The following is a 53753-nucleotide window of genomic DNA, read 5'->3' as shown; positions in this document are numbered from 1 at the left end:
TGAGCAGAGGCTTTAAACTTCACCTGCTGATGTCTGGATGAGAGCCAAGTGGTGTATGTTGTTTTTCTATACAAAAATAAATAAATAAATAAATGTTAAAAGCCATAGTTTACAGGGTATTTTTTTTTCCCCCTGTAGATTCCACTTGGGACACAAAACTCAGCTGTAGTTCTCCAGCTCTGCTCCTAGCACAGTCCCACTCCTGAGCCCACCACATGCCTGTGGCAGTGTCTGTCCGCAGCAGCTCATCTCCAGCCGGGCTGTGTGGTGTGGTCAGGTCCCGTGTAGAAGGTGAGGAGGCAGTTTGGGGCTGAGAGCCTGCTGACATGAAGTATCTGTGTTTCAAAGGGATCAGGGCTTCACAGGAAGATTTTAAGCCGATTCTCACTGCAAACTGTAAGCAGGAGGTCTCCTTGACTCATGGACATGTACAAGGGCAGGTGAGATGTAAAATCAGCCCTTTCTCATCCTGTTACACGGTCTAGTTTCTCAGGAGAAAGGCCTTGATCCAGAAAATATTAAAACTTGATGTATTCCCACTGAGGACAATGGGGCTGATCTGTGTTTAAAGACTCCATTGCCTTAAGCTGCTATTTTGCAGCTTTCCAACAGCAGCAAAATAAGTTCTGCAGAAGTTATTCTCTGTCACTGTGAGTGTATCTGACCCATTTTATCTTGGAAGGTGTTCACCAGCTGCCTGAGCAAACAGCCTACGAAAGCCCCCCGTGAAAGGTAAAACTGCGGCAGTTCACAAGGCTGCTGGTTTATTACTGAAACTTTCAGATGCAAATGAGAGCATAGAAATTTTATAGTGTCTTTCATTATGAAGATATCCCACTAGTGGTTTATAAACAAGGAGTAAAGCAGCAAAGTACCAGTAATGATGAGGAGTTAAGAGATATTTACTGGTGGTCTGGCTGGAAATAGCATTCACACTTCCTTTTCTTCTCCCTCCATCTCCTAGCTCAGCCAGGAGATTTTCTATTTCATGTACATGCTGAGTGGGGTGGAACTGTGTGCCTTGGTTTAATAGGATTGGTGAGGCGAAAAAGTTACATGTCAGATTGCCTGCAGGATTTGACCCTAAATATTCAGTATACCTTAAAACAAGGTGCAGATTTTTCATGGTGTAGGTAATTAGCTATTGGAATAATTTATCAGGCTCTGTGGTGAACTGGCCACACTGGCAGTTTTAAAACCACAGGGATATGTTTGTCTCTAAACAATAGTTAACCTTTACTAAAATTAATTCAGGATTATTTACAGACTGTGTAGTTATGGGTGCCAGTGCATGTGAACATGGTACACCTTTCTGGCCTTAGAATGTCACATGAAGCCCTATGTACGTTTTCCTAAGTGTAAAATAATAATTGCAGGTAAGTGCACACTTCCATAACCCAAAATTCATTTATGGCCAAAAAAATGAAACGAGGAAAGAGACAATTTTCTGTCTGGTTTGTGTGCCAGGATTAGCCATGCAGTAGCAGTGTGTGAGTCATATTTAATTCCCCACATCTTTCTAGGGTGATGATTTAGGAACTAGTTAACGATGGTCTCGGTGCATGGTGTGTGCCTGTGTGAGCATGCATGAGGTATGGCAGAAGGGGGAAGCCAGTGGTGGCAAAGAACTTCCCAGGCAGCAAACCAAATTCTTGGGGAAAGTTGAGTGACAGGATTCATGAAGAAGAGTTTAAATTGAGGTTCGTGCTCATAACATCCTGTTTAAACAATCAACAGGAAATTCAGCAATCCCACCTCGCAGGATGCTGGTTCATTGAGGCATGGCACACAGCTGAGTGCCACGAGCCCTCCCGCAGCACTGGTGGTGCCGGGACTAGGCTGGGTTCTGGCAGCAGTCGTTTCCAAAAGGACTTACTCCAGTAAGAGAAGGCCACAGGGTGCCTGTGTGGGCGAGTTATGTGCCAGGGCAGGGCTGGTGCCTGCGGAGCCCCCGGGCTCCCCCCTCCAGGCTGCGGTGGGTGCGGGGTGCTGGGGCTGCTCAGCGGGGGCGCTGCAGCGGGGCCATTCTCATGCAGAGCGTGTCACTGATGGGCTCCCCCGAGCTGAGGACAGGCTGAGGATGGCATCTGTGTGTTACAGATAGGTGCTCTTGTCAACCACGAGTACTGCAGTAAAAGCAGCGACAAAGAGCAATTGGAGGGGGGGGGATGCAAGGAAATAGGGTATTAAAATGGTGCACTCCAAAATGAGCTACAGGATTGATGTGCCCTTCTTAAGAGGCATTTTTCAGCTTCATTTCACCTGTCCAACTTGAGGAGCTTCCTGCCTGGCCTTCTTCAGCACATGGAGAAGGTTACCTTGGGCAGGCTCCTAATGACACGTTCCCCGAGATCAAATCCTGGGTGTCACTGTCCCATTCTCTGCTGCCACTTTCCACCCAAAGCTCTCAGAGCACTTCACAGTCCCTCTGCGGTCAGCCCTGGAGCACCTCCCTGGCGTGGGAGCACTGCCTGCCTCTGCGGGCTGGAGAAAGGCCCAGGAATAAGGGTGAGAGAGTGCAAACGAGACAGGTAGCACCCAGGCACCTTTCACCCCACCAGGACCACGACTTCTGTTTATTCTGCTGATGCACTGCGTCTCCCTCCAGGCTATGGGGATTTGGGAGAGCATCTGTCTAGAGAGCTGAGGAATGCTGAAACTTTCCTGCCTGCTGTTGTGATGGATATTGCCCAGCTGAAACACTGGGTGGGGGAGCTCTGTTCCTACAGAGGCTGACCCAAGTGACGCCTTTGAGATCAGGATTTCAGTTTCTCCTGCATTTCAGTGCCTCTCCCTCTCTCCTGTCACACTCTGTACGCCCAGGGAAGTGTCGTTACAGGAGTAAATTATTGCAAGTACCCCACGCAGAGCTTGGGGCTGGAAGCTCTGCTGGGCCCTGCCGTGCACTTGCCTGGTGGCTGGGTGAAACATTTCCTCCGCCAGGCTGCCCAGGAGCAGGGGGGGAGCCCAGCCCACGAGGGGCTCTGGTGGTGGCACCGTGCCCGCTGCCACCCTGCTGCTCAGAGACCTGCGTGCGGGCTGGGGGGGCCTCGTCTCTGCAGGTTGGGCTGTAGCAGGCGCATCCTGTTTTCTAGGAAAAAGAGGATTTTGTGGCCAGCTTTGTTACAGAGGCATTGAAGACTTCTCTTTGTGTGCCTTCTCATTTGAAATTTACACGCTGGTTGCCACAATCTTTCTAGATGTTCTGGTTGCACAGATGATAATTGTTTTTAACCTTATTTTTATTAGAGAGTTGTATCATGTGGTCCTGGCCAGCCCACAGGAAGGGCTAGAAACTCCATGTAGGCGGGATAACACTTCCTATCTCCGTGTAAACACCAATTCCCCACAGATGTGAGAAGGCAGCCCAGCTACATGGGAGGCTGGAGGCTCTGCTCCCACATGTGGCAGCGGGCTGAGGCTTTCCGACAGCTGGGACAGACCTTGCTTTCAGTAGCCTGAGCTGCGCCATGGCGCTGCTCTGTAGCATGGCTCCCTGCCGTGCTCAGGAGCAAAGCTGGGGGCGCAGGAGCTTTTCCAGGGAGCGCGGCGAGGAGCGGACGGGCCCTGCAGAGCAGCCGAGGCTGAGCAGCAGGGGGGAGCTGGTGGAGCTGCTGTGGAGGCTGGGGCCAGCACAGGGCTGGGGCGAGATCTCGGGCACGGAGCATGGAGCCAGCTCACAGAGCACAGGAGATGTGCTCAGGTGGGGTTTTGCACTGAAGAGTAACAGGCAATGAAAGTGATGTCAGCTGCGGTCCGAGGAAGGAGCTGCTGTGTTGTGCGGTGTCTGCACACCGCCACGGGAAACCCCCAAGCTTGAAGTCAGTAGGAGCATTGCTGCTGCCTTCAGTGAAAGGAAGAGTTCAGCGTGCTCCCTGCCTCAGGGCCACTAGAAGAGCTTGCAGCAGATTTCATGGCGCTGGTGCTTCTCTCTACTTGTTGGAAGACAAAGCAAACACTGAGCCTTTACTGGGGTCTGGGAATCTGGGACCTACAGTCTCCAGAAATGACAAGGTTACACTGCTGAAGGCTGTAGGTAATAAAACATATTTGCTCAATTACTTTATTTGTCTAGGATCTCCAGGCATGCTGCTTACAAAACACAGAGCAGTTTCCAACCCAAACACTTTGGTGCAAAGTAAGAGACAGCAGGTGAGCACTCGGGAGGAAGCAATATCGGTTTGCCTGGCCAGGACAGCAAAGAGAACTTTAAGGAAGAGGATTGGAGGTAGAGAATAAGGCAGACAGACAGGATCTGGGACTGGTGCCATAACATGGGGATACTGCAGAGAAGGCAGCAGCTGAGTAGCCTTTGGTGGGGAGGAGGATTCAGGGCCAGGAGTGCTGAGTTACGTGAGGAAGGGCTGGCACGGATGCTGGTAAGCATCCACAGTGGAAGGTGAGGATGAGGAGTCACTTCTGACGTGGATGGATGTTACCACTCCTGTCTGACTCTGTCGTGATGGTGGCAGTTGGTGGCTTTCACCTGGTCCATCGCAGGCTGCATTGCTTTGAAATGACAGCGGAGGAAGAGCAGCCAGGTGTGAGTGTGGTTCTGGCTGGAATGATTCCCTGCAGAAGCACCGGGCAGGTCCAGCTCTGCGGCCGGTGGGAGAGTCTGTCACAGAGCAGGGACATATCCAGGACACAGTGTGCTGTGTCCTCTGCCTGTCCCCAGCCCCTGCTCCTTCCTCCGGTGGCCAACACCTGGGCATGTTTCACGTCTTCTCGCGGATGCTCTGGTGACAGAGCAGAGGAGCTTTGTTCCCAGAGTCACATCTCCCCTCCTGTCCGTGGTGGAGAACCTCAGGCTGGTGGGAGAGGTGGCGCGGTTGCTCCGGCACCGGTCTGGCACAGGCTGTGGGCTGCAAGCCCTCGGTCAGCAGGGCCTCGTTCAGCTGAGGGCCTGACGCAGGGTGCCAGAAATGCCTGGAGGGAGCCTCAGTATGAAATCCCCTTTAGAGGAACCTTTTATTTTTTTTTTCTCCCGTGAAATGACACACAAACTCTCTTGACAGTTAAGAAATAAACTCGCAGCATCTCTCTGTGGCTGTGTGTAGCAGAGAAAGAGGAAAGGGTCAGGGTTTAGCTCATAATCTGCTCAGAGCTGCTTTGTTTGGTACCATGCCTTTTCCAAACAGTATGCACAGAAGTGCTCTCCTGAATTAAATGATAACCAAGGGGAAGAGAGAGAAAGAGGGTATTTCCACAGGGTGGGGGATTGATGGCAGGTCAGTGGGGCCGACAGCAGCAGCAAGGTTTCCCTCGAAAGGGAGAGGAGCCTGTGGATCCCTGAAGCAAGGGCTAATTCTGCTCTTAACAGTGGCCTAGAAAGTTGCCTGAGTGCAACCCACAGAAGCATTTTGCTTTTCCAGATTTGGAAAACCAAACAGGAGTAAAATCTATTTGCTTGGTTTTAGTCTAGACAACAGAGCTGCAAATTAGCTTTAGGTTTATTTGCTGTGTGTTTATTTGAGCTGTAATCTGCAGCGTTCCCAAAGGCTTATCCAGACCAGATTTCTCAGCTCCTTCTCTTTCCACTTGCAGGACTTTTTTTGTACATGCAGCCACATTTTTCATGCTCGTGCTTTGCACGGTTGGAGGGGTGCTGTGGGGAACCTGCTGTACAGGCCTGTGGGTTGGTCCAGGCGCTTCCCACAGGTTGCTGTCCCTTTGGCTAGCTCGTTTTTACTCCTGGCCTTGAAAGTTTATTTCTATCACAGCGGGATAATAATATTCCTTCTTCTTCCTGATATACACTTTTCTGCCGTACCTAGAAGCAATAACAAGCGAGCGGAGAAGATTATACCCCACGTGGACTCCGGATGCTTTGTCTTGGGCAGGGGACGTGCAGCCTGTTTTCCTCGGCCCCAGCACGGCCCTCGCAAGTGCTCGCCTCCGTATGGGAAAGGAGAAGAACAAACAAACGAAGAACTATTGTAAAACTTGCGCCGCTTTGTCTGTCCGCGCCGCGGTGCGCGGCCAGGGGCAGAGTGCTGATGGAAAGCCGCGGGCACGGGGCGGCTCGGCCGGGCCGAGGGCTCCGCCTGCCCCGGGGGCTCCCCTGCGGAGCGGCGGGGGGTGCTCGGAGCCCCGGGGGTGCGGAGCGGGGGAGCCCCCGGGGGCGCGGGGCACTGCTGGAATGCGGGGCCCCGCGGGGCGCCGGAGGCGCGGCGGGGGTGCGGAGCCCCGGGGGTGCCGGGCTCCGGGGCACGGCGCGGCCCCGGGGGATGCGCGGCCCGGGGGCGGCGGCGGGGGCCGGGGGGTGCGGGCCCCGCGTCCCTCCCCTCCCCCGCCGGGCGGCGTGGGGCGGCGGCGGCGGCGGAGGAGGAGGGGCTGCCCAGCACGGGCAGGGTTAAAGCGCCATGTAACCGGAGCGCGGGGCTGTCGGGGGCCGGCCGGGGCGCGGGCGGCGGCGAGCGGCGGCGCGGCCCCGCTGGACGGCGCGTCCCGCCGCGGCGCAGGTGAGCCCGGGGCCGGGCACCGGGGCGGGGGCGGCGGCGGGGGCAGGCCGGGGCCACCGGGGCCACCGGGGCCACCGGGGCCGGAGCCGCGGCGCATCCTCGTGGGCGGCTTTGTTGAGCGCGGCGGCGGCGGCGGCGGGGGACAATGGGCCGGGCGGGGACGCGGCACCGGGTCCTGCGGGAGTGGCTCCGGCCGCCCGCCCCGCGCCCGGTTACCGGGGGTCGCGGCGCTGCCGCCCCGGCGGCGCGGGGCAGGGGCGGCGGGAGGGGTCAGCGGGCTCCGCCGCCACTTGTTGCCGGCGCACGGCCCCCGGGCGGGCTGGCGGGGGGCTCGGCGAGGGGCTCGCCCCGGCCCCGGTCGCTCCCTCCCCGCCTCGCCGGTGCCGCCCGGCCCTGCCGGCTCCTGCCGCAACTCGGAGAGTTCCCGGCGGAGCCCGGGCCCGTCCCGGGGCTGTCACGGAGGGGTCTCCTGCCGGGCTCTCCCCCGCAGCCCGGCGACGTCGGGACGACGGCGCCGGAGAGCCCCGGGCTGCGGCGGGAGCGCGGCAAACCCGCGGGGCCCCAGGCCCCCGACGGCGGCACGGCACGGGCTGGCTTCGGGGCGGGGGGCTCGGGGAATGCCCGGCCCGGCTCTCGGCGGGGCCCCGGGGGGAGGGCAGCGGCTCCCCGCGGGCACGGGAGCAGCCGGGAGGGCTTCCGGGAGCCCGCGGTGCCACCGGCGTGCAGGGCAGAAACACCTTTGTTTTGCTCTCCTCGGGCCAGCGATCTGTCAGGACATCATCCCTCTCCTTCTCTCTTTTCGCAGGAAGGCGGCTCCCGGCCGGCGCTGAGGCGTGAAGGCACCCCCGGGCTGGGCACCGAGGGCAGCGGGCGGCCGGAGCCGGGGGGCGCTGGGCTGCCGGGCACCGGACGAGCCGGCGGTGAGCGGTGGGGGCGAGCGGGTGAGCCCGGGGCAACGCCGCCGCCTCCTCCTCCTCCTCCTCCTCCTCCTCCTCATCTTCCTCCTCATCCTCCTCCCGCTGAGCCCAGAGCAGCTTCTCCGCCGGCGGGCCAGGGGAGGGGAGCGCATCGGGGAAGCGCAGGGGGGCGCGGGGTGGCCCCGGAGGGGGGCACAAGCCCCCGGAATGCCGGGGGCCAGCGGTGGGCACCCGGGGCGGGGGCCCGGGAGCTCTCAGTGATGCTGCATCCAGAGGAATGGGCCAGGAGGAGGAACGAGGTGTCTGGGATCGCTGCCCCAGCAGCAGCACTTGCCTTTCTGCCTCTATCCACTTAGGTTCCAAGCAAGTGATGGGGCAGCGAGGCAGGGGTGCAGGGGTCTTGGCCCTGGGCTCTGGGAGGGGCTGGAGCTTTGTGCCCTGCTGGAAGCAGCCGGCGGGGGGGAGATGGGCACAGCGAGGTGGTGTTGTCATCACTTTATTTCCTTTTGTGCAGGGGAACGATGATGCAGTAGCCGCTCCGGACGGAGGAACTCCGTTGCCCAGCGAGACCCGAGACCCACCTGCGCGACGGCGGAGCCCCTGTGGCCCCAGCCCTGCCCGCAGGCAGCACCGGCCCGGGCAGGGGGCTCGGCAGAGCCGGCGCGGCTCGGCTCGGCAGGACGAGACCGAGATGAGCATGGTAAAGAGCCTAGAGCGGCTGGAGCAGCGGCTGGCTGTGATGGTGGCTGCCCAGGAGACTTCTCAGGCCTGGTCTTCACTGGGAGAGGAGGGGCCGGTTTGTTTTTTGTTTCTTTTCTTTCAACCAAGCTTCACTGAATGCGAAGGGGCAATGTGCTGCTGGACCCCGGGGGTGGCCACAAAAGGGCTGCGGCGGTTCGGCGGGGAGCGCGGCGGGGCTGGGAGGGCAGCAAAGGAAACAGGGGGAAAATGGAGGGAAGTGCCGGAGCCCGGGCGTGCGGAGGGAGAGCCTGAGCGGGGAGAGGGGCCAGGCACAGGAAACAGGGCAGGGGAGGGGAGAGGCTGGCCTTTTAATGAGCATATCTGCCAAAATGGGCTCCCTTTCTTACTAAACTGCCAACCCAGCGACTCTTTTCTTCGCAGGATTAGAGGGAAATGTTCGGTTTTGGGGACAGTTAAAGGCCATTTGTGTGTGTGATAGCCCAGAGCCCTCATCAGGAGCCGGGGTTGGAAGGAGCTAGCCCTGGCCATTGGAGTCTTTTATTTCTTTTTGTTATTCAAACAGGGCTTGGGTGATGGCTGCCATCCCAGCCATCATGTAAAATGCTTTCCTCCAGCCTTTTGATATGCATGCCCCTGTCTGGAGGCAAAGTCCGCCTGTCTCCCCTGCAATCTCTCCACCTACTGGGGAAACGGACCTGATAAGGGCGATTCTGTTTTCTCAAGAAGGTAAAACTGAAAGCTGCCCAGGCTGGGCCAGGGGAGCTGCCCTGGTCCCTGAGGGCAGCCGGGCCGGGAGGCTGAGCCTCACCAGGATGCTTCACAGGTGAGCGCAGAGGCTCTGCACCTCCAGGCTGCGGTGAGCTTGGCCGGGCAGCGAGCGGACATCCTGCGGCCAGCAGGCTCTCTAAGCAGTTAACATTATGGCATGGTCTTTAACCAGTTTGGCAAACTTTAAAGAAACTGGTATTGCAAAACTAGGGCGGGATCTGGAGTCAGCGGGTTCATTGTCTCCGTGGGGTATCACTGCAGGGAATGTCCTGGTCACCGAGGCAGTGTCATGGGCTGCAACTAGCGCCAGCCTCTCAGGGAGCTTTAAACATCCGAGCTGGAATTCTGGATTATTTCATTCTTCAGGGGTTCTTCTACGAGCTGTATCGCCATAGCGTATGTCTGTATGCTTGTAGTGCATTAAGCAATGCAAACACTGGTGCTGTTTTTCTCCTCCCCCCATGAGAGAGAAGCATGTGAGGGGAGTGCTCTGTTTCTTATTATTTTTGTAATGCCCTGTGTGCACATGTTGGTGTGTGTCTGTGAGGGGAGGCAATGACAAAGAGCTGAGCCTTGCTCTGGAGCAGGAGGTGGTGAGGCTCGCGACGACTGCGGCTGCTGTGGGAGCTGCCCACTGGGCTGCCCTCACCAGCAGTGTGGGCAGTCTCGGGTGCGCAGCTTCATGTCTCGGTGCAGAAGCCAGCAGTAAGAGGAGAAGGGATGGGTATTTGCTGCCTAGGGGAAGATTTTTTGGAAACCAAGCATTTAACTAGCTTTGCAGTTTGGTTGTGGTATAATGTTCCCTTTCCTGCTTGCATATCAGAGGACGGTGATGGGATGTCCTTGAGCGATCCCAGACTGTGCAGCTGGAGAAGTGCACGGAGCAAGCAATGCATTCACTGCAGGCCCTGCCCGTACCTGGTGAGCTGAGATGTCTGCACTTGTGCCTGCATCTGCAGACAGGCCCATGGACTGGCAGAGTCCTCCAGCTTGCGTCCAGTCGATGTAATAGATCGTTTTCCGCTTTTATAACTGGGCAAAAGAAAAAGTCGGAGCTCCCTGTGCAGGCAGCAGAACTGAGCCAGGCACATGGGATGTGCTTGGAGTCCCGGCTGCACATCCCGCAGCGCAGCCACATGAGTTGCCTTTCCCGTGGGGTGGGATGGGAGGTGGCCACTGCGTCACCCTCCCCGTGGCTGTGCTGGCCCCTCGCAGCGATGTAGTGGCCCTGCTGCCGTGGGCTCACATGGTGGCTGTGGCCAGTGCGGGGCTGGTGGGGGCAGCACACTGCCTGCAGACCTGCAGTGCTTGGCCCTGTGCAGCCCCAGGAGAAAGGAAAAGCCATTTTGGGGTGCAAGTTGCAAACTCCTGTGCTTGGGCTCTCTCCCAGGTGGGCTCCTGAGGGAGGGCTGAAGGCGAGGTTCCCCTCAAGGTCCTGGTGTGGTTCTGTGGGTGTTTAGCAGGGCTTGGAAGGTAGGCTGGGAGGAGGCCATGCCTGCTGCTGTCCTCCCTGGACCTAAACAGCCACGCTAGCCTAGTGCTATTCCCGTCCCTCGCCTGTGCTTCCACGCCGAGAGGAGAGCAGCGTGTCCTGTCCCACCTTGCCGTATGGACTCCTGAGTGAGATGCGCTGGATTTTGTGGCAGCATCGCTGCTGCCCGTGGTCGCTGCCCCTGCTCTCTGCAGGCTGGGACTGGGAACAGCCCCTCCAGTAGCCGGCCTGGTGCCGCCGTGCCACGGCGCCTTGCTGCGTCCGGGGGCATCCGGGGCCGGGGATCACGGGGCCGGGGCCGGGAGCCTGGTCTGGGGCAGCCGGGGGCAGCCCGGCGAGTCTGGGCAGCTCCCAGGAATTGTTCACTGGGTCTGGAGCAGATGTGCTGCAGCAGCGGGATTTCTGCACACAGCTGTAGGGGCTTACTCAGCTTTAGGCTTCTGCCGGTGCCATTTTCCTCCTTCCCATCCCTTTGTTAAGGAGCCGTGTCTCGGGCGGGCGGGGGGGACGCGCAGCCGGAGTCTCGGTGTGCAGAGGTGGGTGCCGGGCGGCCACCTGCCCTCCCTCACTTTTGGATTTTACCAGGGTTTTAACGCAGCCCTCTGCATCTGAAACATCAAACCCCGACTGGTCTTTGTTTGCCAGAGGTGCTGACAGATGATCTCAAAGCAGAAATCTCAATTGTTAGTGAAGCAGTTGGAGCCGATGCCGAGAGCGGGAGCGCTGGGAAGGGGCGGTGGGGCCGGGGCCTGGGGTCTGTGTGGGGCTGGGGGGGGGGCTGCCTTCCCTTCCTCAAAGGGCCTTGGAGAAGGGTAAAGCCGACCGCTCTGTAGCTAGTCGAGCTGCGTTACGTGCTCCTGAAATGACTGTGCTGGCAAAGGGGCAAGTCGCAGCACAGACCCATAGCCCGGCAATGAGGCAGCTTCGTTAGCGCAGCCCTGGGTGCCTCTGGGAGAGTCTGGGAGCTCCCGCTTCCGAAAACAGGATCCAGGAAGGGCACCCGAGGGAAGGCAGAGGCGGCGGGGTGCAGGCGAGGCGGCCCCACCTCTCCCGGGGGAGCGCCTGGGCAGCCTTTATCTGCGCTGGGGCTGGGCCGGGCGGCCCCGGGGCAGGCAGCTGGGGGGCACGGGGCGCAGGCAGCGCTGCCCTTGGCCGTGGGTGGGGGGAGCGTGCCTGGCGAGGGGGCACGCCTGGGGAGGGGACATGCCCGAGCCGTGCCGGGCGGCCGCGGACAGGAACCCTTTGCTTCACAGCGCCGTGCGCGGCCTGCGGAGCTGTGGCAGCGAAATGGCTGCTCCGCCGGGGCAGAGGGTGCCGGGCGGCGTGGGGAGGTGGGAGAGGTTTCGGTGGTGGGAATGTTTGGAAACGCCCGCCTTGGGCTGGTTTCTGCTCTGCTCTTTTGGGGTCAGACTGCGCATAAAGATGCTCGGCCTAGAAATGCCCAGCGGGTTTGACTTTGTGGGCTCGAAAACATCATTACAGCAGCCACGGGGAGGTTATTGACCGGCCGCACTGCTGCGCAGAGCTGCATGTCCCCGTGTGAAGAGCATTGAGTGCCCGAGTGGCCGACAAAAGTGCAAATGCCTGTAAATGCAGATGTTTGCATCAGCTGGTGTGCCCACGGCCAGCTCGGCTCTGGGAGCTGCTGGGGCTCCAGTCTGATCTAAGTGGTGTGGCGGCGAGCACTGGGGCTGTGACGGGGACAGGAGGCACCGTCCCTGCGTGGGTGCTGCCTGCACGCCTGCTGCCCTCCCCACCACGCGCCCTGCACGTGTGTAAGTGGCTTTTGCTGCTTTTTCAGTATTGGGAAGGCCCATCTCCTGAGGCGGGTTCTGCGTCTCCTGCCTGGAGCCTGTTGCAGCCAGGCCCCTTTGGCCTTCAGGGGAGTTGAATGTGCGGCAGGCGCCAGGACTTTGCTCCCCCGTGTCCTGCTCTCTGCTGTACCCGCTTCTGTAACCGCTTGCCCCGCTGCTGGGTTTGCCAGGTTTGTGGGGTGGTGGGAGCACATTGAGGCTGGTGGCCGTCGGGGCAGGAACATCCCGGAGCCTGGGAGCTCCGAGCAGCCACAGTGGGCCAGCCCTGGGGAAAAGCCCCGGCGCTTCCCTAAGGATGTGAGTGGGCTGTGTCTGGGGCCTCTGATCGCTGAAGCTCGTGGATCCTCAGGGCCGTGCCTGGGAAGGTTTTGTCCAGGTGCTCATCAGCACCCAGCACTTCCAGATGCATCTCCAACCAGAGCCTTCTGCCTGCCCCCTGGGTGCTTTAGGGGAGCTGCAAAGGGAATAAGCTGTGGCTGGCTTGGATAGCGCACGCAGTCTGCTCTGCCTTTCTGGGGGGCTTTCTGGGTGGCTGAATTTCCTCTCCACTGATGCTTCCACAGGCAACCATGAAAAAGGAGAGCCACAGCCGGGATGAGGCGGACTGCAGGGCAGGGCTGATCCGCCTCAACGGGGACTGCACTGATGCTGCTAAAGACACACCTGCCCTTCTTCTGGAGGCTAATGGGAAGCCCAGTGCTCCGGGTGAGTCCTGCTGTGCCGTGCCTGGGTGAGCGGGGCTGGGGATGTCCCAGCTGCCTGCTGCCACGGAGGGGATGTGTCCTGGGTTTGGGATGCTCTGGGCATGGTCCCCAGATCCTGGCTCTTGGGCTCACAAGGCCAGGGGAAGATTTCTGCTTTTGAAGGGAATAGAAACCAAGGTTGGTGGGGCCATGCCTGGAGGATGCTTTGGCCCTTGGTCCTAGGGAAGCCCAGGCAGCACCAGCGAAGCCACTTGCTCTTTGCCAAGCTCTGCCCTGCTAGAGGGAATGGCAGAACCTGCTTCTTTCAGAAAGTGCTTTAAATGAACTGATGAAGCCCTGAATAGCGGGTGCACAGTTTCGTTATGCCTCTGAACTTCAGAAACACAAAGATCCATAAGATCCCCGTACTTGCTGTTCAAGTCCCTGGCAGATTTTAGAGCAGGTCTGGGGCTTGGGACTGCTGTGGTGGCAGCACCACCATGGCAGCTTCGAGGACACCACTTGTCTTCTGCTCTCAGCCATGGTTCTGCAAGATTTCAGTCTCTTCAGGTCATGACTGGCTGCTCTCACGGGCAGAGGCACAGGATGGCTTGTGGAGCTGAGCCTGCTCTGGCTTCTTGTGCAGACGCTGGGAGCCTGGGACTGCCGACCCTGAAGAACAAGAGGGTGAGCAAGGAACTCTCCAAGGAGGACCTGTCCTGGCCACTCGCACTCTCAGAGGCACAGGAGGTGAGTGTGTGCCGAGGCTGCTGCGAGGTCTTGCTGCCCTCGGGCAGCCACACACTGCGGGGGCAGCTGGTGCCAGCGTCACGGCCGGGGCCTTCGCCCTCCTGTCTTAACTGGGAATGTGGCCCTGCTGCTGTGGCTCTCATGTGAAGTGCCAGGGAATGGTCCGATAGCAGATGCATTTTTCATTTACAAGCATAATATTTGTTTTCATATTGAAATTATGTGATTTACATTATGTCAGCAGCAGCAGGAGGGTGTGGTATGTAATGTAGTGATGCCCGCTATGTGTTGCAGCAGTCTAATTTCTTACTGTGTGGATATTTTCCTTAAAAAGTCTGCTGTATTGGTGCACAGAAACATCTCGTGGCTCCCACTCTCAGGGTGGCCTGGTTTTAGCAGCTGGGGGGCTGGATCCCAGTTTTGCTCCCCCTCCCTTTTGTTTACTAGGTTGACAAACCTCTAGGGTCTGGAAGCATTTTTGCCTTCTGGCTTTATTGTCTTGACTTTGAAATAAAACCCCAAGGTTGGAGATCTGCCTGTGACTATGAAGCTTCCAAAAGAGAGAGCCATAAATTCAGCTGGGTGAAAATTCTGCTTTCCCACTACGCTGGGCTCAGGGGCTGCTCGCTAGCAAAGCCCACTGCAAAATCTCATTTCATTTTGAAACTGTTACGCCGGATGCCGGAAGCATGCCTGGTTTAGACTGTTTTGTAAACTGCGGCTGCTGCAAACCACAGAGGAAAAGCTGCCCTCGGAGCCTCCACAGGGCTGGGCTGCGGGACTGAGCACACCCCCATGTGAGCAGGGTGCTGTGTGAGCTCTGCCTGGCACCGCGGCTCTCCCAGCCGCTGCCTCCCACTGCTTTCTGTTGTGCTGCTGTGGCTGTAGGGGAGAGGGGGGAGAATACAGCCGAGGATGCACACGATGCCTGGAAACACGAATTGATTTAAGCGGCCGCTGGTGCGGCTACCCGTACGCAGGGTGCTGGGGATTGCCGCGAGGCAGTGAGGTGCAGGGCTGGCGCAGGGGGGCTGCTGCAGAGTACAGAGTGAAGGGCAGGGTCTTGCACCCCAGGGGCCTCCTGCAGCCGACCGCACTCCTCTTGCCTTCCCCAGGCCCTTGTCCCTGCTCCTGTCCCTGTCCCCACGTGCCACTCAAGCCCTGCAGGCGGCCATGCCACGGACCTCTTTGTTTCCGCTTGCAGATGCGGCCTCGGGGCAGCGCCGGCTGGGAGAGCAGCCTCAGGCAGAAGCCTCCTGTCCGCCTCATCTTCCAGGCAGGGCAGACCCGGCACGAGATGAAAATCAAGGAAACGAGCAGCGAGGAGAATCTCAGGGACCTGCCAACGCCGCTGCGGGTGAGGGCCCTGCAGGGCAAGGGCTTCCCAGGGCTCTGGGGATGTGCGTGGTCCTGCTGCGTGAGGCCGGGTGGCTGACTGGGCACACTGCAGCTGCCCTGTGCCTCAGTTTCCCTCTGAGGCGGTGTGTGTGTGTGCTATTGTTTGCCCTTGCTTTGTGCTGGGTGCTTTGACTGCCTGGGATGAACTGGGGAGAGAGAAGGGAAGAGAGCAAGAGTTGCCCTGCTGTCTGTGTGTCTTACAAAAGCAGTGCTCCTGTAGATGCGCCCAGTCCTGGGCCCTCTCGTCCCATCCTTTCCCAGCCGCAGCAGTGCCCCTGGTCCTTGCCCTCTGGTCCCTGGCTCCAGAGGCTGGGGGGGACGTGCCGTTTGCAGGGGCAGGCGAGTGACCTGCTCCCTCCTGCACCCTCCACGTTCCCCGCGGGTGCTCACACCTCGCTCCCCCGCGCAGAGCTCCAGGAGGCGATCGGCCATGCCCGTCCTCACCACCATCGACCTCACGGAGGACGACTCCCGGGACTCGTCGCAGAGCAGCAGCACGCTCTCGGGGAGCAGCTCCCAGGAGGGCCAGAACGGCTCTGCTGAGCTGGCGGCTGAGGAGCCGGAGAGCCGAGAGGCGGGGATAGCGCTGGAGTACCAGGTACGGGGGGCTGTGTGCTCGGCAGCCTCGCCTCTGTGTGCCTCCCCTTCCCCGTGTGCTGGGCAGTGGGAGGGCGGTGGATCCCTGTCCCCTGTGGCAGGATGGGCCCTGCCGCAGCACTGAGCTGTCTGTGCCGTGCACGGGGCTGCAGCGCTGCCAACAGCCCCCGAGCGTGGCGTGCGCTAGGCTGGGAGCCGTGCCCCGCGGAGACGGGCAGAAAGTGTTTCTGTCGGGAGATGCTGAAGGGGAACAAAGTTGCTGGAGCTGCAGAATGATTTAGTGCCTGCAGGCGTCGGGGCAGGGCCTGAGACGTGCAGGAATTGGGCAATAGCGTTTTGCTGCATAATTAGGTGCCTAATTGCAGAACAAAGCTCCAAGGAGCGTTCAGCTCCCGTGCAGAACTCCTGGTCCCAGCACTGTCGGCGTGTTCCTTGCTGGGCTGCAGCTTGGAGGCCCTTGGCATGGTCTCACCAACTTCCCCAGCTCTTCTCCTTTGGTTTTAGCTCTGCCTTGTTTTCTGTTCTGCCCTGGGGGAAGCAGAGGAGGGGGGCTGTCCTCTGCCTGGGTTGCTTCGTGGCCCCATCGAGAGGGGCTCTGCTGAGCCAAGGAGCTGCCTCGGCTGCTCAGGAGCCCAGAGAACACCAAGCCCCTGCAGCCAGGCGGGACCCGCTGCATCCCAGGCTGCATCTCCGGCAGCACGGGCCATGCACTGCAGCTCAGGAGCCCAGTTTGTCTGGACAAATGTGACTGATGGGCTCAGGGCTCAGGAGAGAATGTCTGTGCTGCTCGGGAGCTGCTGCCCCCTTGCCTTGCCCGTTCCCCTCCCTGGGACTGCAAGCCCTTTGTGGTGCAGCTGGAGGAGCTTCCTCGCTCCTGGCTTGTGTGAGCGCGGGAATGGGCTCTGTGCTGCCTGCAGAGACCCCGCGAGGGCAGGCAGGAGTGGGCACGCACGGCTGCGGGTGCCAGGCCGCTGTGCAGGACGGAGCAGGCAGCGTGTGCCGGCGTGCCAGGCTCAGCACAGGGCTGGCGGCGTGCAGGGATAAGGCATGGGTGGGTGCTTGCTCTTTTGCTTATCTGTTCTATCTTTTGCTTTCAGGACGGGAAGGAATTTGGGATTGGGGAACTCGTCTGGGGAAAGATCAAAGGTTTCTCCTGGTGGCCGGCGATTGTCGTCTCCTACAGAGCCACGTCCAAGCGCCAGGCGGTCTCAGGCATGCGATGGGTGCAGTGGTTTGGAGACGGGAAGTTCTCCGAGGTAAGCCTGCTGCTTCTGCTGGCTGGGGACAGGCCGAGGTCTCCTCCTCCTGCAGTCTGTTTCCCTTTCTGGGGCTGCTTTTGTGCCCAGTGGTGTGCATGTGTCCACCTGCAGCCTCCCCAGGGCAGGGACCCACCGCGTTTTGCCTGGGGCGCAGGCTCTGGTGTGCTCTCGTGGCTCTGGTGCCAGTAACCAGCGACTGACCACCCACCGTGGGCTGGCAGCAGGACCCAGCAGCTGGGCAGGGTGACATCCCATCCCCTTCCAGACCCCCACCTGGCCCCCTTGCGGGCTCTGTCCTGGCTTGTCCCAGGCGTCCCCGGTCGCTCTCTGCCCTGGTGTGCGATGCCCTCCCGCAGCCCTCCTTGCTGTGGCACTCGGCTGCGCTGACAGAGGTGCGGTGCCAGCAGAGGGTGCAAACAGCCCGTCCTAGCTGCATGTGCAATGCCTCTGCCCCCCTCCCCTCTGCAGCTTGGCTTGCTTTTGGTGCAAAGCCGGCGCTGGCTTCCCCGCGACAGCAGTGCTCGCTGCAGGGCGCGAGGGCACCGTGCTATGGGGGACAGGAACGAGCTGTGTCCGTGCCCAACGCTGAGCTTTTGTCGCTCTGTCCTAGGTTTCTGCAGACAAGCTGGTGGGGCTGATGGCCTTTAGGCAGCATTTCAATTCTGCCACGTTTAATAAGCTGGTTTCCTATCGCCGAGCCATATTCCATGCCCTGGAGGTAACTGCGGAGCAGAGCTGGGTCTGCGGCTGGGGAGGGCACAAAGCAAAGCGCTGGGCTCTGCGGGGAGCGCAGGGGCTGGGGGAGCAGCGAGCTGGGCTTGGCCAGGGCTGGGGCCTGGGGTGGCTGCCTCGGGGGCTCGGTGCTGAGGAAACGACTGAAGTGCTGGCTGAGGGCAGGAAGAGGAGCCTCCGCTGGAAAGCTGGGCACCGGCTGCGAGCAGCGAGCCCTGGTGCATGCAGGCGCTGTGGGAAGGGGGCTGGGGCTGGGGCTTCGCTGCGCTGCCATGGCACGTGGCTTGGCTTTGCCTTTGGGGTGGCTCTGGATGATGCATGTGAGTCACCTTGAGAGCTCTCAGCAAAAGGAGCCCACACCACGATCCACAATTAATCATTCCCCGCCCCCCCCATCTGTGCTGGGGTTACGTGGACAGAAGTGTGCAGGAAAACCTGCCTCTTTCTGCTGGGAGGTTTCCAGACATGGGGGCCGAAATCTGCCCTGGCTTCCCCAGGGAATCGGGAGCAATTGCCAGGCAGTGTCACGCCAGGCAGTGTCACGCCAGGCAGTGTCACACCAGGCACACTTGTCCTGGGCTGGTGACTGGGATGTGCCTGGCACCCCGGGATCCTTCCCTAGGACGGGCTGGCACTGAGTGCCCCGTGGGCCTGATCCCCATCCAGGGGATGAGCCATGCTCCTGGCTGCAGCTCCGCAAGCCTGCGGGCACTTCTTGTGCCTTCTCTTCGCTTCCTTTCGCTGGGGGCCAGCGTGGCCACGGCACACCCAGCGCAGGAATCCGGCAGCTGCTGCTGTGCCGGGGCCAGCCCAGCCCGGTGCACAGGGAGCGGAGGGGACCGGTCACCCCGGACCCCGGTCACTGTGGCCCCCGCCACCCGTCCTGTCTCGGCAGGTTGCCCGGAGCCGGTCAGGGAAGACGTTTGCAGCCACCCCCGGGGAGTCCCTGGAGGAGCAGCTGAAGCCCATGATCGACTGGGCACTCACCGGCTTCAAGCCCCTGGGCCTCAAGGGGCTGCGGCCGCCCAAAACCTCAGGTGCGCAGGGGCAGGAGCTGGGCACGCTGTGGGGGCCTGGGGGAGCTGGCCTGGCTGGGGTGGCCCTGGGGCAGCTTTGCCAGAAAACCCTGTAAAGCACCCTCAGGAACCTTGCTGCTGGAAATCAGATGTGATACATGGCTCCCTGGGGACGGTGGGCTCTGGGAAGAGCAGTGGGAACCCAGCCCTCCCGTGGGGATGGGAGGAAGCTTGCCAGCTCTGAGGAAATACTGGGCAGGGTCCCACTTGGGTCTTCCCTTGGTGGTCTTCCCCCAGTCTGGAGCCTTTTTAGCACAGGGCACAAGCTGGGATGGGAAAGGGAAAGGAGCAGGGACGGGAATTCAGCACCCATCTTCTGCGCCGTGATGGAGGAGGATGCAGGTGGGGCAGGGATGCCTTCCCCTGAAGTGCAGGGTGGTGCCATCCCTCCATGTACCCCCCGGGGGCCGTGCTGTGGGGCTCTGTGGGGTGGGACCTGGCTGTGGGGCTGGGCAGGAGGCGTCCCTGAGGCATCCCCACCGAGCCGCCCGTCCCTTGTCCCTTGTCCCTTGCAGAGAACGGGGCCCTGCGGAACGGCACGGAGGAGGTGCTGTGCCTCGAGCAGTGCCCCCCTACCAAGAGGCTGAAGGCCACCCTCTGCAACAACAACAAGGAGCAGCGAGTGGAAGAGGACCAGACCCGAGGTACCAGGGCGCGGCGTGGGCTGGCAGGAGCATGGGTTGTGCGGGGTTCCCCGAGGGAAAAGCTGCTGTGGTCTCGCTTCGCTCGCGTGCACCCTGCAGGGCACCGGCAGACCAAACAGTGAGCTGGGCTCCCTTAACTGCTCACCTTGGAGACCACCTCTGTTTTGTGGCATTGCAAATGGGGTTGGTTTAGCAATCGGGACATAGCCCTCCATCTGCCACTCGCAGGTATGCCCTGGGTACACCCAAAATTTCTAACATGCCCATAGCCTGCCTTCTCTGTGCAGTTTTAAAGCACTAAGTCAGTTCTAAGTAGAGCACAATTGCAGTTTGTTACATTAAGGAATGCTAAATCTACTTCTGTATATTTTATTTTATAAAGAGCAAATGGTTTCCGAAGTTACGAACAACAGCGGGAGTCTCGAAGGTAATCGCTTGCCTGTCCTGTCTTGGTAAGGGGCCTGGGGATGATGTGGGTGCTTGAGGGCAGCACGAGACAAAACCCGTCAGTCCCTCCTGAAATGCACCGTACAGAAATGGGGGTGGTGCTGCAGATCCATGGGCCTCTGCTTGTTTTCGTGGGCAAGCTGCTCCGATCCTCCCTGGGGCAGCCACAGCTGGGCCAGGACCTGCCCACAGGAGGGCAAAAGGCTGCGGGCGTTTCCAGCCCTGCTCCGGAGGCGCAGATCCTGCGCTGAGCCCGATCACCCTGGGTGGGTGCGTCTGGTTGTGTCCTGGGCACCTGGTGGTGAGGAGCACCCCGAGCCCCGGGTGAGCGGAGCTCTCTGCCTCTCAGACAGCTGCTTGTCCTGCGGGAGGAGGAACCCGGCCACCTTCCACCCGCTGTTCGAGGGAGGCCTGTGCCAGACGTGCAGGGTGAGAGCCGCCGTGCCGGGGCTGAGCGGGAGGCTGCGGTGGGGGCGCGGGGCTCCAGCTGCATCGTCGGGATGGGGCGGGGTAGGGAATCCATTCTGGACCCCGTACCCACCACGGGGTTGTCCCTCTGCATGCTCTCCTCTCTGCTTCCCACGTGCTTTGGGTGCTGCCCGTGAAGCACCGAGGGTGGGCATCTCCGAGCTCTCGGCATGCACCGGGGACGGGGCGAAGCCGCGTTCCCTGTTCTTGCACTGAGCACGGATCCTGATCCTCGCCCGTCCCTCCTCCTGGCTCTCCTTTGCCAGGATAGATTCCTGGAGCTCTTCTACATGTACGATGAAGACGGCTACCAGTCCTACTGCACCGTCTGCTGCGAGGGCAAGGAGCTGCTGCTCTGCAGCAACGCCAGCTGCTGCAGGTGGGACCCCCGCGCCCCCAGGGGCTCCTGCAGTGCTCGGCACGGGGCTGGGGGGAAGCGGGGCTGTGCTTGGGTCGGTGCCACCAGCACCTCCTAGTGCAGCCTGTCTGTCCCTCAGAGCCAGGCTGCACCTGAATAGATCCCGGTGAGGATGGCAGGAGCTCTGCCCAAGCCTGGCTCACCAGCTTTTGTCAGCAGCCCTAAATGCCAGGGTACCATCGCAAAGAGCATCCTGCAACATGGGCATAGGGCTGTGGTGCATGGCAGGGGAGGCTGCAGGGGAGGCTGGGGTGACCCCACCGGGTTTCTGGCAGTGACAGGCACGAGGTGGTGTGCTTTGGGCAGGTGCTTCTGCGTAGAGTGTCTGGAGGTCCTGGTGGGGCGAGGGACGTCAGCCAAGGCAAAAGAGCAGGAGCCCTGGAACTGCTACATGTGCCAGCCCCAGCGGAGCTACGGGGTGCTGCAGCGCCGGCAGGACTGGAACACCCGCCTGCAGGACTTCTTCACCAGCGACAAGGGACAGGAATACGTAAGGGCTGCTGCAGTGAGCCTGGCACGCTGGGTTTGGGGGAGAGGGCTGACAAGGGCACGGGGACAGCTCAAAATCCCCCAGCCCTGGTCCCACTCATCCGTTGCTGTCTTCCATCACAGGACGCACCCAAAATCTATCCAGCAGTGCCCCCAGCCAAGAGGAGACCCATCAGAGTGCTCTCCTTGTTTGATGGCATAGCGACAGGTGAGGCACGGGAAGAGCGCTGTTCAAGAGGGCTCGCAGCCCTGGGTGTTTCGTAGCCTTGAGCCTGTCTTGGAAAGCTTGGTGGGGAGAAAGGGACGAGGGACAGGCGGGTCCCCATCAGAAGGGGTGAGGGCAGCAGCTCCCTTCCTGCTGGATGGGGCTGGAAGCAGGGAGGAGGGGAAGGAAGGGGTGGGAATTTTGTTCGGCTGCCCTGGCACACTGAGAAGCAAGAGCTGTGGGAGTGTTGGGGACCCGGCCGCAAGACAAGGAGCGCCCAAGGGCACTGTTTTGGCTCCAGCTGGGTCAGCACTGCCGTTCTGCTTTCTGGGAGCAAACCTAAATGGCAGAACACAGCAAAAAGGGGGCTGCTCACCCAGAAGTCATCTGGGACAGCACCCGCCCGTGTCTCTGTGCTCCCGGGGGAGGCTGGGGGGCTGACGATAGCGGAGCCGCCTTTTCCGTGTCTCGGGGCAGGGTACCTGGTGCTGAAGGACCTGGGCATCCAGGTGGAGAAGTACATCGCCTCCGAGATCTGCGAGGACCCCATCGCGGTGGGCACCGTGCGGCACGAGGGCAACATCACCTACGTGCACGACGTCCGGAACATCACCAAGAGAAACGTGAGCGCTGGGGGCACGGTGGGGGGTGGTGCCGCGGCCACACGGGGAGGGTCACCCGCCTGGTGCCTCCTAACCGGGTCTGTCCGCCCGCTCAGATCGAGGAGTGGGGTCCGTTTGACCTGGTGATCGGCGGGAGCCCCTGTAACGACCTGTCCCTCGTCAGCCCGTCCAGGAAGGCGCTGTACGGTAAGGCCGCTCCGCCCCTGAGGGCTGGGTACCCCCAGGACGCTCAGGTCCAGGGCCGCACGTCTCTGACCACTCTGTGGTGGCGGTGGCCCCGCTCTGAGCCGCAGAGCACGGGGGCCACCTGCCAAACGCTGTCTCCACCCAGGCCCGCCGGCCCCCACGCCCCCGCCACAGCCTCCCCTGCGGGGCCGCGGCCGGTCTCCACCCAGCACTCCCGCTTCCCCCCGTGCAGAAGGGACCGGGAGGCTCTTCTTCGAGTTCTACCACCTGCTCAACTACGCCCGGCCCAAGGCGGGCGAGGAGCGCCCCTTCTTCTGGATGTTTGAGAACGTGGTGGCCATGAGAGTCAACGACAAGAGGGACATCTCTCGCTTCCTGGAGGTAAGGGAGCGCCGCGGCTTCGGGAAGGGCGCAGGAGCCGGGCGCGTGCCGGGTTGCGCTGAGCGGGCCAGGCTGTGCCATTTGGCTGCGGTTTGGCACGGCCCCGATGCTGTCGCCTGACGCAGGGATCAGTGGAGGAGCGTGGTGCTGTGCAGAAGGACCCCGCATGCAGGGCAGGGCCATGCTGCACCTTCACCGTGCCGCATCCCTGCGGCTCGAGGCACCCGGGACACCCGCACACACCCGTGGGAGCAGAAGACGTGCACTGACCCCCCCTAATTTGTTCTCCCTTCTCTTGGGCTGCAGTGTAACCCAGTTATGATCGACGCTATCAAGATATCTGCTACCCACAGAGCTCGCTATTTCTGGGGCAACCTCCCGGGGATGAACAGGTAATTTTCGCCGTGGTTTGGTTTGGTTTTGTGGTGCTTGCCTTCCCTTCCCCTGTGCCCCGGAGCACAGGCGGTGCGATTTCCCTGCGGGGAGCAGGGGGTGGTGATGTGCTCACTAACGAGCGATGATGAGAATCAGGGAGAAGTGCAGCAGCGTCCCTGTCCCCAGGGCTGCAGCCTCTGGAGGGAAGCGTGCTGGGTGTGTGCAGGGTGCTCGGGATTCCCTGGCCTGGAGATGCAGGCGTGCACCCGCCTCTGTGAAAGGTGGGGGCTGCTGCGGGGGTCCTGCACGGGCGACCTGTGTGGGTCAGCGCGAGCGTGGGTTTGCCAGGGGAGAGCCCAGAAATGGGGGTGCTCGGCTGAGCCTGGCTGCGCTGCTCCAGGCCCTGTGCACGCCTCGGAGCAGCCCCGAGCTCACCTCAAAATGCAGTGGAATGGCTGGGGGTAAACCAGTTGCTGGCAGCCCTGTGCACCGCACGTTCCTAGCAGCAAAAGGTGGAGTTTTGGCACTCTGAGGCCTCAGCCAGTAAACACGGACTCATGCTAAGTATTTTTCCATGTTTATATTTAAATTGCCAATATTTGTTGGAATTAAAGCTAATGAAAGCTGAGCCAGAGGCATGTAGGGATTTGAAAGTTAAATAGCAGCTACCGAGCCGTGGTCACATCGCGCCGCTGGAGGTGGCACCTGGGCTTGGTCCGATCGCAGCTGGTAGAGACATGGCTCTGGCCCGGAGCTGTCTCCGTGGAGTGGCCGGGGCAGGGCCCGCGGGTGCCTCAGCATGGGCAGGGGCTCAGGGCTCCTCCCAAAGCATTGCAGGCACTGGGGATACTGGGTGGGCACTGGGGGTACTGGGCTGGCACTGCACAACCTGTGCAAGGTGCCCTGTGACGAAGGCTGCAGCTGCCTGGGGAGCCCAGCTTTAGGACGGTGGGCAGGGAACAGGCACCAGCCAGGATTGCTCTCTGGTCTTGACCTTGCAAGTGCTTTTTCCAGGCTCCCACGCTGCCTCCTCCCTTCCCTGCCGTGGCCATGGGCCGATGGGGCAGCTGGTGCTGGGGTTAAACCTCCCTGGTCTGCTGGGACCTGAAGAGCCACAGCTGCTCCCCGTGCATTTGGAGAGCAGCAGGCGTGTGGGGCGAGGTGTGCACATGGCAAAAGCTGTGCTGGGGAGCAGTATTTTTATTATTTACATGCACACGCATGTATGCAAAACCTTCTCCTGCAAGTTCAGCCACTTCCTTAGCAGCTGATGAGGAGGAGGCTGTGGGAGCCATCGCTGGTCTCTGTTGTGTGCATCATGGGGCAGACCCGTGCTGCGCCTCTGCTCCTGAACCCCAGCATGATCTCCCTGTCCCAGTGGTGCCGCAGGAGATCGTGCTCAGGATTCTTCAAGCTGCTGCAGTGGAGCAGGGAGAGGCTCGCAGCTCCCAGCCCTGGGCAGGCTGCGGCCAGGCAGAGCTGTGCGTCCCTGCCTCAGGTCACCCATGGGGAGCAGAGGGACCCACGGGCTCCCGACGTCGCCGTTGGGTGGCTCGGGATGGGCGATGCCCTGGGTAAAAGCTCTTGCTCTGTGCCTGGGAGGAGCCGCTCTGATCTGGCTGGAGCGGGCAGCAGGGTGCGAGCTTTGGCAAGTGACCTCCAACAACTCGGCGCCACGCGGGGGTGATTTATTGGCCTTGGGCAAGGCAGAGCTGCATGAGGACCTGCCACAGAGCTGGGAGGGAGCAGGAGCGGTCTATTGTCTTCAGCCTTTTGGTGTCTGTTTCTCGCTGGCTAGTATTCAAGGCTAGTGCTGATTCTCGGCTGAGATGTTATTGGTGGCTCTTCAGTTTTGCTTCTCTTTTTATTTTTGTAATCCAGTTCTAAAAGAGCCAGCATCCCAGGGTCTTAATCCCTGCCAGCATCTCCCTCTAACTGAGCGGCCTGAGCTCTGCTGGAGGCGTGCTGGGGGAACCGGCCGCTGCGGGGCTGCTGGCTGTTGCACGGGACGCGGCCGTGCTGCGCTCACGGGGCCGCAGTGCTTCTGCCTCCCCTGCAGCCGCCCTGAGCAGCGATGCTCTGGCATCGGACGCCTTCTGCAGCCTCCGAGGGCAGCGACCTGCCGAGGTCTCTTGTATTTCAGTAGGGAAGCTGGGGAGGCTCTACAGGAGGCCTCCGGTGAGGTGAATTCATTGCTGTGCTTCGGGAGAGCGCAGGACACTTGTGTTCCATCTGTTGAGGCTCTGTGGGGAAGTGTCCCGAGCGGGTGAGCTGTGACCGGTGCTCAGGGACGGTCGGTCAGGCTCCCCGGCTCAGGAGGTGCAGGCTCTCTGCCCCTGCCGGCTCTGCCAGGGGCACCTCTGGGGGTGCTTTGGGGCTCCTGCGGGAGCACGAGGCGTGGGGACCGGCTGCCCTGGGCAGGGGAAGGGAGGCGAGAGGAGGCTGGCAGGGACCAGCTGCTAAGCATCACCCCATGCCTCTGCTCCGCAGGATCTTTGGCTTCCCCCTCCACTACACCGACGTTTCCAACATCAGCCGCGGGGCTCGCCAGAAGCTGCTCGGGAGGTCCTGGAGCATCCCCGTCATCCAGCACCTCTTCACCCCGCTCAAGGATTACTTTGCCTGCGAATAGCAAGCGGAGCGTCCCTCGTCTCTCGGGTAACGACGCAGCTCAGCTGCCTGGGGGGAGAGGGCAGGATGCGACCGCCAGTCTCTCCCGCGGGCCCCTGCGGCTTCCCCGTCCCTGTCCCTCCGCTGCGGGAAGGGCGCACGGCCCTGCAGCAGGGCTGGGGGAACTTCAACCAAAGAACCTGGCGGGGTAACCCTTCCTTAACGGACCGATGACAGCGATACGTAGGAAATGACGGACAAAAGAGCTTTAATTACCCAGCCCAGGAAGCTGCGTGCATCACTGACGAGGCGAGAAGTCTCCTCCAGAGCATTAAATATTCCATTTTACCCCAGAGCTGAAGAGGAGAAAGTGGTGGAGGCAGCTGCTGGCGTGCTGCAGACAAACGCGGACTATAGAGGCTGATTGCTTTTCCTAAACAAACAAAACCTCTCTTGAAATGACTGCCAAAAAATCCCCAAACTGCAGCAGCAGGTGTAAGGGACCCTGGTCAGGTTACGTACACTGAACATGCAGGATACACAAACCAAATCTTATTTTTTTTTTTTAAAAAAAAGACTTTTTTTGATAAACTTTAATTTTGTTTAACGTCTATTGCTGCTTTAAGGCATTACATAAGAATGTGGAGACTCCTAGACCTGAATGTAGCTGAAACTGAACTGTGAGCTGATAGAATTACTTTTCTAGTTAGAAAATATTTCTACAGGGAGATACTGTTTTCTATGTTTGGCTGTAGTTTACGAATATTCACTACGTCCTTCTCAAAGCATTTACATTTTTTTTCCTCGCATTTCAAAATCCTGCTGAGTGGATTGAAAGGTTAAAGAGTAAGCAGAGCAGGGAGGATCTGGGCTCTAGCGTCCACAAAGGAAAATGTTCTCTGAGCATTCGTTTCCCAAATGAACACGCTGCAGGGGCAGGAAGGGCAGAGCACAGCGGCCAACGCCATCCACACCGCAGCCCCTCCGAGCATCACCCGGCAGCGCTGCCGGGACCCCCGGGGCTGAGCATCAGCGGGCGGCCACCGAGGGGCTTCGCGGCAGCGCCGCCGCCCTAACCGGGACCCCGTGTCCCTGCGCCGGGGGCGCTCGCCCTGCAGCCCCCCTGCTGGTCAGGGCGAGCCGCAGCCGGTGCAGTGCTGGGTGCTCAGTGCCGCACGCACCTGGGGTCTGCGGCACCCGTGGGACCGAGGGCTCCCCCTGCTCCTTCTACCTCTCTGGCCAGTGGCTCGCGGGTGTCCCCCCTGTGCCCGGGCTGTGCCGTGGCCGCTGCCTGCTCCGGTCCCCCGCCGAGGCTGCCTGCGGGGCTCTGCAGCAGGGGAAGCCCAGCTGAAAGCCAAGCTGAAGGCCGAGGCGTTTTTCCTGATGCTGCCTGGGGGTCACTCCTGAGTCCCCCCCCCCTCCACGTGGTGCTCCCCAGTGACTGCGCTGCAGCAGCGCACCCCAACCTGCCGCTGTGCACACCCCGCAGGGACGAGGCCCCCCCCGGCACCCGTCCCACATCGGGGGGGGCTCTGCTGGTGCTGGGGGGGGCTCGGGCGGCCCCGCCTGCCTGTCCTGCTGCCGTTCAATCCCGGGAGCTTTGTTTTCCAAAGCAGGTGAACGTGTAACCTCCGCTCAGCCGCACCCGTCATCTCGTGTGCCGCATCTCACAGCCCTTCCTCTCCCTTCGAAAGAAAAAGAGAAAAAAATCGAAAAGGACTTGGGGAAAGCGAACCAAGACGAGGGGAGCGAGCGGGCCCGGCGGGAGGCTGCCTGGGAGCTGCAGCTGCCAGGTCCTGGTCCGTGAGGCTCCTGCGTGTTTGTAACGCTGTTGTAAGGAGAGGTGGATCTCAGAAAAGCCTTTTTAAGACTCGGTAAAGGTTCCTCACTCTCCCCGGTGCTATTTTTTTTTAGAGTTAAGGATTTTTGATGTCAAAAGTGTTGCGGGTTTTTATACAATCTTTGAAAATAAGAGAAAAAAAAAAATGTTTTGGTCAACGCGTTTCGTGTGTGTTTTTTTTTTTTTTTCTTTCCTTTTTTCTTTTGTTCTGGGAACTCACACCGGTGCCCTGCCCCAGCACTTTGCTGCCTGTCCCAGGGGAAGGCTCCGGGCTCCGGGTCCCCCCCGGGCTCCGGTTCCCCCCCCCCGCGCCACCACCGGCCCCGCGCTGAGCCGGGCTCCGTGCGGCTGGGGGCGGGGCTGGGGGCGGGGCTTGAGGCTGGGGGCGGGGCGTCCCAGCCGGCACGCGCCTCGCGGCCAGCGCTAATGAATGGGGCCGCGGCGCGGGGGCGGGGCCCGCCGGCTCCTCCAATCACACGCGAGCCCTCGGCGGGGTGGGCGGGGCCGCGCGGTAGCGGCGCGGCGGCTGTCCCCGCCCCCCCCCTCCCCCGGGCCGCCGCCCGCCCTTTTTGCTGCGCGCGGCGCTGGGCCGCCGCGACGTGACGGTGCCGGTGACGTGAGCGCGTAGCGTGCGCGTGACGTGGTCCCGGGGCAGGCGGGCGGGGCCGGTTTGAACGCGGGGGAGACGGGGCCGGAGCGGGCAGGTAACGGGCGGGGAGGGGCGGGAGCGGGAGCGGGGCCGGGCCGTGGGGAGCGGGGCCGGGCCGGGCCTGGCTGAGGGGAGCGGGGACCGGGCAGCGGGGCCGGGCGGCGGGGAGCGGTGCGGGGCCCGGCGTGCGGCCTGCAGGGCCCGGCCCCGCCTGCCCCGGGCGCGCCCCTCAGCCGGGCCGCGGCCCTCAGCGGAGCGGAGCGGCCCCGGGGCCTGGCCGGGCCGGGGGAGGGGGCGCGGCCGGGCCCCGCTTTGTGCCGCCGGGGCCGGGAGCGGAGCGAGGCCGGCGTCTGGGCAGGCACCGGGGGGCGAGAGGTGGTCGGGCTGCTCCCCGCCCCCCCCCCCCCCCGAGCCCCCTTCGAGCGCCGCCGTTCCGGTGGGGCGAGGCCGTCCCCTGGGGCTCACGGCCCGGTTGTGTCCCGCAGAAGATGGCGGTGAACGTGTACTCCACGTCGGTGACGAGCGACAACCTGAGCCGGCACGACATGCTGGCGTGGATCAACGAGTCCCTGCAGCTGGCGCTGACCAAGATCGAGCAGCTCTGCTCAGGTGAGGGGGGGGCCTGGGGAGGGGAACCCCAACCGGGGTGTGCCCGGGCTCGACGGGGTAAACCTGCCCCGTCCGAGCTGCCCGTGCCGGCCTCCGCAGCCCTGGGTTGGCTGAGCTGGGGGTAGGAGCAGGTCCGTGGTTAACGTTAATCTGGCGTCTGCTGGTGCAGTCTGGTTACAGCTGGAGCTTTTTCAAAATGTTTTTTAGCAGTGTGTTCCACAAAAAAAGGTGTATTCTTCAGGCGCACTGCGGCATAAACAGAACAAGAAGGGATGGGGGCTAACGTGCATAAAAGACTCTTAGGAGAAGTTGTTTTCTTGTGGGGAATTCACTCTGATGGGTATGTTAAGCCTTGCAGGGATGGTAAGTAGCATAAACAAATGTGATTTCTTATGGAGGAGAACCACGAGGAGGTTTGGGAAGTGCCTAAAGGCTCAGGTTGGGCTGAAGGAGAGGCGTGAGGGAAAGCGTCCTGGTAATTCTTGGGCTCACCTTGAGGAATTTGCAACTGCTTTTAGTAAATTGCTCTTACTAAACTGCCCTTCCATCAGCTGGTGGGACCCCAAGTTAGTGTGGATTGAGCTGACTTTAGCAAAGATGAATATCTGTTGGCTGTGAGCAGAGAAGGGGAAGTGACTACGCTACAGAGATGAAGTCACATGTCATCACAGGGAGGAGTGTGTGTGTTTGTGTGTGTGGGAGGACGCTTGTAGGAATGAATAAAAAATAATAGTGTGTGGAGTAACAGCAGAAAAAAAAAACCTAAGGCTAAAAATGCAGCCTAGGTTAGGTAGAAGATGGTGATTTGAATAACTGCAGCAGAGAGATGAAAGGGACTTGGTGAAGAGTGGAAGCGTGTCTCACATGGTGAGTTTGAGATAAGATGTTGCTCAAAGAACGAGGGACGTGGAAATTGGGAGCTGAGTAAAAGGAAAAAGCTTAACATACGTTTGGAACTGTCAATATGTTTCCGGTGCCTGCAAAAATACTCCCAGCCTCTGCAGGTGTGGAGGTGGCTTTTACTGTCGCAGGCATGTGAGAGCAGAGGTTTCCAAGCTTTGCTACATTTGGTAAGGGCAGTATTGACAGCAGCAATTTGGGGTTGCATAAATGCACAGATCACTTTGGCTTATGCTGTGTATTTTCTTTTTTTTTTTTTTTAAATCATGCTTACTTTACAGATCACAAATTGTTTTGAGATGGGGAATTTCTTTCTTTGTGTCAGTGTATGAGCAGCAATCTTGTAGTCACAGGTGAAAGTGGGAGCTCCAAACAACCTGCTAAATATCTTGACAGAAGGTGGGTGGTACAGGACTGTTACCCCTGCCTGAGATGAACAGGCCAGTTCAGGGCAGTATCAGGATGTGTTACTGCTTGACCTTCTGTATCTCAAAAAAAGGCTTCTCATGTAGCTATTTGATGTTTTAGGCCAAGGCTCATGTTACTCTCCTTGTGCACTTAATTCTTTGATGTCGTGGGGTGGGAAACAATGCTCAGAATTTGATGTGTGTATTTTCAATGGCACACAGTTGCAGATCATCACTGTAGAGTGATAAAATACAGTTTTAAATATCTTTCTTTAGTAGACGTGTACATTTTACAAAAGCTCACTCTTTGGAGGTGGTTGTCTGCTCATTGTAGCTGAACTGAATCCTGCTCTTCTTACGGTCAGAGCCGAATTGAAGGACATGAAGGATTTAAAATGAATGGAAAGAAATAGTCTTATATCAGTTCTTTGATTAAAGTTTGATTTAAATATAATTCAGCTTAATTTGGCCTCTTAACTTGGAGAGCCCCCTGAATTTTGTTTATGTTCTGGTTTTAGTAAGTAAATAAGACACTATTTTGATGATTAAATATAATTTTTCAGAATTATTCTTTTTCTAGTTCTGTTAGCGTTGATGAGAATAGCTTACATGCCTGTCAGACGCGTGTAACAGATCTGTACTGATATCCGTGAGTAAAGGAAAGCCAAATAACGCTGGATTTTTTCTCTGGGAATTACAGAGGCGCTGTTGCTCTTCTTTATAAGACCTGAAGCCAGGAGACCATAAGTTTAGTTCTACAGTTCACTTAAGCTTATTTACAGCCGTGCTGCACCAAAACAGATCAAAGGGTTCTGTTATCTTGCTGTTGCTGCCTTTAAGGGAATGTGTAGCTGCGGAATGAGTCAGGTCAGGTGGCTGATCTGACTGAAAAACAGCTTGTGTAGGCTTAGCGAGGTGACTTGATTCATCCTCAACTGTGTTTTTCTCTCGGCAGGTGCTGCGTACTGTCAGTTCATGGACATGCTCTTTCCGGGTTCTGTAGCGCTCAAGAAAGTGAAGTTTCAAGCAAAATTGGAACACGAATACATTCAAAACTTCAAGGTTCTACAAGCAGGTTTTAAACGAATGGGTGTTGACAAAGTAAGTTGGATTGTAACTGATTCTCCTTGCTCTGAATATCCAAGTAGATGGAATGTACTTTCAAATCTGGAGCTGAATAAATCTGGGGACAGAGTTGTTTTCGGCTTGCACATCTCAAAAGTTTTTGTTTGCACTGGGGTCCTCAGTTGTATTGGTACAATCTGCTTTACTCCAGCTGAGGTTAGGTGTGCGTTTCTTAATGATGGAGGTGATTTCTTCCATTTTAGTTCCGTACAACTTCTGTAGCACAGACTAATACTGAAATTCGAGATAAATTTTACTCGAGCTTATACATGACAAAGATGGTTCAAACAGTGTGTTCCCATAAGCTATTGGTAAGGTAGTCTTAAGGATTTCAAATTCCTCTTTACAGGTGTATGTAACTTTAAACTGGTGACAATGAGATGTAAGTTTTTTCGTAGATCAAGTGTGTGTTATGCTTATGGAAGCGTGCCTTATCTAGTTACTAGTTACTGATAGCATGTTTGGTACAATGCAGAACATTCCCTTGTTAAAACCTCTTCTGATGAAGAAGGCATCTCGTTCTTTGTTGGCTAACAGTTTGAACACGTGCTTGGTTGGTCTTATACCTTGGGGGAGGAACTTGTGCAGCCTGCCCAGAACTGGGCAGCTGTGCCGAAAGTGCCAAATGATCACCTAACAGTAATGACTCCCGACCACTGCCAGGCTTCACAGACTGAAAGCTTGTGGCCTACAGACAGATCTTCACAATTCGCTGCTTTTTCAGTAATCTTCCTCGTTCCAGAGACGCTGTAATAAACTAAAAAGGTGATGTTTAAACCTTGTAGCGGTTCTGTGTGAGCAGGCTATGAAATTGGTCAGCAGTTCAAGTATACGAAAGCTAGCACTGGGTGAGCCACCTTCAAATTTACAGATAAGCTTTTTCAATGAAACTTGATGCAGCAGAAACCTTGCTGCAGAACTATTTCAAGTTAGTTGGGCCCTCACAGTGAAACCAGATTTGTTTTTAATTGTAATTATTAGGAAAAAATCTGTTACATACAGTTATGTCTAGAGAAAATCCTCCTTGGACTGCATAAAGAATTGCATTTGCTTATTATTTTAAAACTTATTTAGTAAGGGAGAGAGAGGTTCTTTACCCTTAAAACAAGTTTAATCTTTTTTTTTTCCAGATAATTCCTGTGGACAAACTAGTGAAAGGAAAATTTCAGGACAACTTTGAATTTGTTCAGTGGTTCAAAAAATTTTTTGATGCGAACTATGATGGGAAGGAGTACGATCCCGTCGCTGCCCGGCAAGGCCAAGAGACAGTAGCACCAAATCTTGTTGCACCAGTTGTGAACAAACCCAAGAAATCTCTCGGTTCTGGCAGTGCAGGTAGAGAAGACAGTTAAAGATTCTCTAAATCATTAAAAACTCTGGGGGAAATGAGACTGGGTCACTAATTAAAATCAGTGTATGAAACTGTATTATTTTGCAGCTTATTTCTGAGATGCTAGGCTTCAAACTCTGAATCATGCTTTCGTACCTGGTTATCTTGGAGCTACAGAAAGAGAAAACAGCTAGGATTGGTGTCAAGACGTGAAAGAAAATGCACGTCACATGGAGTAAAGGAGGAATACTTCATATACAAAAATGTCTTCAAATTTTTGCATGCTTCGAAGGGGGACAGTACTCTTAGGGCAGGAAAAAAGGTGTGCTAGGAAGAGCTAATGCTAAGTCAATCTTGCAGCCCCACAGAGGCCCATTGTTACACAGAGGACCCCAACGACTGCGAAAGCTGGGACTGGAATGGTGAAAAAGGCTGCAGGAGATGATGAATCAGCAGGATTGATTGAGCAGGTGTGTTGCCAAAATGGCCTTCTGAACTGCCCTGTGCTTCATAGTGTATGCATATATATATTTTAATAGCATGAAATGACTCTGTTAGGGAGATAGCAGAAAGAGATCTGTATCTACTAAGTTCATTTGGAATCACTTAATCAGAAGCCTTCGTTATAAAGGTTTTGCTCTCCTGATAGGAGCAAAACCGCTTATGCAGTACATGAGCGCCCAGGCATTTAAATCTAGTGTGTGCCATGTCACACATAGCATTGTTTTTAAGTATTTCCACAGCTGTGTTGCAGATATTGCAGCATTCCAACTGAGCTATGAGCAGCTGCTACTTCAGTGAAATACTGAATGTAGTACAACTAAAACTGCCCTCAGTGTGAGAGAGTTGTCTTGAAGGAATGCGTTAGCAAAGAAAACTGCAGGCAGTTAAATTTTTACCTATGTCATGTACTAAGCCTTGGGAATTTCCAAGCGGTATTGCATGTGTTGGGTTGGGTGTTTATTCTGGAAATAGTATTATAATTTAAGAAACAGACCTCTTCTTCCTCGTAAGACCTCCCCCTGCCTTTCTCCAGTATCTTGGTAATTTCTGAAGTGCTTTGCATATAAACACCTTTCTGAGAACTTTGGGGATCCTGCCTTTTGAATAGACGCTACTGCCTTCTCTTTGGTGGATAAACTATCGTTGATGTCCTGTGACAGATCAATGTATTGAAACTTACTGTTGAAGATCTGGAGAAGGAGAGAGACTTCTACTTTGGCAAACTGAGGAACATTGAATTGATCTGCCAGGAGAATGAAGGGGAGAATGATCCAGTATTGCAGAGGATTGTGGAAATTCTTTATGCCACAGATGTAAGTAATCTTGTATAAATTGTATTGCATAGTTCTCCCTGCACTGCGCCTTGTTACTGGGAGCTGGTTTGCTTTATAGTGCTCCCTCTTTCTACTTTTTTTCTTTAGGTTTATGGCATAGCCTTTTCCTGCAATAAAGGAACAGATAACATAATTATAGTCAGGCAACAAACAAGATCAGGCTCTCATGAAGAGTATATAACAAATAGATCAAAGATGAGGAAAATAAGCCTACTGTAATTTATCTTGACACTGTAAATGGTTGACTTAAGGGTACTTCCTTTTCACTGTTCTAAGTATAAATAAATACATTAAAGGAGGGTACAGAGTAGCTGGGAACTGGTTTAACATCAGTTTTTCATTAAAGCACTTGTTTTATCCCCTTTCAGGAAGGCTTTGTGATACCTGACGAAGGAGCACCGCAGGAAGAACAAGAAGAGTATTAACAGACCACATACTGTACCAGCAGAGCAGCAACATCAGAATTCTTTGCCCCAGATCATGTGCTTAACTGTAAAATACTCCACTTTATTCTTAGAGGACTCACTGGTTTCTTTTCATAAGCAAAAAAGTACCTCTTCTTAAAGTGCACTTTGCGGAAGTTTCACTCTTTTTACAGTGGGTTTGAGTTAGGAGCTCTTTCTCACTTTGTAGCAGAGCAGTATTCACATCTAGGTGGTATATTTAGGGAGCAAGAGGCTGAATATTTGGAACTTGTTGCAGAATGGTTTGCTGGTAAAACACTGGTTTGTGGAAAGACTCTTTTTGTATCTAAGGTGGCGTGTAGTAGAGAACTTAAAGACTCTGACTCGCAGAAAGATTGAGTTAATGTGAAATTGCAGCACAGAAATTATAATAAAATGCCTTAAGAGTATTTAATATGCTTCCATATGCCAAATTGAAGTAATGTGACGGGAGATTTTATGTGCTTCATATTGGGGTAGACGCTTGTTTAACTCCATTCACTGCTGTCTGAGAGGCCTTGCATGGCAGTCTCACTTTGTCAGCAAGTGCTCAAAAGGGGCTATTAAAACAAAACTTCATTCCTATGTAAAGCTGCTTACTGAGTGATTAGTTCTCGATGAAATAGGCCTTAACGTTGCCTGTCACAAGATTAGAGGGAGTATGAACAGCTGAGACACATAAATTACCTTGAAGAGTGCTAAAGCCTTTTTCTATGGCATTGTGGCTAATGACTTTGCCAAAATGTACTGTGTTTTCTGTTTAAAAACAAAACAAAAAACAACAAAAAGCAAAGGGCATCCAGTCTTACTGCCTAAAAGGTTCTTCAGAAGTAATTTTCTTTTCTGGCTCTTGTTTCTATAACTGTTTATTTTTGTTGGTATGCTTTTTGGTCTCTCACTGGTTCTCTTCTCTTTCCCATCCCAAGGAGTGCTATCAAATCCAGTGGTTGTAACGGGACTTGCACTGTGCAACTCTCTTAGAATGAAAATGAATTGAGCACGTGAGGATGATTGTCTTTTTTTTTAAACCAGGACGTATCTAATAATAATACTTGCCACTTCACTAGTTTTCTGGGGTCAAAACTAAAAGATGCTGGCTAACAGAGCTAATGTTCCTGCAGAAAATACAGTACTGAGACTAACTTAAATATTAATATTTAAAATACTTTCTTTAACTGTCCCTCTTTTTTGCTATCATGCCCCGCGTTACTGTTGTGTTTGGCAAGATCCTGCAAGACTTCTGATTCCCCTTCACTACTGAGATTGATCAGTCCTGTTGTGCTTGTATTCATTTGTTCCTGGTGGTAGCTTGTCCTAAAATGTGTGTAGGAGAGCATTTTATGGTAATTGTTGTGTAGTGCATGAATCTTTGTGAAATTCAGAGAAAAACCCAAATTCAGTGAATGCCAAAAAATGCAAGTATCTAGCCATTGTTTAAAATTGCAGTGGTGCTATTTCTCTTGTGGCCTTTTAGACTTTTGTTGCCCTAAAACTCCATTTTACTGAGAAACCATATTTGACTCGGACTTTTCTTGACAGGGTTTTTCTATTTTACGCAGTTTCTAAATAAAGTTCTGTATTTCAAGAGTGTCATGTCTGCTGGAGTCTCTCATACTTTCAGATATGATAAGGCAAAGCTAGAGATGGTGGTGGTTTTCGTTATGAAGCTTGCAGGACCTGGAATATCTGCTTTCCTTCTCTGGTCCTACTTATATTCATTGCTAACCTGAGCAGCAGCAATGTTGAAACTTTCTTTGGAGTGTGCTGGGGGAAAACGTTGCTTGAGTTTTTTTCTTTTTTTCCCCCACAAGCGGATGAAATGTGAGTGTATTGTTGACTTCCTCCTAATGGTGTAAGAAAGGGGCTGGAGAACAGGAATGCCAGTGTATGACTAAAGTGTTTTTAAAACTAAAACACTAGTTATTAGTTATTTATAACTAATAGAGGGTTGGATTTTGATGATCTTTAAGGTCCCTTCCAACCCGAGCCATTCTGTGGTTCTACAAACAAATAATGTTAATTGCACCTGTCACCAGTCTCTAGTAGTTGACTTGTTTCCTTTGGATTATGTTTCATAAATGAGCTTAAATGTTACTCTTTCAGATGTATGCGCAGACCAGCTTCTTCAGAGAAGTGCTTATGTGATGTATCTAACCTTGAAATTGGAAGTGATCCCTGAAGGGCTTCTCTGTCATGCTGGAGAACACCCTCCTGGCCCGCCCAAGCGCTCCATGGATGCCTCATTCTAAAGAATTGGCATCACTGGTATTTCAAAACTGGTGTTGGACTACGGAAGTGCAGACATAGAACAGGGTGTTTGATGCACATAAAATCTTCTTTACCATTACTTGTTTGCTTTGAGGTCAGAAGCATGCTTTTATCAACTCCAAATACTCTGTTATTTCAGCAACTCAAAGCAAAAGATGGCGATAGCATATGGCTGAATTTGGAGGTGACTTCTGGGGTGTCTGCTTTTTTGCAGTCCAGTTGCACACTGGAACATGGTTGCTTAAAATCTCTTTTTAATGAGATTGCATGTTTGGAACTATGAGGCAACCAGGTCATCAGATGGGATGCATTAGGTCAGTTTTGAACTCTTGCTGTTACAAGCAAGCAACTGCTACTAAAAGCAAGTAAATATCCTTTTATGCTGAGAGAAAGATGAGTCAGAAAAACTGTCAGTGCGCCTTGTGAGACAATGTGTGGACCTGTTGGATGTGCATTGTGAAACTAAACTGAAACTTCAGTCTTGTAAGTCAAATGTTGGTAAGATTTCAAACTGCTTAAATAGCTTCTGTGCTACTAAGATGAGTTAGAATGGGGCCAAGCTCGTGGTCAACTTAAATGACTACATTACAGATATCTTGGCATAATCTGTTTTTAATGTCCTTTTTGGGAAATAAATGACAATAAAACCAACTCAAACCCATAGATTTAACATAGCTACTCTGTTACACTGGTACAGTATATGCTGTTAAATAGTAAATGCTCACCTACTGGAACAATTCAGATAGCGTCCAACTTTCCTTAGCATCTTAGTTTTATCACATATTTGAAAAATGAACAGAATGGAAGAACAAAAAGCTCACATCTCCTTTCTGTACGTCTTATTTGCAGGTGGGCTTGTGGATATTTTTAACTCTTATTGTTCAATTTTTTCAAAATTCCTGGTTTGCAATGACAATTCTTACTGTAACTGTTAAAAGCCTTCAAATAAAGGCCAAAAACTTGCTCACTGTTGTATCATATCACTATTTAATGTGACTGTTGGAGCCCTCGGTGATCTTGTAGTCTGTCTAGTCAAATGTCCAATCTCAAGAACATCCATGTTCTTCAGGAGTGGGATTTTTTCTTAGAATACCCTTCCAAGGGTAAGGCTGGAATCTACTTCTCACAAGAGATATTTTTAGCAAGTCAGTTTGTAAACCTAGTGGAAGAAATACAAGGGATAGTAGCATGGGCTTAGCAACATTGCTGGGATAACTCGTGTGTCTAGAACTAAATCAAGGGTAGTGGCTTCTTGGCAAGGCATGGGTTGAGCTAAAAGACTTCATGCTTGAGTGTTAGGTCAAGTGTATCTCTTCTAGAGTTGAGCAAGTATAAAATAGTGTAAACTGATTTAAGATGGAAAAAGAATATGAGCTCTAAAGTAAAATTCCGGCTTTGTAGGTCAGCAAACAAGTGGGGGTTTGGTGGTTGCAACCTTGTGAATAACTGGAAGAATGTACTAAACTGTTGCAGGGGCTGCAAACTACTCAGGCTACCGGTGGATGTAAAGGAATGCATTAGGGAACCTGTGCATTGTTGGCAGGACAGCTGAAGAATTTTCTGGTCTTTCGATGCAGAGAAAACAAGGACACAAAGTTGCATATCTAGTTCTGGCTAATTGGAATATGAAACTGCAAACTGGATGGGAGTGTACAGTGCTGTGGCTGACAATGCTTAGAACAGAGGGATGCAACCATGGTTTTGCAGAAAAGAGATCTCAGTAAACTTAGTTGGTAAGTAAGAGCTCCTGGGATGAGATTTTGGGACTGCGGTTGTCAATTCCTCGCAGAAAGTATTTGGATAGTTAATCTTAGAATTGGAGGAAAGAAGTGTGCTAAACTAATGTGACTAGAGAACATTTAGGGGTATATATGGAAGTAGAAATTATAGAAGGTTGCATTTGTAAAAGGACCAAGATAAATGCATGTGAATAAAATCATACCATGAAATGGTAGGAAAAAACTGGAAAGGAATCTGGTGTGGGAGACCACTTTTAAGGAAAGAGTAGCGGAATATTCCGGGGTTAAAGAGAAATAATCAGTACACAAATACCGGACAGGCAATATGTGGTTAGGAAGTAGTACTGCAGAAGAGGGGTGGCCAATCTCTGTAAAAACTATTCTTTCTCCACACAGCTGGCTAGCTTTTTGAACTGTGCTCTTTATATACAATTTTCATGGTGTGTGTGTATATATATAAACATACAAAACATATATATACACACATATATATGTCAATTAAATCTTTGGCTGACCTATCAGATCTGTAGGAAACAAGAACTGATGTGCTTCTTGTTTTTACTTCTGAGAGATGTTTTGCAGACATTTTTCTCTTGAAAGTAATTTTGTAAAATGGTTGGCTGCCAATCTTCTGATAGTGCTCTGACTCTGATTTTGTCCCCAGGGGATGCATAAGGCTGAATGGACATTCAGAAAGCATTAAATCTCACAGGGCTGCCTGGATATAAATCTCAACATATTCAAAGCTCTGCAGATTGATATTTATGAAGTGATAAGCGGATGAAGTTAAAGGGGGGGGGGGGGGACAGTGAAGGTGGGTGTATTTTCAAAACCTGAATACAAAACCATATTTCTTGGCTTTTCTCCAAAAAGGGCTTTCCGAGAGGAAGAGGAGGGAGAAAATGGAGAGGTTTGTGACGGTTACTGTGCGGCTCTGCAGCAGCCCTGTGTAAAGGTAGAGAAGGGTGAAGAGGTGGAGCAGTCACCCTGGGAACCGTCCCCGTGACCCCAGGAGCAGTGACACATCCTATGACTACTTGGCATTATGTGAAAGTGCTTTTACAGAACAGCTGGAGAGGAACCACTTCATCCATCAGGACCAGATGGGGCAAGATTGGTGCATCCTTGACAAATAGGTCCTGAGACATTCCCCCTTTCTTGCTGTTCTCTTGCATCCTTTGTTTTTTGTCTGGGGTCTATGAAATAAGAGACCTTGCTGATGGCTTCACAGGCAGGTTCCCAGTGGATGTGCAGGGGAAGTAGGGGCAGATGAAATAAATGTTGTGCTGCTACAAGGGTGAGTAGCACCACAAGAAGTGACAACTTTCTCTGATACGCTGCTGAGAGATGAGACAAGCACCTGGTGACAGATAGTTTCCTCCTTTCTCAGATAAGGCTGTTCTTTTGGAACCTCCTCAAAATCCCAGTCACAGCAGATCCTTATTAAATACTTGGATGGGTAGGCAGAACTTGGCTCTCGGTGCAACAAAGGAATGGGAGATCTTCCCTCTTACTGCGGTTTTATTAAGGTTAGTTCAAGTCCTGGGGGCCTGGGAGGCGAGGAGTGGGGGTGATTAGCATGTGTGGGGCTTGGTGCTGCCATGGCTACCTTGATAGTATTATTTGAGTTGGCTAATCTTAAACTAGCATGGGTGTGAGCTGCAATAAAGGCATTGTCATGGAGAGCATGTTCATAAAGGTTATTTCCATTCACCCAGACAGGGGTTGCTCCTGTTTAATGATCGCTTTGTCTTCAAAACCAGCACAATGTGAGTGAGCAGCCACGGTGCAGATAAATAGAGGGCAGAAAGTCTGTGAAAACAATTCTGATGGGCTAAGTGAAACAGCTGCAACAGGTCACTTGGTGCTTTGAAGACACTTTGAAACTTCTGATCACTGCTTTGGGTATTCTATATAACTTTAACTATTTGTCCATAATAAACATTAATATTTTAAGTTATATTTTTACAACTATAAAAATTGTATGAAATATATTGAAATCAGTGAATGCTCTAATCTCTTCCAGCCAAATCTCCAGGAAAAGGGGATGCTTTCAGGGTCCTGAAGAGAGACAGTGGAGATGAGTTTTCTTTGGTACTGGGTTTTCTGCAATTCTCTTTGCTCAGAAATATGTGCATCCAGCTACCCCTACCTTTGAAACTGTGCTCTGAGTGGAAAATATCCAAATTTACATAATACTTCTGGAGAGGAGACTGTTTTCAGTACTGAGCAAATCATTTGGAAGGCTTTACTATTTTCACTCTGCTGTTTGGGCAAATGAGCCACAAGATGCCACTGTTTCAGCTGCTGCAGCAGGGTGGCTGGACAGCCACCTACATCAGCTGTGTCCACAAGGGCTGGGTGTTCTCTCTATCTTGATAACTTTGTCAGCTCTACCACAGCTATGGATTGAAGCCTGTGCTACTAAAGGTGGATTAGAATTTGTTATCAAGCAGTGTCTAAATTGGGTCGTAATACTTGCGTTATCCTAAATTTCTCCTAGTTAGCCCTGATCTCACAGTGCTATTATCTTTAAAGTCCGCTTACACTAGCAAGAGGTGTAAGCTTGGTTACCTTGGATGGTAAAGGTTTTGAAGCAGAGTTTCTTATAGCTCTAGATAATATGCCAGAACTAGTAACCTTGTAAGAGTGTTCCAGTGTATTTGCTTTGCTCCAGGTCTTTCATTTCTGCACGACACTGTTATCAGGATCTCTGTGCATGTATAAATGACCAAATTTAGAAAAAATTGCATGCTAGACATGTGCATGAAAGTCATAAACTATCTGTAAAGTTTAGACTTCCAGTAAACATATTTGCTGATTTGGAAGCTTTAGAACTCTGCTGCAGGGTTCTTTTTGGGACCACCTTTAATACAGTGTTTTTATAGAATGCACTCCTTGTGATCTTTTTGCTCAGAAATGAATTATCTGCTTTAGTCCAGGTTGTCAATTTGTGATGCTTATTTCCACAGGTTTGGATATGAATGAGTTCTGCACTGCAATGAAAGAAATTATCTATAATATGAACAATAAAGACTTTGATATGTTATGAAGACTGACATTGATTGTGATGCTTCATAGCCCGGGTAATGACACTGTCCTCTGTGATGAAAGATGAGGGTTAAGGAATAGCAGTTGCAAAAGTAATTTCCTGATTTATTTAAAAGAAAAAAAAAATTGAACATTTGTTACTGGTGGTAGGGCAGTGTTTATTTTCATAGCTATCTACCATAATTCTCAGTCTGTCAACACCACAGAACCTGAGATAATTAATTCTGCTCTTCCTTTGTTGCTGTGCAAATTAGATCAGTGTCTGTCTTGTAGGAAGAGTATCTGGACTATGTGCTACAGGAATTCAGAAGCAATGCTACCATGTTGGAAAACAAATCACATCCGCTTTCTAAGATGCCCAGCAACGTAATCCCATTGTAAGATATTTTTGAGGAGCAATCCTATGTTAAGAGCTGCTTGTATTTATCTTCCACTTAATGGCTCTCCTGTGAAGCCATGAAAAATATCTACTACTTAAGCATTCATTTTACATCAAATGGAAAACATGAACATCTTCCCAGATGAAATTGGCTTAATAAACCAGTCCCTCATTTAAGAGCAGTGTCTATTATAAGATAATAGATTTGTTGATGAATGACTCCTAGAGATGGGTTCTCTTGGGTTTAATCAATCTGGTTTGGCTATTGTATGTAAAACCATGAATTTAGTAGATTGTGCAAGACTGTGCTGTTACCAAGACAAACCAGGATATAAGACATTACAGCTATTCTCCTTCATGAGTTTTAGATTTACAAAGGTGAAATGGCCTATTTAGGAAGATTGAAAGAACTGAGGTCGATCTAACCTAGAGAGGAGAAGACTGCACTGAGGATGGAGGAAGAGACTTAAGCCTGTATGCATAAGAGGCTGTTGCAAAGAAAAGAGTCTGACTTCATGGTGAAAAAGGACAAATTAATGGAATTAAACTTCAAGTATTCATATTTAACAGACTTTTTTTTCCTGTTCTAATACCAAAGGCTGAGCAGAACGTGACTTTGTAAGAGGAATGGAAAGGTTTCACAAACGTTTAGCTGAGAGGTAAAGATCCTGATTCCACTGTAGGCAGGGGTTGGGTTAGGTCCCCCTGGCCCTGAGGTTCCTTCTACTTTTCTTGAATCTATGATTCAAAAGACAATTGGTTCTGATTTTTAGGGATTGTAGAGGTCTTCACCGAGGTGAAGTATGATGTGCTTCTTGTGCATGCTTGCCTCTTAATCAAAGCAGAATATCCCTTTTCCTGCTCCATTTCATAACCATCTTTCTCCTTAGCCTTGCAACTCTCCATCCAGAGAGAGCCTTTGGGGTGAAACCCCGGAGATTTGAAAATTAGCAAATTTGGGTTCTCCTTTGGGTTTAATCAATCTAGTTTGGCTGTTGTACATAAAACCCTGAATTTAGTAGATTGTGCCCAGCAATGGGGAGGTTTTCTGCTCCCCCCTCTCCAGAGTACTGCGAGGTGGTGGAAGTGTGCAGGACTTCATGGTTGAAGATGTCTGCGAGAAATGCTTTTCCTCCATATTGCTGCTGCTCTCCTGAAAAATTTTTAGGAAGCCTAAGAGGGGAAACAATCAAATTTTCATATAAGGAATATTTTAAATTGATTTCCCAGGAGAGTCTGTTTAAACAGAAGCATCTGGTCTTGGCTCAAATTACTGCCTGCTAAGTCAACTTCTAGATTGAGTGCAAGGTAACGAATCAGGGTTGAGCGCTGGAGAGGTGCAATTAGACCCTTGATTCCTGTTTCTTTCCATCTTGTCATTAGTGAGCTTCAAACGAACATTCCTTGCAGAGTTTTCTTGAATTTCTTAATTTTCTCTAAAGGCTATTGCAGATGAAAAGTATCTGACTTGCAGCTCCTCTGGGGTGGAGCTCATCCTGGAGCAGAGGTACGAGGAAGCCTGTTTGTCCCTTGGAGTGACAGTGAAGGTGACGGAGCGGCAGACAGTGGCACCTGGCCTGTCTGTGTTCTGGGAACTGGTTTCTTTGCAGCTTGGCTACACTCATCGGGGAGTGCGGTTCACTGGTGTGGTGTGTCTGAGCAACGCCAGCCTGCTGGCAATAGGATCTATTGATGAAACCATTGGTAAAAAAAAATATAAAAATTACTACCTGTTCTGAGGTTGTGCGCAGTGTCTTCACCTTGGAAGTCAAAGAAAATTTATCCTTGGTTTGTAATGAGGATGTTGCCAGCATATTTGATACTGTGTAAGCTTGTGAGTCGCTGTCTGCATGGCTGTGCATGCCTTTGGTTAGAAGCATGTGAAGACACGGTGCCACCAGCGTGTCATTAGTCCTGTGTCATGGGATCTCCCCACAGATCTGGCACAGAATTCCTTGGTATCAGTGGCAACAAATGTGATGGGATCTTTTGCCTCGTTGAACGGGACAGCTGTGCCACGGCCTTGGATTACTGGCAGGATGCTTCTCCAGACGGGTGAATGACTTATTTACAGCAGGACTTTGGATCAGAGGCCTGTGCCTCCCTTCTACAAGAGAGGTTCCTGAGGGGGAAAAAAACACCGCTCATGAGCTCTGGTTGCATTCCTTGGGGTGTAAAATGATGCTTGCTGTTTCTGGGCGCTCTGCTCCTGGAGACGATGATGCTCAGCGCCGGAGGTGGGAGCTGTCAGTGCCTGGGCTCTGAGCTCCGCACTGCCCATGCTGTGCTGGCCTGGGTGGCTGCAGTGTGCAGCAGCCTCCCCGAGCCAAATCCCAGGTAATCGCCAGTGTGTTCCTTGTGGGCTAATTCAGGTTCTTGTTGCTTGTTCATCTTTTGCAAGAATACGGCATTTTTATTCCCACTACTAAAATGTATAGAGGTAAAAACTGACATTTGATTGTCAGTTCAGGTATACGTTTTTCAACCGTTTGTAAGTTTCCTTTAGGTCTTCAAGAAATGTGTTTACTGGGTGTTTCTGTTAAGCGTAACCCTGCCAGGAGACCTGACACATCTCTCCAAGATCTCTGTACTTGGAAGAGACAAACTCAGACTCTCTTCTTGTAAGGCGGCGCAGTAAATTGTTGTTGTCGCTGTGTATCTCAAAGGGGCAGTGAATCTTAGGTATAAAATTGTTCTTGAGTATTTTTATTGCTCATAAGCCACCAGCGTAACATAAATATTAATAACCATGGGCCAGTGGCACTCTAACTTCTCTCCTTGCTTCCTCCTTCCCATAACAAAACGGGAGAGGTATTTTGCTGCTGCCTCCACACCTTGTGGTCACCGGGACCAGGTGAGTGCCCTGAGCAGCTCTGCTGGCTGCAGCCCCCTGGGGCTGTCTGCTCCAAGAGCAGTGACTTTGGCATGATCCCACTCCTGCACTCACTGCGCACGGCGCCCGAGCTGCCCCAGGTGGCTAATGCATCTTCACAGCACCCTCTGCTTACTGGATTGCAGTGGGAGGAATCCCTCGAGGGGAATGTTACTGCTCTTGTTGCAGTTAAGCTGCTCTTGTGAATTTTATGCGGTGTAAATGATGAACACCTGGTCTTCTCTTCATCCTGGACTACTATTATGCTTGGAAATGCTGTATCTCCACTGTTCTCTTCTGGCTTTCTTTTGTGGCTCTCTCTCCAGCATTTCTATTTTCTCCACCTTCTGTGGCCAGTGCCCTCTACTCCCTTCTGTTTTCTGCTTGCCCTTGGACTTGCAATTTGCCTTCTGTATTCCACTGGCCTCCTTTTATGAAGAAGCAGAAACAGGGACTAGACTAAACCGATGCCCCTATCCCTTCTCTCCTAAAAGCAGACATTTGCTGAGAAACACATTGAGGCTCAAACCACAATGTCATTAAGTGAAATCTTTCTCTATTCCAGGCACTTCTTGGGAACTGGTGCCACCAGATAAAGTTCATTCCTGAGCTCAAGCTTGTTGCCTCCTGCTCAGTGGCTGATAAGAGAGAGACAATGCTTACTTAGCTTCCATGAAATAACACGGGCAAGCTCCAGTAAGACAGGTCTCTGTCTCTGTTCTGTAATTCATCCATTGCACAACGGTATCAGGCAAAGCTGCTGGCGTTCCAGCATTGCCTTCCCTCCAGGTAAAACCTACTAGTACCAAAATGTCAGGTTGTGGGAAATGTGAATTGCTGAGAAAATGTGGAAGAGGCTCACTTTTATGGTTTTTTTTTTTTTTGGTCCTGTCAATAAATGAAGCTTTTGAAAGTGGTTTTAAGTTGTGTGAGTTTAGCTCCTGCAGTGGGAGAGCGACTCAGTGACTGGGTACAGGATCAGTGCCCCTAGGAAGCACTGCCCATTGGGGGTGTCCCCTTGACTCGGAAGGGGATCACTTGAAGGCAGAGTGGATTGGGCTGAGCTGCTGGAGGTGCTCATGGTGTGTTCCGAAGCTGCCAATGGGGAAGCCAGGCTTTTTTTGGGGGGGGAGGTAAGTTAGCAGCGAGCTGGATCTCTGGCCAGAGAGGAGCCATCCAGAATGGGTATGGCTGGGCTCTGTCTGCCCAGATGAGTGGAGTGAGGAGGAGCCCAGGCAAGGAGCAGCCAGTTTAACAGCGGTGCTGGAGGTCTCCTTGCTCGCCTGCCTGAGTTGGGGATCTTCTTCCTGGTCATTCATTTCCCACAATTTTTCAGTTTCTTTTCTTGCAAATATTACTCAAGCCCCTTCCCCACCACTTGACTACCTTTTTTTTTTTCCCCCCCATCTCCCTTGTTTTGTTTACACTCATTGACTGTGTCTCTTTATAAGCCTCTTGCTCATATGCCTATTTCTCATTCCCCCCCCCCCCCCCCCCCCCCCGGGCTCTGCGTTCTCCCATCCCCCTTCTCTGCTTTCATACCGCATTAAGTCTGGCAGCAATCCACCATCTCCTGAAAGCTAATGGGGTACAACAGAAAGCCCCACAGTTGCTATTTAGCATGCTGGCAATTGTCCAAACACGTTTCTGTATCTGATCTGCTATAAAGTCGGGAGACATTTGATAATGTTTTTTATCTACAGCTGTATGACTTACGTGATTTTCCTTGGCCTCGGTAACTGCTCTTTCCTCCCCGTTTTACCTATACAGGTTATGCTCTGCTCTTCTACAAAGCAAGCTCAATAAATGTCTGCTTGGAAACCGAGGGTCTCTGTAACCGTGGTTTCGCCTGTCCAAGCAACTCTGCAATAACAAAAGATGTGAATGTTAAATTACCACTTTCAGGGGTCTAAAATCCCAGTTGCTGGCACCTGGACTTCTAAACTTCTCTGGTTTTTGTGCTGGTGGATACGATAACATTGAGTCTTCTGTGGCTGTCATGACGTATCAAAATGTAAGTTTTGGTGTGTTTACTGAAAAAATAAAAATCTTTCTCCTGCATATTCTCTTGCGGTTGGATAGATGAACTTGAAGGACATGATGCAGTGATTTGCTCCTCATGTTGGCTTGTTGCCTTTCTTTCTAGAAAATGTAATTTCTCTGTGCTTTAACAAACTCACACTCTTTAAACCCAGAGTTTTTGGTGGTCCCTCCAGGTGTACAGGAGTCAGTTCTGATGGTGGTGTAACGGTCTGTCACCGTTTAAAAACAGCTGGTTTTAATACGTTAAATGGTTTTAATATTTTTTTCTGCTTCTGGCTGTAGCAGAAGAGGACTACCACCAGGTGGTAGTGTTGGGCTTTCGTTTGTATTGTAAACAGCCTAGGCTTTTGTGTACGGTTTTCACTGAAGATTTATACGGCAGGATTAACCTGGGTCATCTCTGCGGATTTTTTTTTGTGTTTGTTTCGTTATTCACACGTAAGCTTTGTATATGAAGGAATTTTGCCCTGTGAGTGGCTTGCAAATTCTTGACTACTTCCCAAATATTCAGAATTTGGCGTACTGTTGATTTAATTTGTTTCCTTTGAGGCTTGCTGCTCCTGTTAATCCATATACCTGCTTCTCTTCAAACTACTTTATTTATTTATTTATTTATTTATTTATTAAAGCAACTGACCAAGCCTAGGTCATGCTGCAGGGTCAGAACTGCTCCTCAGATCCCTAACTCACATGCGTTTCATGGCAAAGGGATGGAGAAGGCCAGTCCAAGAGAGGCTCCTTCTAGAAACGCCTGTTCTGCTTTCAGAGCAGCTTTCTGTAGTGCAAGGAGATAACTCCTTTCCAAGAATTCCACCCTGGAATTCTCCTCCTTTGCATAGACTCTTTCAGACAGACATACAGACCTGTCCTACACAGGCTTTGCTGAGAGTCTGCAATATGTTTCAAATGACCTGCTGTAATTTTCATGCATAGCTGTGTATTTGCTCTGCTCATACACTATCAGTGATTGCTTTAGAGAAAGGCATCCTCTGTTTTAATGGTTCCCCAGAGATGAATGTTATAGGCAAGATGGTAAAATTTTTTTCACTATTCTGTAGCTGAAATTATACATGCTTACAACGTCTATTATTTCTCATACTTGCTGTTTTATTAGTAATATGGAGGCTTGTGTCTTAATCAGCCAGTTGATGCTGGTCTGCATTAACGGCACTATGGATCTAGTAGTAGGCTAGAATTGTGATGTTTGATAGAAATTTCTAAAAAGACTGATATAGAAAGCCTATATTATGTCAGTCCTATTGTAACCTTCGAAATAATTAAGTAGCATTCATGCAATTAGAAATTTTCTGCCTTTTGCTCCCCCCCCCCCCCCCCAATGTTTATTGCATGTTAATACAATTTTGCGATGTTGTACTTGATAGATCACTTTGCAAACCGTTCTTGGTAGGAATATATTGATGGACTCTTCTGTTTGTGATGCCTGTTACAGTGCAGTAAGCAGCTTCTTCGTGTGCATCACCTTCCCAGTGACAGAGGGGCATTGGTGGGAGGAGAGGGACACTTCTCCATGTACCTGCAAGGAGATGATAATTTAGAAAGATTGCATGATAAAGTATTTCAGTATATGCTAGGCTTTAATGGCAGCCTCATTACTAATACAGCACTGCAGATTTCCTTAAGGCATTGTTTCCTTTCTCCTTTAAAATTGTCGCAGAGCCTCCAATTCCAACAAACCACATTTAGGGATCTCCTAATCCAGTTATCTTGCCACTACATTTGTCCGACAGCTATCAGATCCTGTTTTCATCAAGAGCTAGTAGTGAGTTTGTTCTTGTTTATACATTTGTGTAATGAATAGTTCTGAAGTTACAGATTATGAAGAATTGGTGCATAACTGATGAGATCTCACAGTGATGGAGTGCTCACTGTCTTCTTCAGGACAGCTTGTGCGAGCCCTAACCTCACAATCCATCAGGGATGCAAACGCAACCCTTTGTAACAGTGCCTGAAACTGTGCAAGGTGCATGTCTTTTGGTGTTGGAAAGATGAGCTCATCTTGGGAGAAATCATTGCATTTCTAACAGCATAGGCATATCTGAGACCTGGCCATGCACAGGTAGCTGCTCCCTCTCTCTGTGCATGGTGATATTATGAACTTGCTCTAATGAGTGCTTCGTTTGGTTATTACAGGCATGGAAATTATCCATTGTCTGGGTCATAAATTATGCTTATGCTTACATTAAAAAAAGGAAAAAAGGGGGGGGTCAAAAAAGAAATTTTGTTTGTTTCTCATCAGTGCTAGTAATTGTCACATGGATCTGGACTTTGTTATGTTGTACTTCATTACTGTTCTGCAGGCTTGTCTCTCTTGAGGTTTTCCTGAACTGGGACCCTGATGAATATTTGCAGGGTGGGGTATAATGGCTTTGGAGAAGTGCCCACTAGAAACTAGTTGAAGAGTGATGGAGAAGTTATCCAAATAAAAACAATATGCATGTTGACAGTACTCCAGCAGCAGAGGGGAGAAAAAAAAAAGTAGAATTAGCTGGACCATGTTTCTAAGAATTGCTTTCTAGCAGACTGGAACATGAACTAAATCTACTGACTTGCACGTCATAGCATAAACAGTTTGATGCGGAACAAATCTTTTGCCACATTAATGGAAGAAATTTAACAGATTAAAATTCTGACTCTGACTTGCTCGCTGCTCTGATTTGCCTGCTGGTATGCAGAATCTCTTCCAGCTTCCAGATGGCACTGCCAGCGCCTGACCAGGATGGCTGTATGCTTTACAAATGCATAACGTGCTTTACCACAGGTTTCTCAAAGTATTATTATTATTATTATTATTATTATCACTATCATCATCATTATTATTTTTGGGTGGATGGCGGGAGATTTCATGTACTTGGTATTCCAATTAATATTGTTTGGATGTGGAGCTGATCCTGTGCTAAGCTGATGGCTTTGTCCTGTTCTCAGTGGAGCTGTTACAAGTTGTCTCTAGTGGAAACTGCATTAGCCATCCCGCCAGGCGTGTCTCTAAACGAGTCATTTGACTTTTCCAAGTGCTTCTAGCAGTGGATACTGCTGTGCTCTTGGTGCTTATTATTGGAGCCAATGGATTGTATTCAATGCAGCATGATGTAAGAAAGATGGTAGGAAGCATCAATAGAGGCTTTCATGGTGAAACGTGACTTGCTTCCAGTGGTCAGACATTTATGGAGGTTCAAGAGGAATTTGTGAGAAGTATGCAAAGGGAACAAAAAGTTTTTGTGCAAGCTATGAGTGAGGTTGATGAGAGGAAAACATGCTGGGTGGGCTCATACAGCTAATCTGTAATGGGGCCTCAGAGTGCTAAAGAGACTTCTGCTCCCTGCTTTTACTTTTGCAAGGGCTTGGCATCTGCGTCACTTGTCGTGAAACAGCCCAAAGGAGAGGAGACTGCTCAAGCAAAAGGACATCAGCAATCATCTGTGCATCGTCTCCTAGCTTTCTTGCTTCTCTCTCTGCCTCCTTTTGGTCAGCAGCATAGCTTTCTCATTCGGGCCATTTTATACCTCAGTAAAGTTGCTGTAGAGTCTGTCTTCACAAGATATTTTCTTATGCTTAATCTTGAAAGAAATAATGCCCCCCAAAAAGTGCTGTCAGAGAGTTCAAACATACAGAATGTACTTCAGATACAAGTGGACTGTAATGGTCTGTGGGATATGATTTGAAGTACAGGAGCTTTGGGCATGTGATGGTGCTTCTGACATTTGCAGACAGCCCAACCAGCACAAGAAGGTGAACATTTCAAGATGCGTGACCAGTTCTGAGGATGGCTGCATTTGTGCTTCATCAGTGGGTAAGGAAGGAAGGATGCTGTGTGAACTCTGAGCAGCGTGCTGTAGAGGTGAGCGCGGCTGCCCAGGCCGTGTCTGCAGGTGCCAGTGTCGGGATCCTGTTGGCTGGGTGATGCTCTCATCTCACCCACTCATTAGGGTGACTGAGCGTCTCTCCAGAAAGATCTAAGCTAAAATAAACCAAAATTGTCACCTGTGCTGAGGGCAGAAATACGGCCTAGTAGGGTCCTGACCTTGCACCAGGCGATCCAAACAAGGCTGTGCTCAGCTGACACACGCCGTGTCTGAGAGCTGTAGATGTTGGTCTAACAGTTGTTGTGAACTATTGAACCTTACAAGTTGTTTACTGTTATTGCTGTCCATATCCCCTAAGGTATGAAAATTTTTTTTTTTTTAGATCACTTTCTTGCAGTTCCTTAAAGTCACAGTGACAGTTCCTACAGAAATAATTTAGATAGTGGAGAAGATGTAAAGGTTAAACTGACAAGAACCTCCATAAATTGTTGAGCTCATCCTCAGTGAGAATCTCGGTGAATTAATTTTATTTTATCTGTTCAGCAGATTGTGAATGGTTGGATTTCATCCCTGGTCCCTTCAGAGCTTCTGAGCCATCGGGGGGTCATTTGAAGAGCATTTCTCACATTCTGTATATAACAAGTCTCAGGCCTATGATTACTTCAGCAGGAACTGCAGAGTAGGACGGCGGGGTCTGTCAGGGAGATGCACAGGTACAGCCACATGGGACAGTCACCACTAACATCAGCTGGATGCTTGTGCAGTGGGACCTCGGTTCTGTGGCAGAACGATCTCATCGGGGCAGATACACACCTAGTGTTTTGTTAGCTGCTGCAACTGGTTTTATAGTTAACTTGTGATTTTGTTATACTCCGTATGCTCCTGTTTGAAAGTGTGAGAGGATGCCTGGCCTGTACCAAAGAGATTCATTCTTGGAAGCGCTTTTAACCTGCAGCCAGCTGTGGATGAGCAGGGAGCAGGGCCGGCCTCCAGGTGCAGCCCCAGCAATCCCCAGGGAGCTTGCACGGTGCTGGCAGCAGCAGGACTGAAATGGGGCAAACGCAGGATCAACCCCTGGCTTGGCAGCTCCCCAACAGCCCTAACAATAGGTTCCTACTCGTGTGTAGATCTTAAAAAATAAACAAACACACATACAAACAAAAAAATATATATATTTTTTAAATCCCATTGTTCCTCAAAGTGCTTCTTATTTTGACCTCTGGCTTTTGCTCTCCTAAGACGTAGGCCTGTTGCTCTCTGACCTGGTACAAATGGATCTGGGTCTAGCCACATTTTAGGGTCAGACACTTATAAATTTTAGAGTTATCACAGGTACAAATTAATTTCAGCCTGGCCAAAATACAATTGAAAGTGTATAAAGGTAATTAAAAGGGCTCATGTGCAGGTGGAGCAGGGGCTGTGGGGATGCCATTACCAGGGTATGCATGCCGCAGCATCATTAGAGCCACTGCAGCCTTCCCCTGCCTTGCCTGGGTTTTCAGATGCCCGGTGCGGGTGTGATGGCCTCCCAGAATCCTGTGAAAGCAGAGGGGTTCCTTGAAATAGACTATTTAAAAATGGAAACAATGGAAGCAAAGCTCATAGCAACCTGCTGAGGCAGTTCCCAAAGCTGACAAACAGTGTAGGCGTGTTGCAGCCTCCTTTTTCCATGAATGAAATCTGTTGGCAGGTACAGGACTGCTGGAAAGAGCAGGGATGTGACAGCAAGAAAAAGACTCAAAAGCTTTATTTTTACCAATGGCTGAAATATCTCCTTTGCAGTCCTCTCTCTGGCCCTGGTCCTCCTTTTTGGTTCCGATGGCATTGCAGGCACTGCGGGCAGTGGTCTGCCACAGCTCCATCCTCTGCCTCTGGCTGGGGAGCAGAATGGGGCCACAAGCTCCGAGAGGTGAGAGCCACAGGGTAGGCTCGGTGCAATGGGAGGGCCCTGGCCACACCAGCTTATGCAGAGGAGCAGCTGGTGAAGCACAAATACATCATTTGTACAGGCTCAGATTCCTTCCTCTGAACACTTGGGCCTTAAAGCACTGGCTGGAGGGAAGTGGAGCATGTTGTTCTGCTAAAATGTACACGATGAGATGTTGCAATAAGGGTGGTTGGACAGACCCCCGGCAGGAGGGACAGCTGAGATGCTGAGACGCCTTCCCTGGCAGCACCCTGGTTGCCAGGGATGCATTCACGTTCACGCACATTATTTGGTAATTATGCTTAGTAGACCATAGGGGACAGTTAGAAAAGCTTAAACATGTGGCAGCTTCCACGACATCATCACCGTAAGCACCAGCAAGGTTGGGATTGCAGCCCTGGGAAGAGTTAGCGCAGAGCAGTCGCAAGTAGCCTCCCCGGGGCAGAGAGCCGAGAGCTAGCAAAGAAGAGGGTCCCATCCTGCGGCAGGGGAAGCTTTGTGCTGAGGGTGATCCTGCAGGCCTGCCTTTTCTCTCAGGTTTTCAGAGGACTGGAGTGCTGGCAGCCGGTGCCGGCAGGTGGGTGGCACTGGCAGGTCCCCGCAGAGCGGGCAGCTCCTGCTGTACCTCAGCGCACCTCGTGGGGAGGCCTGTGGGTGTGCTGCGAGGCGCACGGCGGGGCAGGGAGCAGCAGCCGGCCTGCGCTCAGGCATCTCGAGGTCCTGCTGCAGGAAGGCTTTGTCCCCTGCTCCAGCTGCCGTGGGCAGTGACCGTGTCCCTATTCCTTCAAAATGGCGCCTGCGTTGTGCTGACACAGTGACTGGCCCAGCCTGAGAGGTTTTGTGACCTCTGCGTAGGGCCCGTTGTCAGCCTGGTCACTAATCGGGCACCCGGGGCAGAACGGTTGCTAACTGGGGGGGGGTTCCTGTGGTTCTGGTGCGGGCTGGAGCTAGCAGGGAGGAGGAGGAAGGGCCGTGGGACATGGTGCTATGCCAGCTGTATGGGATGAGTGTGAAGAGTTCATGCTGCTGACTGGAGGGTGCTTATTTCCATGTTTAGTTTGGGAAGGGAAGGGGGAAGGTAGGCAGCGTGGGGCTGCTGGCTTGGGCTTTGGTTTGCTGGTGCAGCCAGAGGGGTCTGAGGGGAGCTCGGCGAGAGTGTATGTGGCTGGAGGGGCGTTGAGACGTCAGTAATGAGGCTGCCTCTGAGCATCCCAGTGTGGAGAACCGAGCACATTTTGCTGATCATTACAGGTGAGTGTAAAGCAATGGGGCAAAGTCCTTATTTTTTAACGTTAGCTGTGTTTATTATGAATATTGTGTACCAAATGATCTTTACTTCATTGTTTGGGGAATTGAGAGTCATAACAGCACATGATGAAACATTGCACAGATGAGCTTTGCGTATTGCGTTTTCCAAGGCACACCAGAGCGGTTTGTTAGATGGCTGCCCTGTGAATTGCTGTCGCCAGGGCTGTGTCTCGTGGTGGAATGCTGGGGGAAGCACCTCTGGCTGCT

At 52.7% G+C, this 53753-nt stretch overlaps 2 protein-coding genes across 7 annotated transcripts; both read left to right on the top strand.

Annotated features, from left to right (window-relative positions):
• The first annotated feature begins 8072 nt into the window (after positions 1 to 8072).
• DNMT3B (DNA methyltransferase 3 beta) lies at positions 8073 to 27494 on the top strand. 5 transcript variants are annotated; one of them, XM_050713977.1, is made up of 19 exons: positions 8073 to 8177; positions 12721 to 12862; positions 13487 to 13590; positions 14867 to 14947; positions 15398 to 15586; positions 16683 to 16841; positions 17455 to 17562; positions 18472 to 18613; positions 19168 to 19296; positions 19679 to 19723; positions 20093 to 20172; positions 20478 to 20590; positions 20936 to 21119; positions 21242 to 21326; positions 21801 to 21946; positions 22042 to 22132; positions 22278 to 22513; positions 22820 to 22905; positions 25379 to 25520. In XM_050713977.1, exons 1-19 carry the CDS (start codon positions 8073 to 8075, stop codon positions 25518 to 25520), a joined length of 2367 nt encoding a protein of 788 aa, XP_050569934.1. The 5 variants fall into 5 exon arrangements, with proteins under 5 accessions (XP_050569934.1, XP_050569933.1, XP_050569935.1 ...); XM_050713976.1 differs by having other exon boundaries at positions 14795 to 14947; XM_050713978.1 differs by lacking the exons at positions 8073 to 8177; positions 12721 to 12862; positions 13487 to 13590 and having other exon boundaries at positions 14376 to 14947; positions 20936 to 21134; positions 25379 to 27494.
• Positions 27495 to 27890: 396 nt separating this feature from the next.
• On the top strand, positions 27891 to 35726 carry MAPRE1 (microtubule associated protein RP/EB family member 1). Of its 2 annotated transcripts, none has more exons than XM_035567229.2 (7): positions 27891 to 28042; positions 28473 to 28596; positions 30859 to 31004; positions 32159 to 32363; positions 32719 to 32828; positions 33522 to 33674; positions 34064 to 35726. In XM_035567229.2, exons 2-7 carry the CDS (start codon positions 28476 to 28478, stop codon positions 34118 to 34120), a joined length of 792 nt encoding a protein of 263 aa, XP_035423122.1. In that variant the 5' UTR covers positions 27891 to 28042; positions 28473 to 28475; the 3' UTR covers positions 34121 to 35726. The 2 variants fall into 2 exon arrangements, with proteins under 2 accessions (XP_035423122.1, XP_050570051.1); XM_050714094.1 differs by having other exon boundaries at positions 27951 to 28042; positions 28476 to 28596.
• Positions 35727 to 53753: the final 18027 nt, after the last annotated feature.

The sequence above is a fragment of the Cygnus atratus genome, chromosome 16 (genome assembly GCF_013377495.2).
Source record: "Cygnus atratus isolate AKBS03 ecotype Queensland, Australia chromosome 16, CAtr_DNAZoo_HiC_assembly, whole genome shotgun sequence".
In the NCBI taxonomy this organism is placed as follows: domain Eukaryota; kingdom Metazoa; phylum Chordata; class Aves; order Anseriformes; family Anatidae; genus Cygnus; species Cygnus atratus.
This window is presented reverse-complemented; position numbering and strand designations above follow the sequence as displayed.

Excerpts from the sequence above, each read along its gene's own strand:
- DNMT3B (XM_050713976.1), top strand. The coding sequence starts at position 8,073 with ATGAGCATGGTAAAGAGCCTAGAGCGGCTGGAGCAGCGGCTGGCTGTG. Across the intron at positions 16,842-17,454 it reads GAGACGGGAAGTTCTCCGAG|GTTTCTGCAGACAAGCTGGT; the intron begins GTAAGCCTGCTG and ends GCTCTGTCCTAG. Across the intron at positions 22,906-25,378 it reads AACCTCCCGGGGATGAACAG|GATCTTTGGCTTCCCCCTCC; the intron begins GTAATTTTCGCC and ends TCTGCTCCGCAG.
- MAPRE1 (XM_035567229.2), top strand. The coding sequence starts at position 28,476 with ATGGCGGTGAACGTGTACTCCACGTCGGTGACGAGCGACAACCTGAGC. Across the intron at positions 32,364-32,718 it reads TCTCGGTTCTGGCAGTGCAG|CCCCACAGAGGCCCATTGTT; the intron begins GTAGAGAAGACA and ends TCAATCTTGCAG. Across the intron at positions 33,675-34,063 it reads AAATTCTTTATGCCACAGAT|GAAGGCTTTGTGATACCTGA; the intron begins GTAAGTAATCTT and ends ATCCCCTTTCAG.